Source organism: Salvelinus fontinalis, chromosome 25 (assembly GCF_029448725.1).
Source record: "Salvelinus fontinalis isolate EN_2023a chromosome 25, ASM2944872v1, whole genome shotgun sequence".
Classification (NCBI taxonomy): domain Eukaryota; kingdom Metazoa; phylum Chordata; class Actinopteri; order Salmoniformes; family Salmonidae; genus Salvelinus; species Salvelinus fontinalis.
This window is the reverse complement of record NC_074689.1, coordinates 42217968-42290056: the sequence shown is the minus strand read 5'-3', so window position 1 is coordinate 42290056 and position 72089 is coordinate 42217968. Positions and strand designations below refer to the sequence as shown.

Genomic DNA, 72089 nt, shown 5'->3' with positions numbered 1-72089 from the left:
ATTAAGAGTGAAATAGGATCCATTCTTCAGGCATACAAGGTTAAAACAGGAGACTATACTAACCCACAGGCCAGACCCATATCATATGACCCACTCCTGATGGCTCCTGGAACATAGAGAGAACACATGTTAACTAAATCAACTCTATCATGGTGGTGTGATAGTTCCTAAAGATGGAGTTTGTAGCCATAAATGAGGGCTGAAGAGTTCATCTAGTTACATAGGCCTACACACTAACACTAATATGTGGGATTATTACCTGCGATGTTGAACAGAGCCTGTAGTCCAGAGGAACACATCCTGTTGACGGTGTAGACAGGGACCGTCTCTGGGAACTCACTAGGAAAGACATACATTCCTGGTTAAAACCACTCAGTGCCATTCTATTTACCTGTGCGTCGTATCTAACAGTAAGGCAGACTCACCTGAGGAAGTGAGCCACTCTGGCCATGAGAGCACCTGCCCCAGGCTGCAGAACGTTACCTAGAGGGCAGAAAAACATTACTGCTAAAGTATACATTAAACATGACGTATAAACCCTTATCGTAGGTCTTCTATGGGGTAGGAAGCCATTGATTACTCACCCACACAGATGTCCCCTAGTCTCTCAGGTGACAGTCCCACATCTACCAGGACCGCTGTCATCACACGACTCAACAGCTCGTCTGGAGTGGTGTCCTGACAGACAGACAGACAGACAGACACAGACAGACACAGACAGACAGACAGACAGACAGACAGACAGACAGACAGACAGACAGACCATTGAGTTACACATGGGTCATTCCACCTCACAAAGCAGAAGAGGATTTGACACCAACCATCTCAGATTGTTCTCAAATAGTTTCTGTAGTTAGAAACAGATACGATTAGCATGTCTGAAACATTATTTTGTTGAAAGATTACACTTTGAGAAATTAAGCTAATTGATTGCACCCAAATTGTTTATAGGATTCATATAATATTCAATAACTATAGTAGCTAAAGTCTGATTTGGACCAAATCCCTTAACAATGATTAAGACATGGTCAGAAGCCACCAATGGACCCTCCAAACCCCACATTAACCCCAACAGCCAGTACAGTGTCAGTTCTCCATGTTTGACCAGTACTATAAAGCTGGGACGTGGAGCATTGTTTGTTCAACATACTGTTTGTATTCTCAGTGAATTTGGTGGTGTTTTTTTCCCCCGTTCAGATAAATTAGTCATTGAAGTGGTTAGGTTTTTGTCCGATCGCCTTGTGCTGGGGACAATAAAAGCTCACACTAAAATGTGCCGTTTTGTCACAACACAATGCCACAGATGTCAAGTTTTGAGGGAGCGGGAAATTGGCATGCTGACCGCAAGAATGTCCACCAGATCTGTTGCCATAGAATTGTAATGTTCATTTCTCTACCATGAGCCGCATCCAACGTATTTTTCGAGAATTTGGCAGTACGCCCAACCGGGCCTCACAACCACAGTCCACGTGTCTGGCGTTGTGTGGGTGAGCGGTTTACGGATGTCAACAGAGTGCCTCATGGCGGCGGCGGCGTTTTGTCATGAGTAGGTATAAACGAACACAATTGCATTTTAACAATGGCAATTTGAATAGAGATACCGTATAAACGAGATCCTGAGGCCCATTGCCGTTACATTCATCCGCCGCCACCACCTCATGTTTCAGCATGACAATGCACGGCCCTATGTCGCTAGGATCTGTATACAATATCTGGAAGCTGAAAATGTCCCAGTTCTTCGATGGCCTGCACACTCACCAGGCATGCCACCCATTGAGCATGTTCGGGATGCTCTGGATCGACGTGTACGACAGCATGTTCCAGTTCCCGCAACTTCGCGCAGCCATTGAAGAGGAGTGGGACAACATTCCACAGGCCACAATCAACAGCCTGATCATGAAAAGGTGATGTGACACGTTGCATGAGGCCAACGGTGGTTACACCAGATACTGACTGGTTTTCTGATCCAAGCCTTTACTTTATTTAGTATTCCCAGTAGTCATATGAAATCTATAGTTTAGTGCCTAAATAAATTTACTTCAATTTACATGAACTGTACCTCAGTAAAATGGTTGAAATTGTTGCGTTTATATTTTTGTTCAGTATAATGAGGCTACAATGTTGTTTGGTTTATTATTTGAACAATCGCTGAGATTATTCAGTGCCTTCTTCATATGTCACACATATGTTACACCTGCCAAGTGGATATAGTATCTTGGCAAAGGAGAAATGCTCACTAACAGGGATGTAAACAAATTTGTGCACAACATTAGAGAGAAATCAGCTTGTGCGTATGGAACATTTCTGAGATCTTTTATTTCAACTCATGAAACATTGGACCAACACTTTACCTGTTGCGTTTATATTTAGTATTTTTATAAGTAATAACTAGTGATCCCAGGTTGTTGGTAACAACAGTTGAGAGATGTGCTTTTTCTCTGTGACCAAAACATTTTACAGCTGATATGGGATACATTGAAGCAGCATAAGGATAAGCAACACTAAGGACTTAGCGACCGTGCGGGTGTGTGGACCATGTTAAGAGGGCACGACGGCGCCTCTTCCCCCGCAGAAGGATGAAAAGATGTGCCCTCGGACCCTCAAAGTTTTACAGGTGCACCAGAAATCATCTTGACTGGCTGATTCCCCGTTTGGTATGGCAAAGCGCTAGAGGGTGGTACGGACAGACCAGTATATCACTGGGGCCAAGCTCCCTTACATCCAAGATCGCTATCAGGCGGTGTCAGAGGAAGGCCCCGGAAAAATTACCAAAGAAAACTGAGAATGGATCAACAACATTGCAGTTACTCCACAATACTAACCTAATTGATAGAGTGAAAAGACAGAATAACAAATATTCCAAAACATGCATCCTGTTTGCAGCAAGGCACTAAAGTAATACTGCAAAAAATGGGGCAAAGAAATGAACTTTATGTCCTGAATACGAATATATATATTAATGTACATATTAATGATATATATATTAATGTTTATGTTTTTTAAAGGATTTTGGAAATACTCCTGTATTTCCGCTGTTATAGGGTATTGTGTGTAGGTGGATGAGATCTTTATTTTTTTATCCATTTTGAATTCAGGCTTTAAACACAACAAAATGTGGAATAAGTCAGGAGTATGAATACTTTCTGAAGGCTCTGTATGTCTAATGTAATGGAGTCATGATCAAGGGCTATTGCCGCGTTCAAAACAACTGGGAACTCGGGGAAATACGAGGTCAAATCATGACGTCAGTGATCTTCAGCTCGGAAAGTCGGAGTTCTAGAAAGAGAAACGCGTTCCGGATGTGGAATTCCGAGTTGGATCAAATCAAATGTATTTATATAGCCCTTCTTACATCAGCTGATATCTGAAAGTGTTGAACAGAAACCCAGCCTAAAACCCCAAACAGCAAGCAATGCAGGTGTAGAAGCACCATTCAAATCGCTTTTTCCCAGTCTGAGCTTTTTCCCCATTTGATTTGAAACGCGACGTTAGTCCTCCTTACCTTGAAAGATCCTCTTTTAGCCTTGCCGAAAGCAGTCCTCAGCCCGTGGACCACCACTATATCATCTGGGCTGGCGGATAAAGCACTACATTCTACCCCGGAGACAATGTGATCACTGTGGGATTTGAACGTGTTCGGTGGCGATAAATGACCAAAAACGACCTTTACTCTGTGCATTGTGGTGTTAAAGTAAGTAAACTGATACTTTAAGCTAAACTATCCACTGATATACAACCACAATCAAGCCCGTGCAATGCACAAACACTGTCTATTCGCAAGCGTCTACGCAGGAATGGTGAGTTTGTTACAGTGTATCGTGTGGCTAAAGTTCGTATCTTGCAACACTGGGAGCGTTCGACATTTCAGCCGACTTTAAAGGCAAGTCGAAGCTGAGTGATCTACAAGTCACCTTGCATCATAAATTACTTGTCAATGTTATTTGTAGATCAGTCAGTCATTTACAACGTTCCTATGAAACATCACCGTGTTGATGCTCTCGAACACGGCCAATGATCCAGCCATTGAACTTTGGTTTCCACTAGTTATTACAGCCACAAAGTCCATATTGGCTATATCGTAAAAATTAATGAAAACAGAAATGTGCTTTTTGGTCTCAAATTGAGGTTAGGATTAGGCATAAGGTTAGCACGGTGTTTAAAGTTAGGTATAAAGTTAAACTTTAAGATGCATTTTTAAAAAATAGGGGGTTTAGGGCTTTGCGGTTGTGGTAACTAGTGACGACCATGAACTTTGGCATATTTCCTTGTTACGATAAGCTACGGCAAACATGGAGGGACGAAATAGATGGGTCTGGTACCGTTTGCATTATACTTCTGGGGAAGGACTGGAGTGCTCAGGAAACTTAATAAACAGCGTCAGTCCCAAATGTAAATGCGCATGTCCAATAATGTCTAGTATATCAAATAAGGGGCGGCAGGTGGCCTGGTGGTTAGAGCCTTGGGCCTGTAACAGAAAGGTTGCTGGATCGAATCCCTGATCTTACAAGGTAAAACATCTGTCGTTCTGCCCCTGAACAAGGCAGTTAACCCACTGTTCCTAGGCCGTCATTGTAAATAAGAATTTGTTAATCTTCAAATAATATTTTTGCAGGAATCTCCTTGCGAATGATTTTGCCGAAGATTGTATCATGCCTAGTTAAATAAAGGTAAAAACAAAAACCAACATCTAAACTTTAATTCAAACGTTTGTGTCTCTACTCTGACTGGGGTCCCACGTATCCACCGGGGGGCAGCAGATAGCAGTGTGTGGAGCCAGTCCTCAAAGTGTCATTATTTTTTGATGCTCACGTTCTTACAGACATCAGAACCAGTGCTCTGAGGGGACTCTATTACCGTTCTGCTGGCAGCAGGATATTATGCTGCCAGCATGATTGATGATTTTTTAATTATCCTAATAAGAGTCCCCCCCCCCCCCCCTGCAAAGACATGCATGCTAAACTTGGGGAATATCCATGTTTTAGCACTCGTGCAGCACAACTGTTTTTCACGTTGTGAAGGCCCAGAAAATTGTTAAAGACTCCAGCCATAGACTGTTCTCTCTGCTTCTGCACATCACCGGTGCATCAAGTCTGACACAAACAGGGTCCTGAACAGTTTCTGTCCCCAAGACATAAGACTGATAAATAGCTTTTTCATTTATCCTTAGTAGGCGAGTCAAACTCTTATTTACAAAGACAACCTACCCCGGACAATTGTGCGCCGCCCAATCACAGCCGGTTGTGATACAGCCTGGAATCAAACCAGGGCCTGTAGTGACACCTCTAGCACTGAGATGCAGTGCCTTAGACCACTCAGGTGCAGCAGGCTAAGCTAACAGAATGGCAACACAGACTGAGTTGGTCCTTGTTTTATTGACATTTTTGCACTGTCTCTATACACACTCACAGGACTCTACACACTTTTTACAGTGAACCTTTATCAAACTAGGCAAGTCAGTTAAGAACAAATTCTCATTTACACTGACGGCCTACTGGGGAACAGTGGGTTAACTTGTTCAGAACGACAGAGGTTTACCTTGTCAGCTCGGGGATTTGATCCAGCAACCTTTTGGTTATTGGCCTAACGCTCTAACCACTAGGCTACCTGTTGCACATTTACACTGACTCTACACACAATCATATATAATCATCACATACACTGCTGCTACTCTGTTTATCAAATATCCTGACGCCTAGTCACCTTACCCCTATACATATCTACCTCCATCACTATACATATCTACCTCCATCACTCCAGTATCCCTGCACATTGTTAATATGGTACTGACCCTGTATATAGTCACCTTACCCCTATACATATCTACCTCCATCACTCCAGTATCCCTGCACATTGTTAATATGGTACTGACCCTGTATATAGTCACCTTACCCCTATACATATCTACCTCCATCACTCCAGTATCCCTGTACATTGTTAATATGGTACTGTCCCTATATATAGTCACCTTCCCCCTATACATATCTACCTCCATCACTCCAGTATCCCTGTACAGTGTTAATATGGTACTGACCCTGTATATAGTCACCTTACCCCTATACATATCTACCTCCATCACTCCAGTATCCCTGTACATTGTTAATATGGTACTGACCCTGTATATAGTCACCTTACCCCTATACATATCTACCTCCATCACTCCAGTATCCCTGTACATTGTTAATATGGGACTGACCCTGTATATAGTCACCTTACCCCTATACATATCTACCTCCATCACTCCAGTATCCCTGTACATTGTTAATATGGTACTGTCCCTATATATAGTCACCTTACCCCTATACATATCTACCTCCATCACTCCAGTATCCCTGTACATTGTTAATATGGTACTGACCCTGTATATAGTCACCTTACCCCTATACATATCTACCTCCATCACTCCAGTATCCCTGTACAGTGTTAATATGGTACTGACCCTGTATATAGTCACCTTACCCCTATACATATCTACCTCCATCACTCCAGTATGCCTGTACAGTGTTAATATGGTACTGACCCTGTATATAGTATGATTACCCCTATACATATCTACCTCCATCACTCCAGTATCCCTGTACATTGTTAATATGGTACTGACCCTGTATATAGTCACCTTACCCCTATACATATCTACCTCCATCACTCCAGTATCCCTGTACATTGTTAATATGGTACTGACCCTGTATATAGTCACCTTACCCCTATACATATCTACCTCCATCACTCCAGTATCCCTGTACATTGTTAATATGGGACTGACCCTGTATATAGTCACCTTACCCCTATACATATCTACCTCCATCACTCCAGTATGCCTGTACAGTGTTAATATGGTACTGACCCTGTATATAGTATGATTACCCCTATACATATCTACCTCCATCACTCCAGTATCCCTGTACATTGTTAATATGGTACTGACCCTGTATATAGTCACCTTACCCCTATACATATCTACCTCCATCACTCCAGTATCCCTGTACATTGTTAATATGGTACTGACCCTGTATATAGTCACCTTACCCCTATACATATCTACCTCCATCACTCCAGTATCCCTGTACATTGTTAATATGGTACTGACCCTGTATATAGTCACCTTACCCCTATACATATCTACCTCCATCACTCCAGTATCCCTGTACAGTGTTAATATGGTACTGACCCTGTATATAGTCACCTTCCCCCTATACATATCTACCTCCATCACTCCAGTATCCCTGTACATTGTTAATATGGTACTGACCCTGTATATAGTCACCTTACCCCTATACATATCTACCTCCATCACTCCAGTATCCCTGTACATTGTTAATATGGTACTGACCCTGTATATAGTATGATTACCCCTATACATATCTACCTCCATCACTCCAGTATCCCTGTACATTGTTAATATGGTACTGACCCTGTATATAGTCACCTTACCCCTATACATATCTACCTCCATCACTCCAGTATCCCTGTACAGTGTTAATATGGTACTGACCCTGTATATAGTCACCTTACCCCTATACATATCTACCTCCATCACTCCAGTATCCCTGTACATTGTTAATATGGTACTGACCCTGTATATAGTATGATTACCCCTATACATATCTACCTCCATCACTCCAGTATCCCTGTACATTGTTAATATGGTACTGACCCTGTATATAGTATGATTACCCCTATACATATCTACCTCCATCACTCCAGTATCCCTGTACATTGTTAATATGGTACTGACCCTGTATATAGTCACCTTACCCCTATACATATCTACCTCCATCACTCCAGTATCCCTGTACAGTGTTAATATGGTACTGACCCTGTATATCACAGGTGTCAAACTCATTCCACGGAGGGCCGAGTGTCTGCGGGTTTTCGCTCCTCCCTTGTACTTGATTGATGAATTAACATCACTAATTAGTTAGGAACTCCCCACACCTGGTTGTCTAGGGCTTTATTGAAAGGAAAAACCAAAAACCTGCAGACACTAGGCCCTCCGTGGAATGAGTTTGACACCCCTGCTGTATATAGTCACCTTACCCCTATACATATCTACCTCCATCACTCCAGTATCCCTGTACATTGTTAATATGGTACTGACCCTGTATATAGTCACCTTACCCCTATACATATCTACCTCCATCACTCCAGTATCCCTGTACATTGTTAATATGGGACTGACCCTGTATATAGTCACCTTACCCCTATACATATCTACCTCCATCACTCCAGTATCCCTGTACATTGTTAATATGGTACTGACCCTGTATATAGTCACCTTACCCCTATACACATCTACCTCCATCACTCCAGTATGCCTGTACAGTGTTAATATGGTACTGACCCTGTATAAACTGTGCAGTAGCTTCTTCCTTTCTTGTGTGTTTGTTCTACGTTGTTATCTTTAGTGCTACATTGATATTCACTACTGGGTTTAGAGCTTCAAGGAAGCCATTTCACTGTACTTATGCACATGACATTAAAACTTGAAACTTGCTACCTACCACCTTTGAAAAAATAAATGGGTAAGTTTATTTTTTTATATTGTATTATTAATTCCATTATTTCTTCTGAAAGTTTACACACATACTGGTATGTTGAAGGCTATATTTAAATACAGTGGTGGAAAAAAGTACCCAATTGTCATACTTGAGTAAAAGTAAAGATACCTTTTTAATAGAAAATGAAAAAAGTCACCCAGTAAAATATTACTTGAGTAAAAGTATTTGGTTTTAAATAAAGGTTAAATAAAAATAAATTAACTTAAGTATGAAAATTAAAAGTATAAATCATTTCAAATTCCTTATATTAAGCAAACCAGGTGGCACAATTTTCTTTGTTTTTTTAAATTTAAAGATAGCCAGGAGCACTCTCCAACACTCAGACATAATTTACAAACGAAGCCTTTGTGTTTAGTGAGTCCTCCAGATCAGAGGCAGTAGGGACGACCAGGGATGTTCTCTGTTTAGTGAGTCCTCCAGATCAGAGGCAGTAGGGATGACCAGGGATGTTCTCTGTTTAGTGAGTCCTCCAGATCAGAGGCAGTAGGGATGACCAGGGATGTTCTCTGTTTAGTGAGTCCTCCAGATCAGAGACAGTAGGGATGACCAGGGATGTTCTCTGTTTAGTGAGTCCTCCAGATCAGAGGCAGTAGGGATGACCAGGGATGTTCTCTGTTTAGTGAGTCCTCCAGATCAGAGGCAGTAGGGATGACCAGGGATGTTCTCTGTTTAGTGAGTCCTCCAGATCAGAGACAGTAGGGATGACCAGGGATGTTCTCTGTTTAGTGAGTCCTCCAGATCAGAGTCAGTAGGGATGACCAGGGATGTTCTCTGTTTAGTGAGTCCTCCAGATCAGAGGCAGTAGGGATGACCAGGGATGTTCTCTGTTTAGTGAGTCCTCCAGATCAGAGGCAGTAGGGATGACCAGGGATGTTCTCTGTTTAGTGAGTCCTCCAGATCAGAGGCGGTAGGGATGACCAGGGATGTTCTCTGTTTAGTGAGTCCTCCAGATCAGAGGCGGTAGGGATGACCAGGGATGTTCTCTGTTTAGTGAGTCCTCCAGGTCAGAGTCAGTAGGGATGACCAGGGATGTTCTCTGTTTAGTGAGTCCTCCAGATCAGAGGCAGTAGGGATGACCAGGGATGTTCTCTGTTTAGTGAGTCCTCCAGGTCAGAGTCAGTAGGGATGACCAGGGATGTTCTCTGTTTAGTGAGTCCTCCAGATCAGAGGCAGTAGGGATGACCAGGGATGTTCTCTGTTTAGTGAGTCCTCCAGGTCAGAGTCAGTAGGGATGACCAGGGATGTTCTCTGTTTAGTGAGTCCTCCAGATCAGAGGCCGTAGGGATGACCAGGGATGTTCTCTGTTTAGTGAGTCCTCCAGGTCAGAGGCAGTAGGGATGACCAGGGATGTTCTCCTGATAGGTGTGTGAATTGGACCATTTTCCCGTGCTGCTAAGCATTCAAAATGTAATGATTACTTTTGTGTATCAGGGGAAAATGTATGGAGTAAAAAGTACATTATTTTCTTTAGGAATGTAGTGGAGTAAACATAAAACATATCAATAGTAAGGTACAGATACCCCACAAAATTACTTAAGTAGTACTTTAAAGTATTTTACAAGTACTTTACACTACTGTTTTAAATAAATAAAACATATCTAATTGGAATTACTCAATAGGTTTCCTCATTAGCATACAACGTGACGTTATCATTTGTGCTGCTGGCAGAATACCAGTTGAGACGGAGGGGAGACTCGCTGCTCTGAATGTTGTGGGGAAGAGGAGCCGATCGAAGCAGGGAGCGAGACTGAAACTTCTCTCTCGAATACAGCTGTTCTTTTGCAGCCTTCGAGGGACGCTCAGTGGTCACCAGTGGATTATTTATATACATGGAAGAGAGGACATTTATATGCAATGTTTTACCAGGGTGATAGAAGCTTTTTGCTTTACTTGCTCGCCAAATACATAAACTGAGCGCAGCTTCCGGATGTAACTGTTTAGGGTTTGGGTCCTCTTCTCTCGGCTGGATTTATGAACTGGTTTATTCAATAACTTCCATAACGTTAATCATTATCAAGTTTTTTCAGAAGAATGAAGACACCCAGATAACAAGGTGAGAATCCATGCTAAATAAAAATACAGGTATTCTGTCCAACAAAGTAGTATTTGACATTATGCAATATCCATATTTTATGTCATGTTTTAGTGAGTCAGGATGAAAATCCCACCTCCCAGACAGTGTTAAGGTTTGGTAAACTGACCCTAGATCTCACAGCTCTCTCTTCACAACCTATGGACCAGTTAACCATGTGTTGTCATTGGTGGTGGGATCCTCAATCAACTGCTGTCCTATAGGACTATCCCCTCTCCTTACTGAGAATGGTCTGCCCCTAATGAGAATGGTCTGCCCCTAATGAGAATGGTCTGCCCCTAATGAGAATGGTCTGCCCCTAATGAGAATGGTCTGCCCCTAATGAGAATGGTCTGCCCCTAATGAGAATGGTCTGCCCCTAATGAGAATGGTCTGCCCCTAATGAGAATGGTCTGCCCCTAATGAGAATGGTCTGCCCCTAATGAGAATGGTCTGCCCCTAATGAGAATGGTCTACCCCTAATGAGAATGGTCTGCCCCTAATGAGAATGGTCTGCCCCTAATGAGAATGGTCTGCCCCTAATGAGAATGGTCTGCCCCTAATGAGAATGGTCTGCCCCTAATGAGAATGGTCTGCCCCTAATGAGAATGGTCTGCCCCTAATGAGAATGGTCTGCCCCTAATGAGAATGGTCTGCCCCTAATGAGAATGGTCTGCCCCTAATGAGAATGGTCTACCTCAATGTTCCTCACAGGCCCATATTGAGTACAATGCTCCTCAGTTTCTGTAGTGGAGGACATGTTGGGCTGATGACAGACTGGTAGGATTCCTGCTTCTCAGTTTCTGTAGTGGAGGACATGTTGGGCTGATGACAGACTGGTAGGATTCCTGCTTCTCAGTTTCTGTAGTGGAGGACATGTTGGGCTGATGACAGACTGGTAGGATTCCAGTTGAGGTAGTTTAATGCTGCACAGGACAATACAACCTAACAACATGGCTGTGACTTCACTACTGAATGATCAGAGGAGGACAGGACTGCCCAGGACTACCCAGGACTACCCAGGACTACCCAGGACTACCCAGGACAATACAACCTAACAACATGGCTGTGACTTCACTACTGAATGATCAGAGGAGGACAGGACTACCCAGGACTACCCAGGACTACCCAGGACTACCCAGGACTACCCAGGACTGCCCAGGACTACCCAGGACTACCCAGGACAATAAAACCTAACAACATGGCTGTGACTTCACTAATGAATGATCAGAGGAGGACAGGACTACCCAGGACTACCCAGGACTACCCAGGGCTACCCAGGGCTACCCAGGACTACCCAGGACTACCCAGGGCTACCCAGGGCTACCCAGGGCTACCCAGGGCTACCCAGGACTACCCAGCAGCACCGTCATCCTCACACAACTGTATGAACGTGTATGTATATAGCTACATCCACAAGGCTCATTGCTAACACAAAACCCACATCATCTATACAGTAAACATCCACACAACCGCAGCTCATATAAGACACTGGTGGACGTTATACAATACACTGAAATGCTAAATGTCTGAAATGAGATGACAGAAACAACAGGCTTACAGATGCTAGCTCGCTGTAAAAACACTATGTAGCATAACAAAGACAAGTGTGTCCACAATACATGAAGAGTGAGAAATATGAACTCACATTTCTGAAGGACGCACACTGGCCTTGGCTAAAACAAAGAATGATAACAAAAAAAAGGTAATCACAGGAGATGGCTGGAACGTATTACTTTGCTTGTGTACTTTCTCTAGTTACTTCCGTCTCCTCAGTTAGAGATCGCCCGTAGTGCTCTACTCGACATCCCCGGTGGGTGGAGCTACAGCTCTCCTATGATTAACTAATATTTACTCTCAATAGTCTTTCGTACAACAGGGATCCTGGTCCATGTTGACTCCAATGCTTCCTACAGTTGTGTCAAGTTGGCTTGACGTCTTTTGGGTGGTGGACCATTCCTGATACAAACGGGAAACTGTTGAGCGTGAAAAACCCAGCAGCGTTGCAGTTCTTGACACAAACCGGTGCGCCTGGCACCTACTACCATACCCCGTTCAAAGGCACTTAACTATTTTGTCTTGCCCATTCACTCTCTGAATGGCACACATACCCAATCCATGTCTCAATTGTCTCAAAGCTTACAAATGATTCCATAACCTGTCTCCTCCCCTCATCTACACTGATAGAAGTGGATTTAAGAAGTGACATCAATAAGGGATCATATCTTTCACCTGGATTCACCTGGTCAGTCTGTCATGGAAAGAGCAGGTGTCCTTAATGTTTTGTCCACTCAGTGTAAACATTCAAAAGGCATCACACCAAAGGACTAAGAAACTGACCTCTTATGGCAGTGAAGTGCAATATTTTGATAAATATTTCTATAAAGCTTCCAGTGTATTCAGGTCATGTGATCCAGCCATGTCTTCTGTACTTCCTTATTCCAAGAGAACCCTCCCCAGCGCAATGGTGCCCAAATGCTGGATCGATGAATAATCACAGAATTGTGCTTTTAGGGACAACATGTAATTACTCATAACTATTTGGTAATATCATGAATAGACTCGGGGACTATTATTTATTGAAATATATTTCTGTGTAATTACTATGAAGTAGGTGAAGGGAATTTAATGACATTTTTCATTCATTTCAAAGTTCCACAACCTTAACCTGGGACAGTCACACCATTGAACAATTGTCATGTTTGGTTCAAAATTGCAAGAATACAAAATGATACACTGCATGAATCTACTCATTATCCACGTTAAAAACAAAGCTTTTAGTATTATATCACAATTTTAGCCAATTTAAGTTAAATAATATTTATGTTTGCCATCATGGACAAGAAAAGTCAGGTCAACTACCCAATATACAGTACATATCATATTGCACTTTTATATGAAATGACATTTAATTATACATGTTAGATTCCCATGCTATAGAGATTGTACTTGTCCAGACAGTGGCTCATGACAAGGAGCAGTATGTATGTACTGTTGGTAATGACTGACTGGGCTTTTGATTGGAGCTTGTTCCGAATGGAATCCTCCTATAGGATGACAAAGCCTCAAAACAGGTATCCTGTTGCTCTTTTGTACATGTATCATGTAGTTAGGCCTAATAAATCAAATGTCTAAGACTACGATGTGTCTATCTTTCTTACATGTTGTTTGTTAGTAATAACAATAAGCCATTTTCTTTTTGGCTCCTACAGAAACCTCACTTTTTTTAAACTGATATTTTATTTAATAATTTGAAAATACATTTAAACATCTAATTAAAATCTACTAGACCTACATTATTAGCAAACAATTAGCTAAAAGTGTGTTAATTACAGTGTTACAAAAGCAACAGTTTTGTAACAGCTTAACTTTAGCCTGTGTTATAAAACCTGAAACAGCCAGCGTCAACCCAGTGTGTGGCGCCAGCCACAATAAGAATTAGCCACAATCGTAGAATTTGCCGTTCCCCTTCAAAATGAAAGTCTCACATTGAAACTGATCCAAACGGATACAACGAGTGGAACGATGCCATATTTGGACTAGATAATGATAAACAACGTTGTAATGTTATATAATACAATAATTAATACATTTGACAACAGTTAAATCCCACTGTGGAAACATTAAGGACACCTGGTCTTTCCAGGACATAGAGTGACCAGGTGAATCCAGGTGAAAGATGGATCCCTTATTGATGTCACTTGTTAAATCCACTTCAATCAGTGTAGATGAAGGAGAGGAGACAGGTTATGGAAGGATTTTTAAGACTTGAGACATGGATTGGGTATGTGTGCCATTCAGAGGGTGAATGTGCAAGACACAATATTTTAGTGCCTTTGAACGGGGTATGGTAGTAGCTGCCAGGTGCACCGGTTTGTGTCAAGAACTGCATCGCTGCTGGGTTTTTCAACCTCAACAGTTTCCCGTTTGTATCAAGAATGGTTCACCACCCAAAAGGACATCCAGCCAACTTGACACAGCTGCTTTTTTTGTATAATTATTTTTATATCACCTTTATTTAACCAGGTAGGCCAGTTGAACACCTTTATTCATCCAGGTAGGCCAGTTGAACACCTTTATTTAACCAGGTAGGCCAGTTGAGAACACCTTTATTTAACCAGGTAGGCTAGTTGAACACCTTTATTTAACCAGGTAGACCAGTTGAACACCTTTATTTAACCAGGTAGACCAGTTGAACACCTTTATTTAACCAGGTAGGCCAGTTGAACACCTTTATTTAACCAGGTGGCCAGTTGAGAACACCTTTATTTAACCAGGTAGGCTAGTTGAACACCTTTATTTAACCAGGTAGGCCAGTTGAGAACACCTTTATTTAACCAGGTAGGCCAGTTGAACACCTTTATTTAACCAGGTAGGCCAGTTGAGAACACCTTTATTTAACCAGGTAGGCCAGTTGAACACCTTTATTTAACCAGGTAGGCCAGTTGAGAACACCTTTATTTAACCAGGTAGGCCAGTTGAACACCTTTATTTAACCAGGTAGGCCAGTTGAGAACACCTTTATTTAACCAGGTAGGCCAGTTGAGAACACCTTTATTTAACCAGGTAGGCTAGTTGAGAACACCTTTATTTAACCAGGTAGGCAAGTTGAGAACACCTTTATTTAACCAGGTAGGCCAGTTGAGAACACCTTTATTTAACCAGGTAGGCAAGTTGAGAACACCTTTATTTAACCAGGTAGGCCAGTTGAGAACACCTTTATTTAACCAGGTAGGCTAGTTGAGAACACCTTTATTTATCCAGGTAGGCCAGTTGAGAACACCTTTATTTAACCAGGTAGGCCGGTTGAGAACACCTTTATTTAACCAGGTAGGCCGGTTGAGAACACCTTTATTTAACCAGGTAGGCCGGTTGAGAACACCTTTATTTAACCAGGTAGGCCGGTTGAGCACCTTTATTTAACCAGGTAGGCCAGATGAGAACACCTTTATTTAACCAGGTAGGCCGGTTGAGAACACCTTTATTTAACCAGGTAGGCCGGTTGAGAACACCTTTATTTAACCAGGTAGGCCGGTTGAGAACACCTTTATTTAACCAGGTAGGCCGGTTGAGAACACCTTTATTTAACCAGGTAGGCCGGTTGAGCACCTTTATTTAACCAGGTAGGCCAGATGAGAACACCTTTATTTAACCAGGTAGGCCGGTTGAGAACACCTTTATTTATCCAGGTAGACCAGTTGAACACCTTTATTTAACCAGGTAGGCCGGTTGAGAACACCTTTATTTAACCAGGTAGGCCGGTTGAGAACACCTTTATTTAACCAGGTAGGCCGGTTGAGAACACCTTTATTTAACCAGGTAGGCCGGTTGAGAACACCTTTATTTATCCAGGTAGACCAGTTGAACACCTTTATTTAACCAGGTAGGCCAGTTGAGAACACCTTTATTTAACCAGGTAGGCTAGTTGAGAACACCTTTATTTAACCAGGTTGGCCAGTTGAACACCTTTATTTAACCAGGTAGGCCAGTTGAGAACACCTTTATTTAACCAGGTAGGCCAGTTGAGAACACCTTTATTTAACCAGGTAGGCTAGTTGAACACCTTTATTTAACCAGGTAGGCTAGTTGAACACCTTTATTTAACCAGGTAGGCCAGTTGAACACCTTTATTTAACCAGGTAGGCCAGTTGAGAACCTTTATTTAACCAGGTAGGCCAGTTGAGAACACCTTTATTTAACCAGGTAGGCCAGTTGAGAACCTTTATTTAACCAGGTAGGCCAGTTGAGAACACCTTTATTTAACCAGGTAGGCCAGTTGAGAACACCTTTATTTAACCAGGTAGGCCAGTTGAGAACCTTTATTTAACCAGGTAGGCCAGTTGAGAACCTTTATTTAACCAGGTAGGCCAGTTGAACACCTTTATTTAACCAGGTAGGCCAGTTGAGAACACCTTTATTTAACCAGGTGGCCAGTTGAACACCTTTATTTAACCAGGTGGCCAGTTGAACACCTTTATTTAACCAGGTAGGCCAGTTGAGAACCTTTATTTAACCAGGTAGGCCAGTTGAGAACACCTTTATTTAACCAGGTAGGCCAGTTGAGAACACCTTTATTTAACCAGGTAGGCCAGTTGAGAACCTTTATTTAACCAGGTAGGCCAGTTGAGAACCTTTATTTAACCAGGTAGGCCAGTTGAACACCTTTATTTAACCAGGTAGGCCAGTTGAGAACACCTTTATTTAACCAGGTGGCCAGTTGAACACCTTTATTTAACCAGGTGGCCAGTTGAACACCTTTATTTAACCAGGTAGGCCAGTTGAGAACCTTTATTTAACCAGGTAGACCAGTTGAGAACACCTTTATTTAACCAGGTAGGCCAGTTGAACACCTTTATTTAACCAGGTAGACCAGTTGAACACCTTTATTTAACCAGGTAGGCCAGTTGAGAACACCTTTATTTAACCAGGTAGGCCAGTTGAACACCTTTATTTAACCAGGTAGACCAGTTGAACACCTTTATTTAACCAGGTAGGCTAGTTGAGAACACCTTTATTTAACCAGGTAGGCTAGTTGAGAACACCTTTATTTAACCAGGTAGACCAGTTGAGAACACCTTTATTTAACCAGGTAGGCTAGTTGAGAACACATTTATTTAACCAGGTAGGCTAGTTGAGAACAAGTTCTCATTTACAACTGCGACCTGGCCAAGATAAAGCAAAGCAGTGCGACACAAACAACAACACAGAGTTACACATTTAGAATAAACAAACGTACAGTCAATAACACAATAGAAAAGGAAAATAGAAAAATCTATGTACAGTGTGTGCAAATGTAGAAGAGTAGGGAGGTAAGGCAATAAATAGGCCATAGAGGTGAAATAATTACAATTTAGCATTAATACTGGAGTGATAGATGTGCAGATGATGATGTGCAAGTAGAGATACTGGGGTGCAAAAGAGCAAGAGGGTAAGTAATAATGTGGGGATGAGGTAGTTGGGTGGGCTATTTACAGATTTGACAGCTGATGCTTAAAGTTAGAGAGGGAGATATAAGACTCCAGCTACAGTGATTTTTGCAATTCGTTCCAGTCATTGGCAGCAGAGAACTGGAAGGAAAGGCGGCCAAAGGAAGTGTTGGTTTTGGGGATGACCAGTGAAATATACCTGCTGGAGCGCGCGCTACGGGCGGGTGTTGCTATGGTGACGAGTGAGCTGAGATAAGGCGGGGATTTACCTAGTAAAGACTTATAGATGACCTGGAGCCAGTGAGTTTGGCGACGGATATGTAGTGAGGGCCAGCCAACGAGAGCATACAGGTCGCAGTGGTGGGTAGTATATGGGGCTTTGGTGACAAAACGGATGGCACTGTGATAGACTGCATCCAGTTTGCTGAGTAAGGGCTATTGTAAATGACATCGCCGAAATCAAGGATCGGTAAGATAGTCAGTTTTATGAGGGTATGTTTGGCAGCATGAGTGGAGGAGGCTTTGTTGTGAAATAGGAAGCCGATTTCTAGATTTTATTTTGGATTGGAGATGTTTAACGTGAGTCTGGAAGGAGAGTTTACAGTCTAACCAGCCACCTAGGTATTTGTAGTTGTCCACGTATTCTAAGTCAGAACCGTCCAGAGTAGTGATGCTGGACGGGCGGGTGGGTGCAGGCAGTGTTGTTGAAGAGCATGCATTTTGTTTTACTAGCATTTAAGAGCAGTTGGAAGCCACAGAAGGAGAGTTGTATGGCATTGAAGCTCGTTTGGAGGTTAGTTAACACAGTGTCCAAAGAAGGGCCAGATGTATACAGAATGGTGTCGTCTGCGTAGAGGTGGATCAGAGAATCACCAGCAGCAAGAGCGACATCATTGATATATACAGAGAAAAGAGACGGCCCGAGAATTGAACCCTGTGGCACCCCCATAGAGACTGCCAGAGGTCCGGACAACAGGCCCTCCGTTTTGACACACTGAACTCTATCAGAGAAGTAGTTGGTGAACCAGGCGAGGCAGTCATTTGAGAAACCAAGGCTATTGAGTCTGCCGATTAAAGAATGCGGTGATGGACAGATTTGAAATCCTTGTGGAAACTGTGGGAAGCATTGGAGTCAACATGGGCCATCATCCCTGTGGAACGCTTTCGACACCTTGTAGAGTCGATGCCCTGACGAATTGAGGCTGTTCTGAGGGCAAAAGGGGAAGCGGTGCAACTCAATATTAGGAAGGTGCTCCTAATGTTTGATATACTCCGTGTATGTACAGCCTTACCAATGGATTGTGCACCCATGAATTGGAGTATCGGCCTTCTCAGTGAGTACGGTTACATTGTGGATAGTCAGATTAATATAATAGTTCATTTTAAAACGTTTACATGTTTTGCAGGAAGAACGATTTCCTTTTAAAATGCAGTTTACATGACACATCTGAAATAAGGCTACCTGATGGAACTTTTGATAAATGCAGAAAAATCATCCAATGAAGATAAACGTTCTACCACAGTGACAATGTTATTTTTGGGAAGCGTATTGATTCTGGACTTAATAAGGTTTGTGGAAACTACTTCTTTACATGTAGTTGTTCTGAACTGACTTCACACTAAAGAGGGGCTCTCGCGGGAGGCTCTCGGCTGGTGCTACAACAGATCAAATACGCAGATCAAAGTGTTTACATGGCGTAACAATTAGAAATATTGCTCAGAAAAGTGTTTTAAATGGCGTAGGCTTACTTTGATTTTGATCTTACACTTCGATTTATTAAGATAATCAGAGTACGATGTTTATGCAATGACTATTGCGCAATCTGCCTACTGCTACATTCAGTTTAATATCTAAAAAAATTACTGTGCATGTAAATGTACACAGTGACACCTACAGATTACAATTCCAAAGAGTCTCCACAAATATTAGTGTCGTAGCTCTTATTGCAGGACTTTGACTGTGGGGAAAAAGCCTTCCCAGTCAGTCCTATTGTGTTTATTGGACATTCATATTGGGCTCTACAGCCTTACCCTGTTTCATGGGTGCCCACTCCACAGGTAAGGCTGTACAGTCCAATATGAATATCCAACACAAACAGTGTGTGTATGTCCCCAAGTCAATTATGCAGTCTAATACATCCAGTGGGATTTTAAATGTTTTTTTTTTTACTGGTTTGTCAAATTGATTAATTATAGTATTTATTTTTAAGTTGTATAATAACATTCCAACTTTGTTTAGCATTATCTAGCGCAAAGATGGCATTATTCCACTATTTGTATTAATTTGGATCAGTTTCAATGGGGGGGGGCTTTTATTTTGAAGTCAAACCACACGTTCCGCTGTTGTGCCTAATCCTTATTGTGGCTAGCTTCACACAAGTCAAGCCCAGCGGTGTTTGCAGGAGCATCGGCTACATAACCACGTCGGGAGAATAGTGCACTCAACAACTGTACTATCGCAAACGTGTTTAGCTGTGGAATATGTCTACCTCACGGACAGTCATATGTTTGCTGAGAAATGACTTGCGTCTTCACGACAATGAGGTAAGTTGATTCTAAATTGGATCAGAAATGTGTCTGATAGTCTTGGAACAAAACGATTCCAAAATGTGTACCGTTGACTTAGCCATGTTCAATGTGATATACAGTGTTGCACTTTCTCTTCACTAATGTAAAGTATATTTGGTTTTATCGTGCATTCTCTGATCATTTTATTTCTTCTCATCTGACACCAATAAACAGGGAAAAAATGCTAAAATCTTCTTGTGGTATAATGGCAAACAAACGTTATGCCGGTCATACACTACACGTTTTCGCCACGTTTTTGCCATCCCAGACGAATAGACATGATCGGGGTGAAATCCTGTATACTTGGGCTAGAAATAGTTGCCTGGGTACCCAAACCGCTTTCTCCGGTCTAACCTAACGTAGCAGCCGTAAAATAAATGCCTGAAAAACTAGGGCTGAGGTCCAAACATTTAAAAGACACACCCTCGTCCACTTACCCTCGCCTTATACCCTTGGGGGAATCCCCGTCGCCATCTTGGTGGGCGGTCCAAATGATTAGCCAAGCAAGGGAAGTTTGCAACTTAAGCCCTCAGACCTCGTTTTCATTCGGCTTTGCGAGTGTACAATTATGTTCAATACGGGCTTGAAACTCCCCATAATTCAATTCGCGATGATTGTACATCAGAGTCCGCGAAAAGTTCAAAACAAATCAATGGAGAAGTCAACATACAAGTGTAAGTAAAAACGAATGTAAATAAGTTAGAAATTATGCTGCTAATGCATTTGAAGGCACAAACACTTCTTGTAACACATTTTCCTCCTTCAGAAGTTCCAGCTAGGCAGGCTGTTATTTATCTAATTAATTTGCTAGCTATCATACAGTAGGCGTATATTAATCATTATATATTTAATGTAAGTAGACATGCAATCATAATTGACTAGAGCATATATAAAGCACCCAGGGTGGCTGAAAACACAATCATCGAGGGATGAACAAGTAAAGAATTTCCGGCCAGGGGCGGTCCATTTAAAAACAATCCTTCCTCCCTCGCCCTGCAAGTGTACATCCGTCAGACGTTATGTTACGTTATCAGAAGTGTCCACTTCATTTGAGGGCTGAAGAGTGTGTCTTTTCTGTGTGTGTTTGGACTGCACGTAGATCACCCTACTACACACTAGTCTTGAAGAAGAAATGTCAGGGGAGGTTCTCTGCTGCGCTCTTCAACCAGTAAACGTGGAGGAGTTGTTCGGATGGAGTTTTGCCACAGAGTTTCTAAACCCAGAGGCTTAATTTCTCAATATGGGGGCGCTGTTTTCACTTTGTAAAAAATCGTTCCCAAATTAAACTGCCTCGTACTCAATTCTTACTCGTACAATATGCATATTATTATTACTATTGGATAGAAAACACTCTCTAGTTTCTAAAACCGTTTGAATTATATCTGTGAGTAAAACATAACTCATTTTGCAGCAAACTTCCTGTCAGGAACTGAAAAATCTGAAATCGAGGGCTCTGTTCCAGGGTCAGTTTATTAATTTGCATGTAATCTATCGGTCGACATGCACTGCATACGCCTTCCCCTAGATGTCAGTAGGCAGTGAGAATTGGAATGGGGTGTCTAGCTAGATCTGAGGCCGAACAAGACCTGTTGAAACGGAAGGACTGGTCTTTTCATGGTTTGACCTGACGCAAGAAGGACCTCTCCATTGCGCTCTGAAAAGCTTTCGTTTTATAAGTTAGATATCTCCGGCTCTGATTTAATTTGATATATGTGTTAAAAACATCATAATGTAGTTATTTTAAACCGAGTTATATCAGTTTATATCAGTTTAATGCGATTTTCGATATTTTCTTTGTTTGGCGTTATGGTGGGTTGGCCACTTATGTGCCTCATGGCTAGCTTCGTTAGCTAATTCCACAGATGAAGATGACATTCTACAACCAAACAACGATTATTCTGGACAAAGGACAACTTGTAAAAGATTCTGATGGAAGCTCATCAAATAGTAGGAACAATTTATGATGTTAATTCGTATTTCTGTCAAATGTTTAGACTAATATTCCGCCATTAATTTCGGCGCGGTCTCGCTATAACGTAAGCTGTATGTCGTAGTAACGTTAATTTTAAAAATCTAACACAGCGGTTGCATTAAGAACTAGTGTATCTTTAATTTGCTGTCCAACCTGTATTTTTTTAGTCAAGTTTATGATTAGTTACTGATTAGATTAGGTGCCGCTCCAAGATTTCTCCCGACATTTTGTTTGCAGTTTGGCTACTATTCACATTGTAAAACCACGATTTGTGCCGCTAAATATGCACCTTTTCGAACAAACCATATATGTATTGTGTAATATGATGTTATAGGACTGTCATCTGATGAAGTTTGAGAAGGTTAGTGCAAAAATTAATATCTTTTGCTGGTTTATTCGCTATCGCTAACGTTATGTTGAATGAATGGGGCTGTGTGGTAGGCTATTGTAGTAAGCTAATATAATGCTATATTGTGTTTTCGCTGTAAAACACTTAAAAAATCTGAAATATTGTCTGGATTCACAAGATGTTTGTCTGTCATTTGCTGTACACTGTGTATTTTTCATAAATGTTTTATGATGAGTATTTAGGTATTTCACGTTGGTTTCTGTAGTTATTCTAGTTGCTTTGGTGAGAGTTGTGATGGTGGCTGCAATGGTAAACTATGATTTATACCTGAAATATGCACATTTTTCTAACAAAACATATGCTATACAATAAATCTGTTATAACACTGTCATCTGATGAAGTTGTTTCTTGGTTAGTGACTATATCTTTATATATTTATATCTTTATATCTTTATATATCCTATATATTTAGATCTTTATATTTATATCTTTATTTTGTCGAATTTGTGATAGCTACCTATGCAGTAAAAAAAATTGTGGAAAAAAAAGTTGATTCTTTTGCGATCGTGGTTAGCTAATAGATTTACATATTGTGTTTTCCCTGTAAAACATTTTAAAAATCAGAAATGATGGCTGGATTCACAAGATGTGTATCTTTCATCTGGTGTCTTGGACTTGTGATTTCATGATATTTAGATGCTAGTATTTACTTGTGGCGCTATGCTAGGCTATGCTAGTCAGCTTTTTTACTGATGAGGGTGCTCCCGGATCCGGGATGAGTACCAAGTAGAAGTTAACAACGTGAGTCTTCTGGGAAAGCTTGCAAAACAGGCCAGGGTTGGAGAAGTACATGGAGAAGAAATGAGAAATTATTTTTTAGTACATTTTCTTAATCTAAAGGCCTAGATTCTAATATTTTAAGTAGTTGAACATGTTATAAGTATATAGTATATAAGTATATAAGTGAACGTGTTATTACTCCAACCTCGTGAAAGTGACAAACTGACACGTTTTCATTTTCATCAAAAACAACTTTATATCGAAGGAGTTTGGCACGAGACCGCGGTTCGATGACGTGTTTCTGTACATGAGCTTCGCTAGCCAACGTCGCCATGAGACAACGCCTACAAGTGTGATCGGGGATTTCTATTGGAGAAGCAGTTTTATCCCATCTTCATAGTATACGATCTTAGGTGTAAAGTCCGAAAGAGGAAGTCCTGTCACAGGCCCTCTTTCCTATTGGTCAGTGCTATCTGGGATCTTTACCATTTTAAAATGTAGACTTCAATGGGGTAGGGATGTCCCAAGGATACCGGATAGCACGGACCATTTCCCCTGAAAACCGGAACATCTGGTTATTGGGGACTCGGCAGCACCGAGGTATAATAAGAACCAACTGCACCCGGTAGCAGCACAAGCAGCGATGACATCATCACAACACATTTAAGTGTGTGCCCTCGGGCCACTACTGTACTACCCCATATCGACAACACAAAATCTATATGTACGTGGGTTTGTATGCATGTGTCTGTGCCTATGTTTGTGTTGCTTCACAGTCCCCGCTGATCCATAAGGTGTATTTTTATCTGTTTTTTTAAACCCGATTCCACGGCTTGCATCAGTTACCTGATGTGGAATAGAGTTCCATGTAGTCATGGCTCTATTTAGTACTGTGCGCCTCCCATAGTCTGTTCTGGACATGGTGACCATGAAGAGACCTCTGGTGGCATGTCTTGTGGGGTATGCATGGGTGTCTGAGCTGTGTGCCAGTAGTTCAAACAGACATCTCAGTGAATTCAACATGTCAATACCTCTTACAAATACAAGTAGTGATGAAGTCAATCTCTCCTCCACTTTGAGCCAGGAGAGATTGACATGCATATCTTTAATGGTAGCTCTGTGTACATCCAAGGGCCATCCAAGGGCCAAATTATTAGTAATTTATTTCTACTAACTCATGGCTCCTTGCAGCATGCCTAAGGCACGTTCACGCAGATGAGCAGGGACCCTAGGCATCTTTCTTTTGGTATATTTCAGAGTCAGTAGAAAGGCCTCTAGTGTCCTAAGTTTTCGTAACTGTGACCTTAATTGCCTACCGTCTGTAAGCTGTTAGTGTCTTAACGACCGTTCCACAGGTGCATGTTCATTAATTGTTTATGGTTCATTGAACAAGCATGGGAAACAGTGTTTAAACCCTTTACAATGAAGATCTGTGAAGTTATTTGGATTTTTACGAATTATCTTCCAAAGACAGGTTCCTGAAAAAAGGGATGTTTATATTGCTGGTTAGCTAGCCAGCTAAAGATAATTAAGTGAGCATGTGACGAAGACAGGGCTGCTTGCTTGGTGAAGTGTACTTGTGATTATTTACTTTTTAAAATCCGCTGTCGTTGGCTGTGGCAAGCCACTCGCCGGCAAACCACCATGCCCACTCACTCATCGTGATTTACAGGCTGAATGATGTTCAATGAGCAGCTCGTAGAGCGCCCTCTATCTGTGGAAAAAATATTAAATGTTATCCAGCTGTTTCACTGGGCCCTCTATCTGTGGAAAAAATATTAAATGTTATCCAGCTGTTTCACTGGGCCCTCTATCTGTGGAATAAATATTAAATGTTATCCAGCTGTTTCACTGGGCCCTCTATTGTAACCCCTGTGTTATGCAGCTGTTTCACTGGGCCCTCTATTGTAACCCCTGTGTTATGCAGCTGTTTCACTGGGCCCTCTATTGTAACCCCTGTGTTATGCAGCTGTTTCACTGGGCCCTCTATTGTAACCCCTGTGTTATGCAGCTGTTTCACTGGGCCCTCTATTGTAACCCCTGTGTTATGCAGCTGTTTCACTGGGCCCTCTATTGTAACCCCTGTGTTATGCAGCTGTTTCACTGGGCCCTCTATTGTAACCCCTGTGTTATGCAGCTGTTTCACTGGGCCCTCTATTGTAACCCCTGTGTTATGCAGCTGTTTCACTGGGCCCTCTATTGTAACCCCTGTGTTATCCAGCTGTTTCACTGGGCCCTCTATTGTAACCCCTGTGTTATCCAGCTGTTTCACTGGGCCCTCTATTGTAACCCCTGTGTTATCCAGCTGTTTCACTGGGCCCTCTATTGTAACCCCTGTGTTATCCAGCTGTTTCACTGGGCCCTCTATTGTAACCCCTGTGTTATGCAGCTGTTTCACTGGGCCCTCTATTGTAACCCCTGTGTTATCCAGCTGTTTCACTGGGCCCTCTATTGTAACCCCTGTGTTATCCAGCTGTTTCACTGGGCCCTCTATTGTAACCCCTGTGTTATCCAGCTGTTTCACTGGGCCCTCTATTGTAACCCCTGTGTTATGCAGCTGTTTCACTGGGCCCTCTATTGTAACCCCTGTGTTATGCAGCTGTTTCACTGGGCCCTCTATTGTAACCCCTGTGTTATGCAGCTGTTTCACTGGGCCCTCTATTGTAACCCCTGTGTTATGCAGCTGTTTCACTGGGCCCTCTATTGTAACCCCTGTGTTATGCAGGTGTTTCACTGGGCCCAGAGGAATGCTGAACACATCGTTCCCCTGTACTGTTTCGAACCTGGTCATTACCTGGGGACAGCCAACTACAACCTGCCCCGTACCGGCCCCTTCCGCCTGCGCTTCCTACTGGACAGCATCCAGGACCTCAGGACCAGTTTGATACAGAGAGGCAGGTGAGAGGAGCTGCTCTCGTCATATACACTGTACCACACCATAACCATACTGTACCACACCATAACCATACTGTACCACACCACAACCATACTGTACCACACCACAACCATAATGTACCACACCACAACCATACTGTACCACACCATAACCATACTGTACCACACCATAACCATACTGTACCACACCACAACCATACTGTACCACACCATAACCATACTGTACCACACCATAACCATACTGTACCACACCACAACCATACTGTACCACACCATAACCATACTGTACCACACCATAACCATACTGTACCACACCACAACCATACTGTACCACACCACAACCATAATGTACCACACCACAACCATAATGTACCACACCACAACCATACTGTACCACACCACAACCATACTGTACCACACCACAACCATACTGTACCACACCACAACCATACTGTACCACACCACAACCATACTGTACCACACCATAACCATACTGTACCACACCATAACCATACTGTACCACACCATAACCATAATGTACCACACCACAACCATACTGTACCACACCACAACCATACTGTACCACACCATAACCACAAGTTAGTAGTAGTAGTATAGCCCCTGTCCTACAGCAGGTAGTATAGCCCCTGTCCTATAGCGGGTAGTATAGCCCCTGTCCTACAGCGGGTAGTATAGCCCCTGTCCTATAGCGGGTAGTATAGCCCCTGTCCTATAGCGGGTAGTATAGCCCCTGTCCTACAGCGGGTAGTATAGCCCCTGTCCTATAGCGGGTAGTATGGCCCCTGTCCTATAGCGGGTAGTATGGCCCCTGTCCTATAGCGGGTAGTATGGCCCCTGTCCTATAGCGGGTAGTATGGCCCCTGTCCTATAGCGGGTAGTATGGCCCCTGTCCTATAGCGGGTAGTATGGCCCCTGTCCTATAGCGGGTAGTATGGCCCCTGTCCTATAGCGGGTAGTATGGCCCCTGTCCTATAGCGGGTAGTATGGCCCCTGTCCTATAGCGGGTAGTATGGCCCCTGTCCTATAGCGGGTAGTATGGCCCCTGTCCTATAGCGGGAAGTATGGCCCCTGTCCTATAGCGGGTAGTATGGCCCCTGTCCTATAGCGGGTAGTATGGCCCCTGTCCTATAGCGGGTAGTATGGCCCCTGTCCTATAGCGGGTAGTATGGCCCCTGTCCTATAGCGGGTAGTATGGCCCCTGTCCTATAGCGGGTAGTATGGCCCCTGTCCTATAGCGGGTAGTATGGCCCCTGTCCTATAGCGGGTAGTATGGCCCCTGTCCTATAGCGGGTAGTATGGCCCCTGTCCTATAGGGGGTAGTATGGCCCCTGTCCTATAGCGGGTAGTATGGCCCCTGTCCTATAGCGGGTAGTATGGCCCCTGTCCTATAGCGGGTAGTATGGCTCCTGTCCTATAGCGGGTAGTATGGCCCCTGTCCTAACCTATAGCGGGTAGTATAGCCCCTGTCCACATTAAGCCCCTGTCCTATAGCGGGTAGTATAGCCCCTGTCCTATAGCGGGTAGTATGGCCCCTGTCCTATAGCGGGTAGTATGGCCCCTGTCCTATAGCGGGTAGTATGGCCCCTGTCCTATAGCGGGTAGTATGGCCCCTGTCCTATAGCGGGTAGTATGGCCCCTGTCCTATAGCGGGTAGTATGGCCCCTGTCCTATAGCGGGTAGTATGGCCCCTGTCCTATAGCGGGTAGTATGGCCCCTGTCCTATAGCGGGTAGTATGGCCCCTGTCCTATAGCGGGTAGTATGGCCCCTGTCCTATAGCGGGTAGTATGGCCCCTGTCCTATAGCGGGTAGTATGGCCCCTGTCCTATAGCGGGTAGTATGGCCCCTGTCCTAACCTATAGCGGGTAGTATAGCCCCTGTCCACATTAAGCCCCTGTCCTATAGCGGGTAGTATGGCCCCTGTCCACATTAAGCCCCTGTCCTATAGCGGGTAGTATGGCCCCTGTCCTATAGCGGGTAGTATGGCCCCTGTCCTATAGCGGGTAGTATGGACCCTGTCCTATAGCGGGTAGTATAGCCCCTGTCCTATAGCGGGTAGTATAGCCCCTGTCCTATAGCGGGTAGTATAGCCCCTGTCCTATAGCGGGTAGTATAGCCCCTGTCCTATAGCGGGTAGTATAGCCCCTGTCCTATAGCGGGTAGTATAGCCCCTGTCCTATAGCGGGTAGTATAGCCCCTGTCCTATAGCGGGTAGTATAGCCCCTGTCCTATAGCGGGTAGTATAGCCCCTGTCCTATAGCGGGTAGTATAGCCCCTGTCCTATAGCGGGTAGTATAGCCCCTGTCCTATAGCGGGTAGTATAGCCCCTGTCCTATAGCGGGTAGTATAGCCCCTGTCCTATAGCGGGTAGTATAGCCCCTGTCCTATAGCGGGTAGTATAGCCCCTGTCCTATAGCGGGTAGTATAGCCCCTGTCCTATAGCGGGTAGTATAGCCCCTGTCCTATAGCGGGTAGTATAGCCCCTGTCCTATAGCGGGTAGTATAGCCCCTGTCCTATAGCGGGTAGTATAGCCCCTGTCCTATAGCGGGTAGTATAGCCCCTGTCCTATAGCGGGTAGTATAGCCCCTGTCCTATAGCGGGTAGTAAAGCCCCCTGTCCTATAGCGGGTAGTATAGGCCCTGTCCTAAGCTCTCCAGCTCTTTATTATATATAGTGAAAATAACAATGGCTGGTTCAGGACACACTTGTCTTCTCCAGGTTTTCTTGGGGTGGTCTGCCAGAGATCAGGCTCGCCGGTTCAGTGCTTCTTTTTGTATCCCTGTTGAAGACACATTTTTTTATAAAGATTATTTTAATGTATGGATTCAAATGAGCATTTATTTTATGATGTGAAGCACTTTGTTACTTGTTTTGAAAAGCGCCATACAAATAAAGTTACTATTTACCTTAACAGTTATATAAAAGTTATATCATAAAAGTTACTATTTACATTAACAGTTATATAAAAGTTATATCATAAAAGTTGCTATTGTGTACATTAACAGAGCCGTCATCCCATTCTGTTTCTACGAGAGAGAGAGATATGACTAATCCACTACCCAGGATGCAGCTTGCTCTGAAAGTGGGGCCACTGTATGTTTTTGGTGTTTTCCTCTTCCAGCACCCTGGTGGTGAGACGGGGCAGACCAGAGGAGGTGGTTGGTGATCTCATTAATGTTTTCCTCTTCCAGCACCCTGGTGGTGAGACGGGGCAGACCAGAGGAGGTGGTTGGTGATCTCATTAATGTTTTCCTCTTCCAGCACCCTGGTGGTGAGACGGGGCAGACCAGAGGAGGTGGTTGGTGATCTCATTAAGCAGCTAGGTTCTGTTAGCGCTGTGGCCTTCCATGAAGAGGTTAGTACACAACATATTAACTCTCTTATTTATCACGCTGTAGCAACATCATATCTATCAATATATGTATCTTACTCACCACTATAGATACAGTATCTAATACATTTATTTAAATTGACTGATTTCCTTATGAAATGAAATTGTTGCGTTTATATTTTTGTTCATTGTATACAGTACCAATCAAATGTTTGGACACACCTACTCATTTAAGGGTTTTTCTTTATTTTTACTATTTTCTACATTTTAGTGTAGAGGACAGGGGCTATACTACCTGGGGGGGCTATACTATCAAAACTATGAAATAACACATATGGAATCATGTGGTAAACATATTTGAGATTCTTCAAAGTTGCCACCCTTTGACAGCTTTGCACAGTCTTGGCATTCTGTCAACCAGCTTCATGAGGTAGTCACCTGGAATGCTTTTCCAACAGTCTTGAAGCAGTTCCCTCATGCTGAGCACTTGTTGGCTGCTTTTACTTCACTCTGCAGTCCAACTCATCCCAAACCATCTCAATTGGGTTGAGGTCAGGTGATTGTGGAGGCCAGGTCATCTGATGCAGCACTCCATCACTCTCCTTCTTGGTCAAATAGCCCTTACACAGCCTGGAGGTGTGTTGGGTCATTGTCCTGTTGAAAAACAAATGATAGTCCGACTAAGCCCAAACCAGATGGGATGGCGTATCGCTGCAGAATGCTGTGGTAGCCATGCTGGTTAAGTGTGCCTTGAATTATAAATAAATCACAGCCCGTGTCACCAGCAAAGCTCCCCCACACCATCACACCTCCTCTTCCATGCTTCACGGTGGGAACCACACCATCACACCTCCTCCTCCATGCTTCACGGTGGGAACCACACCATCACACCTCCTCCTCCATGCTTCACGGTGGGAACCACACCATCACACCTCCTCTTCCATGCTTCACGGTGGGAACCACACCATCACACCTCCTCCTCCATGCTTCACGGTGGGAACCACACCATCACACCTCCTCCATGCTTCACGGTGGGAACCACACCATCACACCTCCTCTTCCATGCTTCACGGTGGGAACCACACCATCACACCTCCTCCTCCATGCTTCACGGTGGGAACCACACACCATCACACCTCCTCCTCCATGCTTCACGGTGGGAACCACACCATCACACCTCCTCCTCCATGCTTCACGGTGGGAACCACACATGTGGAGATCATCTGTTCACCTACTCTGCGTCTCACAAAGACACGGCGGTTGGAACCAAGAATCTCACATTCTGACTCATCAGACCAAAGGACAGATTTCCACCAGTCTAATGTCCATTGCTCTGCACTCGAAATATTGCGTATTGACTGACCTTCATGTCTTAAAGTAATGATGGACTGTCGTTACTCTTTACTTATTTGAGCTGTTCTTGCCATAATATGGACTTATCTTCTATATACCAACCCTACCTTGTCACAACACAACTGATTGGCTCAAACACATTAAGAAAATAAATTCCACAAATCAACTTTAAGAAAGCACACCTGTTAATTGAAATGCATTCCAAGTAACTATCGCATGAAGCTGGTTGAGAGAATGCCAAGAGTTTGCAAAGCTGTCATCAAGGCAAAGGGTGGCTACTTGAAGAATCGCAAATATAAAATATATTTTGATTTGTTATTTCATAGTTGTGATGTCTTCACTATTATTCTGCAATGTAGAAAATAGTAAAAATAAAGGAAAACCCTTGAATGAGCAGGTGTCCAATTTTGGTTTATCTCTATCATCCTATATCTATATCTCCCATCAGCCTATATCTCTATCATGCTTTATCTATATCTCCCGTCACTCTATCAGCCTATATATATTTATATATCTCTCCACCTTAGTAGTCCAGGTCTCTCCTTAAAATGTGTATTTTTGTCTCGATGAGACTAACGTGGTTAAATTAAATCAGATAGTGTGTGTATACATGGGTTGATAGTTTACCAACAAATCTGGCGAGTGCCCAACTGTGGGGCAAAGCAGACAAGGTTGGCTTAGATTGTTGACAAGATGTGAACTAAATTTAGTCTCCAACACATTTTGCACAATGAGTACTTATTGTCTCTCATTCATTATTAATTAAGGTTGTTGGTTTGCTAGCTAGAGAATTTTAGCCATATTAGCATAGATCTTAGTCGAAACACCTCAAAACAAGTCATGGTATCAAGAACAAGATGTGTTGTGACCTCCCGGGTGGCGCAGTGGTCTAGGGCACTGCATCGCAGTGCTAGCTGCGCCACCAGAGTCTCTGGGTTCACGCCCAGGCTCTGTCGCAGCCGGCCGCAACCGGGAGGTCCGTGGGGCGACGCACAATTGGCATAGCGTCGTCCGGGGTAGGGAGGGTTTGGCCGGTAGGGATATCCTTGTCTCAGTATGTAAAAATGTAATAAAATGTATGCACTCTACTGTAAGTCGCTCTGGATAAGAGCGTCTGCTAAATGACTAAAATGTAATGTAAATGTTGTGTATTGATATTCTAGTTTTGTCCCTTTAGGGCACCTGTAACCCCCCCTTGCTTACCTACGTTGAAATGCTTGGAATGTTCTTCCTGTGAAGCAGCATTGAACAATGCCCACTTTAATTTCTACTCCCGTGTCATGTCCTGTCCTTATATTAGTTGTACAAGTAATACAGTGTGCTGTACAACAAGATGGAAGTAGCTGAAACGAGTCACTTACGATTCCTCACATGGCAGTTTCATGTCATTGTTGCTAGCGACCCATTCAGAATCATAACTCACTCCTTCTGTCCACATCGATGCACCCTCGTCACCTGTATTGTGTTTTGTTATCCACTCCTGTAGGTGGTGCCAGAGGACCAGCAGGTGGAGAGAGGAGTGAGGGATATTTGTTCTCAGATGAAGGTTAAAGTTCACACCTGCTGGGGGTCGACACTGTACCACCGAGACGACCTTCCTTTCAACCACCTATCCAGGTGAGAGAAGAACACGGGGTCGAGATCAAGTTCATTTGATTTTATTCATGTGACAGAGAAAGTAGTCCTCTGAGATTGGGCTGCTCAGAGCAAGCTCTCACTGTCTGGATAATCACTACAATATGAAGTCAGGCTCTCGCTGGCTGGATAATCACTACAATATGAAGTCAGGCTCTCACTGGCTGGATAATCACTACAATATGAAGTCAGGCTCTCACTGTCTGGATAATCACTACAATATGAAGTCAGGCTCTCACTGTCTGGATAATCACTACAATATGAAGTCAGGCTCTCGCTGCCTGGATAATCACTACAATATGAAGTCAGGCTCTCACTGTCTGGATAATCACTACAATATGAAGTCAGGCTCTCACTGTCTGGATAATCACTACAATATGAAGTCAGGCTCTCACTGTCTGGATAATCACTACAATATGAAGTCAGGCTCTCGCTGGCTGGATAATCACTACAATATGAAGTCAGGCTCTCGCTGTCTGGATAATCACTACAATATGAAGTCAGGCTCTCACTGTCTGGATAATCACTACAATATGAAGTCAGGCTCTCACTGTCTGGATAATCACTACAATATGAAGTCAGGCTCTCACTGTCTGGATAATCACTACAATATGAAGTCAGGCTCTCACTGCCTGGATAATCACTACAATATGAAGTCAGGCTCTCACTGTCTGGATAATCACTACAATATGAAGTCAGGCTCTCACTGCCTGGATAATCACTACAATATGAAGTCAGGCTCTCACTGCCTGGATAATCACTACAATATGAAGTCAGGCTCTCACTGCCTGGATAATCACTACAATATGAAGTCAGGCTCTCACTGTCTGGATAATCACTACAATATGAAGTCAGGCTCTCACTGCCTGGATAATCACTACAATATGAAGTCAGGCTCTCACTGCCTGGATAATCACTACAATATGAAGTCAGGCTCTCACTGCCTGGATAATCACTACAATATGAAGTCAGGCTCTCACTGCCTGGATAATCACTACAATATGAAGTCAGGCTCTCGCTGTCTGGATAATCACTACAATATGAAGTCAGGCTCTCACTGTCTGGATAATCACTACAATATGAAGTCAGGCTCTCGCTGTCTGGATAATCACTACAATATGAAGTCAGGCTCTCACTGTCTGGATAATCACTACAATATGAAGTCAGGCTCTCACTGCCTGGATAATCACTACAATATGAAGTCAGGCTCTCACTGCCTGGATAATCACTACAATATGAAGTCAGGCTCTCACTGGCTGGATAATCACTACAATATGAAGTCAGGCTCTCACTGTCTGGATAATCACTACAATATGAAGTCAGGCTCTCACTGCCTGGATAATCACTACAATATGAAGTCAGGCTCTCACTGTCTGGATAATCACTACAATATGAAGTCAGGCTCTCGCTGTCTGGATAATCACTACAATATGAAGTCAGGCTCTCACTGTCTGGATAATCACTACAATATGAAGTCAGGCTCTCACTGTCTGGATAATCACTACAATATGAAGTCAGGCTCTCACTGTCTGGATAATCACTACAATATGAAGTCAGGCTCTCACTGCCTGGATAATCACTACAATATGAAGTCAGGCTCTCACTGTCTGGATAATCACTACAATATGAAGTCAGGCTCTCACTGCCTGGATAATCACTACAATATGAAGTCAGGCTCTCACTGCCTGGATAATCACTACAATATGAAGTCAGGCTCTCACTGTCTGGATAATCACTACACTATGAAGTCAGGCTCTCACTGTCTGGATAATCACTACAATATGAAGTCAGGCTCTCACTGTCTGGATAATCACTACAATATGAAGTCAGGCTCTCACTGCCTGGATAATCACTACAATATGAAGTCAGGCTCTCACTGTCTGGATAATCACTACAATATGAAGTCAGGCTCTCACTGTCTGGATAATCACTACAATATGAAGTCAGGCTCTCACTGTCTGGATAATCACTACAATATGAAGTCAGGCTCTCACTGTCTGGATAATCACTACAATATGAAGTCAGGCTCTCGCTGCCTGGATAATCACTACAATATGAAGTCAGGCTCTCGCTGCCTGGATAATCACTAAAATATGAAGTCAGGCTCTCGCTGTCTGGATAATCACTAAAATATGAAGTCAGGCTCTCGCTGTCTGGATAATCACTACAATATGAAGTCAGGCTCTCGCTGTCTGGATAATCACTACAATATGAAGTCAGGCTCTCACTGCCTGGATAATCACTACAATATGAAGTCAGGCTCTCACTGTCTGGATAATCACTACAATATGAAGTCAGGCTCTCACTGCCTGGATAATCACTACAATATGAAGTCAGGCTCTCACTGGCTGGATAATCACTACAATATGAAGTCAGGCTCTCACTGCCTGGATAATCACTACAATATGAAGTCAGGCTCTCACTGCCTGGATAATCACTACAATATGAAGTCAGGCTCTCACTGCCTGGATAATCACTACAATATGAAGTCAGGCTCTCACTGCCTGGATAATCACTACAATATGAAGTCAGGCTCTCACTGCCTGGATAATCACTACAATATGAAGTCAGGCTCTCACTGTCTGGATAATCACTACAATATGAAGGCAGGCTCTCGCTGCCTGGATAATCACTACAATATGAAGTCAGGCTCTCACTGTCTGGATAATCACTACAATATGAAGTCAGGCTCTCACTGTCTGGATAATCACTACAATATGAAGTCAGGCTCTCACTGTCTGGATAATCACTACAATATGAAGTCAGGCTCTCACTGTCTGGATAATCACTACAATATGAAGTCAGGCTCTCACTGTCTGGATAATCACTACAATATGAAGTCAGGCTCTCACTGTCTGGATAATCACTACAATATGAAGTCAGGCTCTCACTGTCTGGATAATCACTACAATATGAAGTCAGGCTCTCACTGGCTGGATAATCACTACAATATGAAGTCAGGCTCTCACTGTCTGGATAATCACTACAATATGAAGTCAGGCTCTCACTGTCTGGATAATCACTACAATATGAAGTCAGGCTCTCACTGTCTGGATAATCACTACAATATGAAGTCAGGTTATCACTGTCTGGATAATCACTACAATATGAAGTCAGGCTCTCACTGTCTGGATAATCACTACAATATGAAGTCAGGCTCTCACTGTCTGGATAATCACTACAATATGAAGTCAGGCTCTCACTGTCTGGATAATCACTACAATATGAAGTCAGGCTCTCACTGTCTGGATAATCACTACAATATGAAGTCAGGCTCTCACTGTCTGGATAATCACTACAATATGAAGTCAGGCTCTCACTGTCTGGATAATCACTACAATATGAAGTCAGGCTCTCACTGCCTGGATAATCACTACAATATGAAGTCAGGCTCTCACTGTCTGGATAATCACTACATTATGAAGTCAGGCTCTCACTGCCTGGATAATCACTACAATATGAAGTCAGGCTCTCCTGTGATAGGTTACCTGACATGTGACCCTGCTCTATCCTCTCCTGTGATAGGTTACCTGACATGTTACCCTGCTCTATCCTCTCCTGTGATAGGTTACCTGACATGTTACCCTGCTCTATCCTCTCCTGTGATAGGTTACCTGACATGTTACCCTGCTCTATCCTCTCCTGTGATAGGTTACCTGACATGTTACCCTGCTCTATCCTCTCCTGTGATAGGTTACCTGACATGTTACCCTGCTCTATCCTCTCCTGTGATAGGTTACCTGACATGTTACCCTGCTCTATCCTCTCCTGTGATAGGTTACCTGACATGTTACCCTGCTCTATCCTCTCCTGTGATAGGTTACCTGACATGTTACCCTGCTCTATCCTCTCCTGTGATAGGTTACCTGACATGTTACCCTGCTCTATCCTCTCCTGTGATAGGTTACCTGACATGTTACCCTGCTCTATCCTCTCCTGTGATAGGTTACCTGACATGTTACCCTGCTCTATCCTCTCCTGTGATAGGTTACCTGACATGTGACCCTGCTCTATCCTCTCCTGTGATAGGTTACCTGACATGTTACCCTGTTCTATCCTCTCCTGTGATAGGTTACCTGACATGTTACCCTGCTCTATCCTCTCCTGTGATAGGCTGCCTGACATGTAATCCTGCTCTATCCTCTCCTGTGATAGGCTGCCTGACATGTAATCCTGCTCTATCCTCTCCTGTGATAGGTTGCCTGACATGTAACCCTGCTCTATCCTCTCCTGTGATAGGCTGCCTGACGTATACACCCAGTTCAGGAAGGCAGTGGAGACCCAGGGCAGGGTGAGGCCTGTCTTGCCCACCGTAGACCAGCTGAAGCCGCTCCCTCCTGGGTCAGGTCTGGATGAAGGCCCCATCCCCTCCCCAGAAGACCTGGAGCAGACAGACACTGTTAGGGACCCTCGCTCTGCCTTCCCCTGCAGCGGGGGAGAGACTCAGGCCCTGGCCAGACTACAGCACTACTTCTGGGACACGGTGAGTACATTTTAGTCTTGTATCCTGAACAACTTAGTTAGCGCATTCATCTTAAGATAGCTAGGTGAGACGACCACTTCTCTCAGTCATAGCAAGTAGAACATTTTCCTCAATAAAGCAGCTACATTCTACAAAAAAGGGTACAGTTAGGGCTCAGTATTGTTCTCTTATAATGACCTTGACCTGACCGGGAGACCTTGACCTGACCGGGAGACCTTGACCTGACCGGGAGACCTTGACCTGACCGGGAGACCTTGACCTGACCGGGAGACCTTGACCTGACCGGGAGACCTTGACCTGACCGGGAGACCTTGACCTGACCGGGAGACCTTGACCTGACCGGGAGACCTTGACCTGACCGGGAGACCTTGACCTGACCGGGAGACCTTGACCTGACCGGGAGACCTTGACCTGACCGGGAGACCTTGACCTGACCGGGAGACCTTGACCTGACCGGGAGACCTTGACCTGACCGGGAGACCTTTACCTGACCGGGAGACCTTGACCTGACCGGGAGACCTTTACCCGACCGGGAGACCTTTGCCCGACCGGGAGACCTTTGCCCGACCGGGAGACCTTTGCCCGACCGGGAGACCTTTGCCCGACCGGGAGACCTTTGCCCGACCGGGAGACCTTTGCCCGACCGGGAGACCTTTGCCCGACCGGGAGACCTTTGCCCGACCGGGAGACCTTTGCCCGACCGGGAGACCTTTGCCCGACCGGGAGACCTTTGCCCGACCGGGAGACATTGACCCGACCGGGAGACCTTGACCCGACCGGGAGACCTTGACCCGGCCGGGAGACCTTGACCCGGCCGGGAGACCTTGACCCGGCCGGGAGACCTTGACCCGGCCGGGAGACCTTGACCCGGCCGGGAGACCTTGACCCGGCCGGGAGACCTTGACCCGACCGGGAGACCTTGACCCGACCGGGAGACCTTGACCCGACCGGGAGACCTTGACCCGACCGGGAGACCTTGACCCGACCGGGAGACCTTGACCCGACCGGGAGACCTTGACCCGACCGGGAGACCTTGACCCGACCGGGAGACCTTGACCCGACCGGGAGACCTTGACCCGACCGGGAGACCTTGACCCGACCGGGAGACCTTGACCCGACCGGGAGACCTTGACCCGACCGGGAGACCTTGACCCGACCGGGAGACCTTGACCCGACCGGGAGACCTTGACCCGACCGGGAGACCTTGACCCGACCGGGAGACCTTGACCCGACCGGGAGACCTTGACCCGACCGGGAGACCTTGACCCGACCGGGAGACCTTGACCCGACCGGGAGACCTTGACCCGACCGGGAGACCTTGACCCGACCGGGAGACCTTGACCCGACCGGGAGACCTTGACCCGACCGGGAGACCTTGACCCGACCGGGAGACCTTTGCCTGACCGGGAGACCTTGACGAGGTGTTGGCTTAACAGTTGATGGTCGTGGCTACAGTTTTGCAACTTAAAAGGAACAAAACTCGTTGTCACTGTGGTGCTACTCTAAAAAGGCACATTTTGTACCTTTTTTGTCTCTTTTAAAGGAACATGTCAACATCCAGCACCACCCCAACATCAACACACAGCATGTGCTAATTGCACATTTATAGGTCTGGTGGTAAAAATAATATAGAGGAAGATGTGTGTTTCCAATGACATCATCGGTGTGCATCATGTGATTTTACCCAATCATGACGAGGCTTGCCTGCTAATTTCCTACTGATTGGTTGATTATGTCATTGGAAACATCTTCTTCTCTCTGTTTACTACCGAACATAGAAACGAGAACCATTTTGACATGTTGATGTTGGGCTGGTGCTGGAAAGGATGGGTATGGGTACGAACTGCAAGGGTACAATTATGTACCCATACCTGGGAGGCACCACGACAGGGACAAGTGTTTGAGGACAGTTCACTATGAACATACCTCACAGGGACAAGTGTTTGAGGACAGTTCACTGTGGACATACCTCACAGAGCACCACTACAGGGACAAGTGTTTGAGGACAGTTCACTATGGACATACCTCACAGGGACAAGTGTTTGAGGACAGTTCACTGTGGACATACCTCACAGAGCACCACTACAGGGACAAGTGTTTGAGGACAGTTCACTGTGGACATACCTCACAGGGACAAGTGTTTGAGGACAGTTCACTGTGGACATACCTCACAGAGCACCACTACAGGGACAAGTGTTTGAGGACAGTTCACTGTGGACATACCTCACAGAGCACCACTACAGGGACAAGTGTTTGAGGACAGTTCACTGTGGACATACCTCACAGAGCACCACTACAGGGACAAGTGTTTGAGGACAGTTCACTATGGACATACCTCACAGGGACAAGTGTTTGAGGACAGTTCACTGTGGACATACCTCACAGGGACAAGTGTTTGAGGACAGTTCACTGTGGACATACCTCACAGAGCACCACTACAGGGACAAGTGTTTGAGGACAGTTCACTGTGGACATACCTCACAGAGCACCACTACAGGGACAAGTGTTTGAGGACAGTTCACTGTGGACATACCTCACAGAGCACCACTACAGGGACAAGTGTTTGAGGACAGTTCACTGTGGACATACCTCATTTTTTTTTGAGAGAGTTGAGAGAATGCCAAGAGTGTGCAAAGCTGTCAAGGCAAAGGGTGGCTACTTTGAAGAATATAAAATATATTTTGATTTAACACTTTTGGTTACTACATGATTCCATGTGTGTAATTTCATAGTTTTGACGTCTTCACTATTATTCTACAATGTAGAAAATACAAAAAATAAAGAAACTCTTGAATGAGTAGGTGTGTCCAAACTGTTGACTGGTCCTGTATGTGTTTGTTGAGTAGGATATTGTGATACAGCTGGTATGTCTCTCATGCAGGATGCTGTGGCTACCTACAAGGAGACTCGTAACGGCCTGATAGGACTGGACTATTCCACCAAGTTTTCCCCGTGGTAAGTACCAGCATAGCCACGGGAAGCCGCGGAATCCAGAAAGAACCAAACCCTGTCCTCAAACAGTTACATCAAAAGGTCCATAGTTATGGGCAAAGACACAAAACATCCACATCAAATTCAATCATTTTCTTGATCAAATAACATGGGAAAACAACAACTATTTTATGGAGTATTTATTTACCATCATTACAAACCACATAATGTAAATGTACATTACTGTGTTCTACAGGTTGGCTGTATGCTGTATCTATATTCTACAGGTTGGCTATATGCTGTATTCTACAGGTTGGCTATATGCTGTATCTATATTCTACAGGTTGGCTATATGCTGTATCTATATTCTACAGGTTGGCTATATGCTGTATCTATATTCTACTGGTTGGCTATATGCTGTATCTATATTCTACAGGTTGGCTGTATCTATATTCTACAGGTTGGCTATATGCTGTATCTCTATTCTACTGGTTGGCTATATGCTGTATCTCTATTCTACTGGTTGGCTATATGCTGTATCTATATTCTACTGGTTGGCTATATGCTGTATCTCTATTCTACAGGTTGGCTATATGCTGTATCTGTATTCTACTGGTTGGCTATATGCTGTATCTATATTCTACTGGTTGGCTATATGCTGTATCTCTATTCTACAGGTTGGCTATATGCTGTATCTGTATTCTACAGGTTGGCTATATGCTGTATCTATATTCTACAGGTTGGCTATATGCTGTATCTGTATTCTACAGGTTGGCTATATGCTGTATCTGTATTCTACTGGTTGGCTATATGCTGTATCTATATTCTACTGGTTGGCTATATGCTGTATCTATATTCTACAGGTTGGCTATATGCTGTATCTCTATTCTACTGGTTGGCTATATGCTGTATCTATATTCTACAGGTTGGCTGTATCTATATTCTACAGGTTGGCTATATGCTGTATCTCTATTCTACTGGTTGGCTATATGCTGTATTCTACAGGTTGGCTATATGCTGTATCTATATTCTACAGGTTGGCTATATGCTGTATCTCTATTCTACTGGTTGGCTATATGCTGTATCTATATTCTACAGGTTGGCTATATGCTGTATCTCTATTCTACAGGTTGGCTATATGCTGTATCTATATTCTACAGGTTGGCTATATGCTGTATCTCTATTCTACTGGTTGGCTATATGCTGTATCTATATTCTACAGGTTGGCTATATGCTGTATCTCTATTCTACAGGTTGGCTATATGCTGTATCTATATTCTACAGGTTGGCTATATGCTGTATTCTACAGGTTGGCTATATGCTGTATCTCTATTCTACTGGTTGGCTATATGCTGTATTCTACAGGTTGGCTATATGCTGTATCTATATTCTACAGGTTGGCTATATGCTGTATCTCTATTCTACTGGTTGGCTATATGCTGTATCTCTATTCTACTGGTTGGCTATATGCTGTATCTATATTCTACTGGTTGGCTATATGCTGTATCTCTATTCTACAGGTTGGCTATATGCTGTATTCTACAGGTTGGCTATATGCTGTATCTATATTCTACAGGTTGGCTATATGCTGTATCTATATTCTACAGGTTGGCTATATGCTGTATTCTACAGGTTGGCTATATGCTGTATCTATATTCTACAGGTTGGCTATATGCTGTATCTATATTCTACAGGTTGGCTATATGCTGTATCTTTATTCTACAGGTTGGCTATATGCTGTATCTATATTCTACTGGTTGGCTATATGCTGTATCTCTATTCTACTGGTTGGCTATATGCTGTATTCTACAGGTTGGCTATATGCTGTATCTATATTCTACAGGTTGGCTGTATCTGTATTCTACAGGTTGGCTATATGCTGTATCTATATTCTACAGGTTGGCTGTATCTATATTCTACAGGTTGGCTATATGCTGTATCTATATTCTACAGGTTGGCTATATGCTGTATCTCTATTCTACTGGTTGGCTATATGCTGTATCTGTATTCTACAGGTTGGCTATATGCTGTATCTATATTCTACAGGTTGGCTATATGCTGTATCTGTATTCTACAGGTTGGCTATATGCTGTATCTATATTCTACAGGTTGGCTATATGCTGTATCTATATTCTACAGGTTGGCTATATGCTGTATCTATATTCTACAGGTTGGCTATATGCTGTATCTCTATTCTACAGGTTGGCTATATGCTGTATCTATATTCTACAGGTTGGCTATATGCTGTATTCTACAGGTTGGCTATATGCTGTATCTATATTCTACAGGTTGGCTATATGCTGTATCTATATTCTACAGGTTGGCTATATGCTGTATTCTACAGGTTGGCTATATGCTGTATCTATATTCTACAGGTTGGCTATATGCTGTATCTATATTCTACAGGTTGGCTATAGGCTGTATCTCCCCCAGGTATATCTACCAACAGATCAAGAAGTATGAGAGTGAACGAACAGCCAATCAGAGCACATACTGGTGAGTTCCTTCCTGTTATCTCATATCCCTGTTGTTATCAGGAACATGATATCAGTCACTAAATCCATGTTTATCTCCTGTTATGTACAGTACCAGTCAAAGGTTCCAGAACACCTACTCATTCCAGGGGCTTTATTTGTACTATTTTCTACACTGTAGAATAATAGTTAAGACATCAAAACTATGAAATAACATATATTATCAGTAGTAAGTAAAAAAGTGTTAAACAAATCAAAATATATTTTATATGTTAGATTCTTCAAAGTAGCCACCCTTTACCTTGATGACAGCTTTGCACACTCTTGGCATTCTCTCAACCAGCTTCACCTGGAATGCTTTTCCAACAGTTGAAGGAGTTCCCACATATTTTTGAGCACTTGTTGGCTGCTTTTCCTTCACTCTGTGGTCCAACTCATCCCAAACCATCTCTATTAGGTTGAGGTCGGGTGATTGTGGAGGCCAGGTCATCTGATACAGCACACCATCACTATCCTTCTTGGTCAAATAACCCTTACACAGCCTGGAGGTGTGTTTTGGGTCATTGTCCTGTTGAAAAACAAATGACAGTCCCACTAAGTGCAAACCAGCATATCGCTGCAGAATGCTGTGGTAGCCATGCTGGTTAAGTGTGCCTTGAATTCTAAATAAATCGCAGTGTCACCAGCTAAGCTCCCCCACAACATCACACCTCCTCCTCCAAGCTTCACGGTGGGAACCACACATGCAGAGATCATCTGTTCACCAGCTCTGCGTCTCACAAAGACACGACGGTTGGAACCAAAAATCTCAAATTTGGACTCATTAGACCAAAGGACAGATTTCCACCGGTCTAATGTCCATTGCTTGTGTTTCTTGGCCAAAGCAAGTCTCTTATTATTATTGGTGTCCTTTAGTAGTGGTTTCTTTGCAGCAATTCGACCATGATTCGACCATGAAGGCCTGATTCACACAGTCTCCTCCGAATAGTTGATGTTGAGATGTCTGTAAATTGAACTCTGTGAAGCATTTATTTGGTCTGCAATCTGAGGTAGTTACTCTAATGAACTTATCCTCTGCAGCAGAGGTAACTCTGGGTCTTCCATTCCTGTGGTGGTCCTCATGAGAGCCAGTTTCATCATATGGCTTGATGGTTTTTGCGACTGCACTTGAAGAAACTTTCAAAGTTCTTTACATTTTCCATATTGACAGACCTTCATGTCTTAAAGTAATGGACTGTTGTTTCTCTTTGCTGATTTGAGTTGTTCTTGCCATAATATGGACTTGGTCTTTCACCAAATAGGGCTCTCTTCTGTATACCCCCCTACCTTGTCACAACACAACTGATTGGCTCAAATGCATTAAGAAGGAAAAGACATTCCCCAAATTAACTTTTAACAAGGCACACCTGTTAATTGAAATGTATTCCAGGTGACTACCTCATGAATGCCAAGAGTGTGCAAAGCTGTCATCAAGGCAAAGGATGGCTACTTTGAAGAATCAAAAATGTAAAATATATATTTTTATTCATTTTTTTTTTTTTTTTTACTATATGATTCCATATGTGTTATTTCATAGTTTTGATGTCTTCACTCTTATTCTACAATGTAGAAAATAGTAACAATAAAGAAAAACCCTGGAATGAGTAGGTGTGTCCAAACTTTTAACTGGTACTGTAGCTGTGATGAGCCAGGCTAGCAGGGTGGCTGGGTAGAGATGCACCTTTTAGTGTACTTAGTTCAGGTAACTGAATAGAAGAAGAAATGGGATTTTATTTAGCAAGGCTGACTACATGTCTTCCAACAGGGTGGTATTTGAGCTGCTCTGGAGAGACTATTTCAAGTTTGTAGCAGCCAAATACGGAGACAGACTGTTTGACATCAAAGGTAAAGTTGGAAAGCCAGTTGTATATGTTGTCTTCATCTGACGCTTAGTGCTCACTGTCTCATGGTTTTTATGTGTTCTCATCAGGCCTTCAGGACAAATCCATCCCTTGGAAGAAGGACATGAATCTGTTCAATGCATGGAAAGGTTAGGGAGAAATCATTACAAATCTGTATTCTTTACAATAGCACAATACTACGAGGTGACTACACAGAGCTGTGGGAAAGTCTGGGATGCACTGTGGTAAATATACCGTAACAATGTTCAAACTGATATCTCTCATTCATCTGACTTGTTGTAACTCCTCTGTTATCTTAGAGGGTCGCACCGGGGTGCCATTCGTTGACGCCAACATGCGAGAGCTGGCGCTGACAGGGTTCATGTCTAACAGGGGTCGCCAAAACGTAGCCAGCTTCCTCACCAAGGACCTGGGACTGGACTGGAGGATGGGGGCCGAGTGGTTCCACTACTTACTGGTGAGGCTCCTGGCCAGGGTTAGGACCTAGACTGGAGGATGGGGGCAGAGTGGTTCCACTACTTACTGGTGAGGCTCCTGGCCAGGGTTAGGACCTAGACTAGACTGGAGGATGGGGGCAGAGTGGTTCCACTACTTACTGGTGAGGCTCCTGGCCAGGGTTAGGACCTAGACTGGAGGATGGGGGCCGAGTGGTTCCACTACTTACTGGTGAGGCTCCTGGCCAGGGTTAGGACCTAGACTGGAGGATGGGGGCAGAGTGGTTCCACTACTTACTGGTGAGGCTCCTGGCCAGGGTTAGGACCTAGACTGGAGGATGGGGGCAGAGTGGTTCCACTACTTACTGGTGAGGCTCCTGGCCAGGGTTAGGACCTAGACTGGAGGATGGGGGCCGAGTGGTTCCACTACTTACTGGTGAGGCTCCTGGCCAGGGTTAGGACCTAGACTGGAGGATGGGGGCAGAGTGGTTCCACTACTTACTGGTGAGGCTCCTGGCCAGGGTTAGGACCTAGACTGGAGGATGGGGGCCGAGTGGTTCCACTACTTACTGGTGAGGCTCCTAGCCAGGGTTAGGACCTAGACTGGAGGATGGGGGCAGAGTGGTTCCACTACTTACTGGTGAGGCTCCTGGCCAGGGTTAGGACCTAGACTAGACTGGAGGATGGGGGCAGAGTGGTTCCACTACTTACTGGTGAGGCTCCTGGCCAGGGTTAGGACCTAGACTGGAGGATGGGGGCCGAGTGGTTCCACTACTTACTGGTGAGGCTCCTGGCCAGGGTTAGGACCTAGACTGGAGGATGGGGGCCGAGTGGTTCCACTACTTACTGGTGAGGCTCCTGGCCAGGGTTAGGACCTAGACTAGACTGGAGGATGGGGGCAGAGTGGTTCCACTACTTACTGGTGAGGCTCCTGGCCAGGGTTAGGACCTAGACTGGAGGATGGGGGCCGAGTGGTTCCACTACTTACTGGTGAGGCTCCTGGCCAGGGTTAGGACCTAGACTGGAGGATGGGGGCCGAGTGGTTCCACTACTTACTGGTGAGGCTCCTGGCCAGGGTTAGGACCTAGACTAGACTGGAGGATGGGGGCAGAGTGGTTCCACTACTTACTGGTGAGGCTCCTGGCCAGGGTTAGGACCTAGACTAGACTGGAGGATGGAGGCAGAGTGGTTCCACTACTTACTGGTGAGGCTCCTGGCCAGGGTTAGGACCTAGACTGGAGGATGGGGGCCGAGTGGTTCCACTACTTACTGGTGAGGCTCCTGGCCAGGGTTAGGACCTAGACTGGAGGATGGGGGCAGAGTGGTTCCACTACTTACTGGTGAGGCTCCTGGCCAGGGTTAGGACCTAGACTGGAGGATGGGGGCCGAGTGGTTCCACTACTTACTGGTGAGGCTCCTGGCCAGGGTTAGGACCTAGACTGGAGGATGGGGGCCGAGTGGTTCCACTACTTACTGGTGAGGCTCCTGGCCAGGGTTAGGACCTAGACTAGACTGGAGGATGGGGGCAGAGTGGTTCCACTACTTACTGGTGAGGCTCCTGGCCAGGGTTAGGACCTAGACTGGAGGACGGGGGCCGAGTGGTTCCACTACTTACTGGTGAGGCTCCTGGCCAGGGTTAGGACCTAGACTGGAGGATGGGGGCAGAGTGGTTCCACTACTTACTGGTGAGGCTCCTGGCCAGGGTTATGACCTAGACTGGAGGATGGGGGCCGAGTGGTTCCACTACTTACTGGTGAGGCTCCTGGCCAGGGTTAGGACCTAGACTGGAGGATGGGGGCAGAGTGGTTCCACTACTTACTGGTGAGGCTCCTGGCCAGGGTTAGGACCTAGACTGGAGGATGGGGGCCGAGTGGTTCCACTACTTACTGGTGAGGCTCCTAGCCAGGGTTAGGACCTAGACTGGAGGATGGGGGCAGAGTGGTTCCACTACTTACTGGTGAGGCTCCTGGCCAGGGTTAGGACCTAGACTAGACTGGAGGATGGGGGCCGAGTAGTTCCACTACTTACTGGTGAGGCTCCTGGCCAGGGTTAGGACCTAGACTGGAGGATGGGGGCCGAGTGGTTCCACTACTTACTGGTGAGGCTCCTGGCCAGGGTTAGGACCTAGACTGGAGGATGGGGGCCGAGTGGTTCCACTACTTACTGGTGAGGCTCCTGGCCAAGGTTAGGACCTAGACTGGAGGATGGGGGCCGAGTGGTTCCACTACTTACTGGTGAGGCTCCTGGCCAGGGTTAGGACCTAGACTGGAGGATGGGGGCAGAGTGGTTCCACTACTTACTGGTGAGGCTCCTGGCCAGGGTTAGGACCTAGACTGGAGGATGGGGGCCGAGTGGTTCCACTACTTACTGGTGAGGCTCCTGGCCAGGGTTAGGACCTAGACTGGAGGATGGGGGCAGAGTGGTTCCACTACTTACTGGTGAGGCTCCTGGCCAGGGTTAGGACCTAGACTGGAGGATGGGGGAAGAGTGGTTCCACTACTTACTGGTGAGGCTCCTGGCCAGGGTTAGGACCTAGACTGGAGGATGGGGGCCGAGTGGTTCCACTACTTACTGGTGAGGCTCCTGGCCAGGGTTAGGACCTAGACTGGAGGATGGGGGCCGAGTGGTTCCACTACTTACTGGTGAGGCTCCTGGCCAGGGTTAGGACCTAGACTGGAGGATGGGGGCCGAGTGGTTCCACTACTTACTGGTGAGGCTCCTGGCCAGGGTTAGGACCTAGACTGGAGGATGGGGGTAGAGTGGTTCCACTACTTACTGGTGAGGCTCCTGGCCAGGGTTAGGACCTAGACTGGAGGATGGGGGCCGAGTGGTTCCACTACTTACTGGTGAGGCTCCTGGCCAGGGTTAGGACCTAGACTGGAGGATGGGGGCCGAGTGGTTCCACTACTTACTGGTGAGGCTCCTGGCCAGGGTTAGGACCTAGACTGGAGGATGGGGGCCGAGTGGTTCCACTACTTACTGGTGAGGCTCCTGGCCAGGGTTAGGACCTAGACTGGAGGATGGGGGCCGAGTGGTTCCACTACTTACTGGTGAGGCTCCTGGCCAAGGTTAGGACCTAGACTGGAGGATGGGGGCCGAGTGGTTCCACTACTTACTGGTGAGGCTCCTGGCCAGGGTTAGGACCTAGACTGGAGGATGGGGGCCGAGTGGTTCCACTACTTACTGGTGAGGCTCCTGGCCAGGGTTAGGACCTAGACTGGAGGATGGGGGCCGAGTGGTTCCACTACTTACTGGTGAGGCTCCTGGCCAGGGTTAGGACCTAGACTGGAGGATGGGGGCCGAGTGGTTCCACTACTTACTGGTGAGGCTCCTGGCCAGGGTTAGGACCTAGACTAGACTGGAGGATGGGGGCAGAGTGGTTCCACTACTTACTGGTGAGGCTCCTGGCCAGGGTTAGGACCTAGACTGGAGGACGGGGGCCGAGTGGTTCCACTACTTACTGGTGAGGCTCCTGGCCAGGGTTAGGACCTAGACTGGAGGATGGGGGCAGAGTGGTTCCACTACTTACTGGTGAGGCTCCTGGCCAGGGTTAGGACCTAGACTGGAGGATGGGGGCCGAGTGGTTCCACTACTTACTGGTGAGGCTCCTGGCCAGGGTTAGGACCTAGACTGGAGGATGGGGGCAGAGTGGTTCCACTACTTACTGGTGAGGCTCCTGGCCAGGGTTAGGACCTAGACTGGAGGATGGGGGCCGAGTGGTTCCACTACTTACTGGTGAGGCTCCTAGCCAGGGTTAGGACCTAGACTGGAGGATGGGGGCAGAGTGGTTCCACTACTTACTGGTGAGGCTCCTGGCCAGGGTTAGGACCTAGACTAGACTGGAGGATGGGGGCCGAGTAGTTCCACTACTTACTGGTGAGGCTCCTGGCCAGGGTTAGGACCTAGACTGGAGGATGGGGGCCGAGTGGTTCCACTACTTACTGGTGAGGCTCCTGGCCAGGGTTAGGACCTAGACTGGAGGATGGGGGCCGAGTGGTTCCACTACTTACTGGTGAGGCTCCTGGCCAAGGTTAGGACCTAGACTGGAGGATGGGGGCCGAGTGGTTCCACTACTTACTGGTGAGGCTCCTGGCCAGGGTTAGGACCTAGACTGGAGGATGGGGGCAGAGTGGTTCCACTACTTACTGGTGAGGCTCCTGGCCAGGGTTAGGACCTAGACTGGAGGATGGGGGCCGAGTGGTTCCACTACTTACTGGTGAGGCTCCTGGCCAGGGTTAGGACCTAGACTGGAGGATGGGGGCAGAGTGGTTCCACTACTTACTGGTGAGGCTCCTGGCCAGGGTTAGGACCTAGACTGGAGGATGGGGGAAGAGTGGTTCCACTACTTACTGGTGAGGCTCCTGGCCAGGGTTAGGACCTAGACTGGAGGATGGGGGCCGAGTGGTTCCACTACTTACTGGTGAGGCTCCTGGCCAGGGTTAGGACCTAGACTGGAGGATGGGGGCCGAGTGGTTCCACTACTTACTGGTGAGGCTCCTGGCCAGGGTTAGGACCTAGACTGGAGGATGGGGGCCGAGTGGTTCCACTACTTACTGGTGAGGCTCCTGGCCAGGGTTAGGACCTAGACTGGAGGATGGGGGTAGAGTGGTTCCACTACTTACTGGTGAGGCTCCTGGCCAGGGTTAGGACCTAGACTGGAGGATGGGGGCCGAGTGGTTCCACTACTTACTGGTGAGGCTCCTGGCCAGGGTTAGGACCTAGACTGGAGGATGGGGGCCGAGTGGTTCCACTACTTACTGGTGAGGCTCCTGGCCAGGGTTAGGACCTAGACTGGAGGATGGGGGCCGAGTGGTTCCACTACTTACTGGTGAGGCTCCTGGCCAGGGTTAGGACCTAGACTGGAGGATGGGGGCCGAGTGGTTCCACTACTTACTGGTGAGGCTCCTGGCCAAGGTTAGGACCTAGACTGGAGGATGGGGGCCGAGTGGTTCCACTACTTACTGGTGAGGCTCCTGGCCAGGGTTAGGACCTAGACTGGAGGATGGGGGCCGAGTGGTTCCACTACTTACTGGTGAGGCTCCTGGCCAGGGTTAGGACCTAGACTGGAGGATGGGGGCCGAGTGGTTCCACTACTTACTGGTGAGGCTCCTGGCCAGGGTTAGGACCTAGACTGGAGGATGGGGGCAGAGTGGTTCCACTACTTACTGGTGAGGCTCCTGGCCAGGGTTAGGACCTAGACTGGAGGATGGGGGCAGAGTGGTTCCACTACTTACTGGTGAGGCTCCTGGCCAGGGTTAGGACCTAGACTGGAGGATGGGGGCCGAGTGGTTCCACTACTTACTGGTGAGGCTCCTGGCCAGGGTTAGGACCTAGACTGGAGGATGGGGGCCGAGTGGTTCCACTACTTACTGGTGAGGCTCCTGGCCAGGGTTAGGACCTAGACTGGAGGATGGGGGCAGAGTGGTTCCACTACTTACTGGTGAGGCTCCTGGCCAGGGTTAGGACCTAGACTGGAGGATGGGGGCAGAGTGGTTCCACTACTTACTGGTGAGGCTCCTGGCCAGGGTTAGGACCTAGACTAGACTGGAGGATGGGGGCAGAGTGGTTCCACTACTTACTGGTGAGGCTCCTGGCCAGGGTTAGGACCTAGACTGGACTGGAGGATGGGGGCAGAGTGGTTCCACTACTTACTGGTGAGGCTCCTGGCCAGGGTTAGGACCTAGACTGGAGGATGGGGGCAGAGTGGTTCCACTACTTACTGGTGAGGCTCCTGGCCAGGGTTAGGACCTAGACTGGACTGGAGGATGGGGGCAGAGTGGTTCCACTACTTACTGGTGAGGCTCCTGGCCAGGGTTAGGACCTAGACTGGAGGATGGGGGCAGAGTGGTTCCACTACTTACTGGTGAGGCTCCTGGCCAGGGTTAGGACCTAGACTAGAGGATGGGGGCCGAGTGGTTCCACTACTTACTGGTGAGGCTCCTGGCCAGGGTTAGGACCTAGACTGGAGGATGGGGGCCGAGTGGTTCCACTACTTACTGGTGAGGCTCCTGGCCAGGGTTAGGACCTAGACTGGAGGATGGGGGCAGAGTGGTTCCACAACTTACTGGTGAGGCTCCTGGCCAGGGTTAGGACCTAGACTGGAGGATGGGGGCCGAGTGGTTCCACTACTTACTGGTGAGGCTCCTGGCCAGGATTAGGACCTAGACTGGAGGATGGGGGCAGAGTGTTTCCACTACTTACTGGTGAGGCTCCTGGCCAGGGTTAGGACCTAGACTGGAGGATGGGGGCAGAGTGGTTCCACTACTTACTGGTGAGGCTCCTGGCCAGGGTTAGGACCTAGACTGGAGGATGGGGGCCGAGTGGTTCCACTACTTACTGGTGAGGCTCCTTGCCAGGGTTAGGACCTAGACTGGAGGATGGGGGCCGAGTGGTTCCACTACTTACTGGTGAGGCTCCTGGCCAGGGTTATGACCTAGACTGGAGGATGGGGGCAGAGTGGTTCCACTACTTACTGGTGAGGCTGGTGCCCAAGCCCAAATCAACCCCTAGCGCTTACCTTTGACCCCTAGTCTCCCTCTGCACTTAGATCTGAAAGGATAGGACAGATGTATCCAAGGTGGTGGGATCTCGACCCAGCCTATGATAGGACAGATGTATCCAAGGTGGTGGGAACTCGACCCAGCCTATGATAGGACAGATGTATCCAAGGTGGTGGGATCTCGACCCAGCCTATGATAGGACAGATGTATTCAAGGTGGTGGGAACTCGACCCAGCCTGTGATAGGACAGATGGATCCAAGGTGGTGGGGTCTTGACCCAGCCTGTGATAGGACAGATGTATCCAAGGTGGTGGGAACTCGACCCAGCCTATGATAGGACAGATGTATCCAAGGTGGTGGGATCTCGACCCAGCCTATGATAGGACAGATGTATTCAAGGTGGTGGGAACTCGACCCAGCCTATGATAGGACAGATGTATTCAAGGTGGTGGGAACTCGACCCAGCCTATGATAGGACAGATGTATCCAAGGTGGTGGGATCTCGACCCAGCCTATGATAGGACAGATGTATTCAAGGTGGTGGGAACTCGACCCAGCCTATGATAGAACAGATGTATCCAAGGTGGTGGGAACTCGACCCAGCCTATGATAGGACAGATGTATCCAAGGTGGTGGGATCTCGACCCAGCCTATGATAGGACAGATGTATTCAATGTGGTGGGAACTCGACCCAGCCTGTGATAGGACAGATGGATCCAAGGTGGTGGGGTCTTGACCCAGCCTGTGATAGGACAGATATAGCCAAGGTGGTGGGATCTCGACCCAGCCTATGATAGGGCAACATGGAACTAAAATCTTAAGGCTTTATTTAGATAAATATGTGACTGTGGGTATACCTATTGAATGGTTTCAGGTCACACCAGGCTGGTTAGGAGACCAGTAGTGGACAGTAACCGGATGTCTGACCAATCAGTTCCATCTCTCTACTTCCAGGTGGACCATGACGCGAGCAGTAACTATGGTAACTGGCTATACAGCGCGGGGATAGGAAACGACCCGAGGGAGAACAGGAAGTTCAACATGATCAAACAAGGACTCGACTACGACAACAACGTATGTTTCAGTCTGACCAATAAACACTGTAGAACTACCACAGCTTTACCTGAAGGTGAAAGACAATAAACACTGTAGAACTACCACAGCTTTACCTGAAGGTGAAAGACAATACACACTGTAGAACTACCACAGCTTTACCTGAAGGTGAAAGACAATAAACACTGTAGAACTACCACAGCTTTACCTGAAGGTGAAAGACAATAAACACTGTAGAACTACCACAGCTTTACCTGAAGGTGAAAGACAATACACACTGTAGAACTACCACAGCTTTACCTGAAGGTGAAAGACAATAAACACTGTAGAACTACCACAGCTTTACCTGAAGGTGAAAGACCAATAAACACTAGAACTACCACAGCTTTACCTGACAATAAACACTGTAGAACTACCACAGCTTTACCTGAAGGTGAAAGACAATACACACTGTAGAACTACCACAGCTTTACCTGAAGGTGAAAGACCAATAAACACTGTAGAACTACCACAGCTTTACCTGAAGGTGAAAGACCAATAAACACTGTAGAACTACCACAGCTTTACCTGAAGGTGAAAGACAATAAACACTAGAACTACCACAGCTTTACCTGAAGGTGAAAGACCAATAAACACTAGAACTACCACAGCTTTACCTGAAGGTGAAAGACCAATAAACACTGTAGAACTACCACGGCTTTACCTGAAGGTGAAAGACCAATAAACACTGTAGAACTACCACAGCTTTACCTGAAGGTGAAAGACCAATAAACACTGTAGAACTACCACAGCTTTACCTGAAGGTGAAAGACCAATAAACACTGTAGAACTACCACAGCTTTACCTGAAGGTGAAAGACAATAAACACTGTAGAACTACCACAGCTTTACCTGAAGGTGAAAGACAATAAACACTGTAGAACTACCACAGCTTTACCTGAAGGTGAAAGACAATACACACTGTAGAACTACCACAGCTTTACCTGAAGGTGAAAGACCAATAAACACTAGAACTACCACAGCTTTACCTGAAGGTGAAAGACCAATAAACACTGTAGAACTACCACAGCTTTACCTGAAGGTGAAAGACAATAAACACTGTAGAACTACCACAGCTTTACCTGAAGGTGAAAGACAATACACACTGTAGAACTACCACAGCTTTACCTGAAGGTGAAAGACCAATAAACACTAGAACTACCACAGCTTTACCTGAAGGTGAAAGACCAATAAACACTAGAACTACCACAGCTTTACCTGAAGGTGAAAGACCAATAAACACTGTAGAACTACCACAGCTTTACCTGAAGGTGAAAGACCAATAAGCACTAGAACTACCACAGCTTTACCTGAAGGTGAAAGACAATACACACTGTAGAACTACCACAGCTTTACCTGAAGGTGAAAGACCAATAAACACTAGAACTACCACAGCTTTACCTGAAGGTGAAAGACCAATAAACACTGTAGAACTACCACAGCTTTACCTGAAGGTGAAAGACCAATAAACACTAGAACTACCACAGCTTTACCTGACAATAAACACTGTAGAACTACCACAGCTTTACCTGAAGGTGAAAGACAATACACACTGTAGAACTACCACAGCTTTACCTGAAGGTGAAAGACCAATAAACACTAGAACTACCACAGCTTTACCTGAAGGTGAAAGACCAATAAACACTAGAACTACCACAGCTTTACCTGAAGGTGAAAGACCAATAAACACTAGAACTACCACAGCTTTACCTGAAGGTGAAAGACCAATAAACACTGTAGAACTACCACAGCTTTACCTGAAGGTGAAAGACCAATAAACACTAGAACTACCACAGCTTTACCTGAAGGTGAAAGACAATAAACACTGTAGAACTACCACAGCTTTACCTGAAGGTGAAAGACCAATAAACACTGTAGAACTACCACAGCTTTACCTGAAGGTGAAAGACCAATAAACACTGTAGAACTACCACAGCTTTACCTGAAGGTGAAAGACCAATAAACACTGTAGAACTACCACAGCTTTACCTGAAGGTGAAAGACAATAAACACTGTAGAACTACCACAGCTTTACCTGAAGGTGAAAGACAATAAACACTGTAGAACTACCACAGCTTTACCTGACAATAAACACTGTAGAACTACCACAGCTTTACCTGAAGGTGAAAGACCAATAAACACTGTAGAACTACCACAGCTTTACCTGAAGGTGAAAGACCAATAAACACTGTAGAACTACCACAGCTTTACCTGAAGGTGAAAGACCAATAAACACTGTAGAACTACCACAGCTTTACCTGACAATAAACACTGTAGAACTACCACAGCTTTACCTGAAGGTGAAAGACCAATAAACACTGTATAACTACCACAGCTTTACCTGAAGGTGAAAGACAATAAACACTAGAACTACCACAGCTTTACCTGAAGGTGAAAGACAATAAACACTGTAGAACTACCACAGCTTTACCTGAAGGTGAAAGACCAATAAACACTGTAGAACTACCACAGCTTTACCTGAAGGTGAAAGACAATAAACACTGTAGAACTACCACAGCTTTACCTGAAGGTGAAAGACAATAAACACTGTAGAACTACCACAGCTTTACCTGACAATAAACACTGTAGAACTACCACAGCTTTACCTGAAGGTGAAAGACAATAAACACTGTAGAACTACCACAGCTTTACCTGACAATAAACACTGTAGAACTACCACAGCTTTACCTAAAGGTGAAAGACAATAAACACTGTAGAACTACCACAGCTTTACCTGAAGGTGAAAGACAATAAACACTGTAGAACTACCACAGCTTTACCTGAAGGTGAAAGACAATAAACACTGTAGAACTACCACAGCTTTACCTGAAGGTGAAAGACCAATAAACACTGTAGAACTACCACAGCTTTACCTGACAATAAACACTGTAGAACTACCACAGCTTTACCTGAAGGTGAAAGACCAATAAACACTGTAGAACTACCACAGCTTTACCTGAAGGTGAAAGACAATAAACACTGTAGAACTACCACAGCTTTACCTGAAGGTGAAAGACAATAAACACTGTAGAACTACCACAGCTTTACCTGAAGGTGAAAGACCAATAAACACTGTAGAACTACCACAGCTTTACCTGACAATAAACACTGTAGAACTACCACAGCTTTACCTGAAGGTGAAAGACCAATAAACACTGTAGAACTACCACAGCTTTACCTGAAGGTGAAAGACAATAAACACTGTAGAACTACCACAGCTTTACCTGAAGGTGAAAGACAATAAACACTAGAACTACCACAGCTTTACCTGAAGGTGAAAGACCAATAAACACTGTATAACTACCACAGCTTTACCTGAAGGTGAAAGACAAACACTAGAACTACCACAGCTTTACCTGAAGGTGAAAGACAATAAACACTGTAGAACTACCACAGCTTTACCTGAAGGTGAAAGACAATAAACACTGTAGAACTACCACAGCTTTACCTGAAGGTGAAAGACAATAAACACTGTAGAACTACCACAGCTTTACCTGACAATAAACACTGTAGAACTACCACAGCTTTACCTGAAGGTGAAAGACAATAAACACTGTAGAACTACCACAGCTTTACCTGACAATAAACACTGTAGAACTACCACAGCTTTACCTGAAGGTGAAAGACAATAAACACTGTAGAACTACCACAGCTTTACCTGACAATAAACACTGTAGAACTACCACAGCTTTACCTGAAGGTGAAAGACAATAAACACTGTAGAACTACCACAGCTTTACCTGAAGGTGAAAGACAATAAACACTGTAGAACTACCACAGCTTTACCTAAAGGTGAAAGACAATAAACACTGTAGAACTACCACAGCTTTACCTGAAGGTGAAAGACAATAAACACTGTAGAACTACCACAGCTTTACCTGAAGGTGAAAGACCAATAAACACTGTAGAACTACCACAGCTTTACCTGAAGGTGAAAGACCAATAAACACTGTAGAACTACCACAGCTTTACCTGAAGGTGAAAGACAATAAACACTGTAGAACTACCACAGCTTTACCTGACAATTAACACTGTAGAACTACCACAGCTTTACCTGAAGGTGAAAGACCAATAAACACTGTAGAACTACCACAGCTTTACCTGAAGGTGAAAGACCAATAAACACTGTAGAACTACCACAGCTTTACCTGAAGGTGAAAGACCAATAAACACTGTAGAACTACCACAGCTTTACCTGACAATAAACACTGTAGAACTACCACAGCTTTACCTGAAGGTGAAAGACAATAAACACTGTAGAACTACCACAGCTTTACCTGAAGGTGAAAGACAATAAACACTGTAGAACTACCACAGCTTTACCTGAAGGTGAAAGACAATACACACTGTAGAACTACCACAGCTTTACCTGAAGGTGAAAGACCAATAAACACTAGAACTACCACAGCTTTACCTGAAGGTGAAAGACAATAAACACTAGAACTACCACAGCTTTACCTGAAGGTGAAAGACCAATAAACACTGTAGAACTACCACAGCTTTACCTGAAGGTGAAAGACAATAAACACTGTAGAACTACCACAGCTTTACCTGAAGGTGAAAGACAATAAACACTGTAGAACTACCACAGCTTTACCTGAAGGTGAAAGACCAATAAACACTGTAGAACTACCACAGCTTTACCTGAAGGTGAAAGACAATAAACACTGTAGAACTACCACAGCTTTACCTGAAGGTGAAAGAAAATAAACACTGTAGAACTACCACAGCTTTACCTGAAGGTGAAAGACAATAAACACTGTAGAACTACCACAGCTTTACCTGAAGGTGAAAGACCAATAAACACTGTAGAACTACCACAGCTTTACCTGAAGGTGAAAGACAATAAACACTGTAGAACTACCACAGCTTTACCTGAAGGTGAAAGACAATAAACACTGTAGAACTACCACAGCTTTACCTGAAGGTGAAAGACAATAAACACTGTAGAACTACCACAGCTTTACCTGAAGGTGAAAGACAATAAACACTGTAGAACTACCACAGCTTTACCTGACAATAAACACTGTAGAACTACCACAGCTTTACCTGAAGGTGAAAGACAATAAACACTGTAGAACTACCACAGCTTTACCTGACAATAAACACTGTAGAACTACCACAGCTTTACCTGAAGGTGAAAGACAATAAACACTGTAGAACTACCACAGCTTTACCTGACAATAAACACTGTAGAACTACCACAGCTTTACCTGAAGGTGAAAGACAATAAACACTGTAGAACTACCACAGCTTTACCTGAAGGTGAAAGACAATAAACACTGTAGAACTACCACAGCTTTACCTAAAGGTGAAAGACAATAAACACTGTAGAACTACCACAGCTTTACCTGAAGGTGAAAGACAATAAACACTGTAGAACTACCACAGCTTTACCTGAAGGTGAAAGACCAATAAACACTGTAGAACTACCACAGCTTTACCTGAAGGTGAAAGACCAATAAACACTGTAGAACTACCACAGCTTTACCTGAAGGTGAAAGACAATAAACACTGTAGAACTACCACAGCTTTACCTGACAATTAACACTGTAGAACTACCACAGCTTTACCTGAAGGTGAAAGACCAATAAACACTGTAGAACTACCACAGCTTTACCTGAAGGTGAAAGACCAATAAACACTGTAGAACTACCACAGCTTTACCTGAAGGTGAAAGACCAATAAACACTGTAGAACTACCACAGCTTTACCTGACAATAAACACTGTAGAACTACCACAGCTTTACCTGAAGGTGAAAGACAATAAACACTGTAGAACTACCACAGCTTTACCTGAAGGTGAAAGACAATAAACACTGTAGAACTACCACAGCTTTACCTGAAGGTGAAAGACAATACACACTGTAGAACTACCACAGCTTTACCTGAAGGTGAAAGACCAATAAACACTAGAACTACCACAGCTTTACCTGAAGGTGAAAGACAATAAACACTAGAACTACCACAGCTTTACCTGAAGGTGAAAGACCAATAAACACTGTAGAACTACCACAGCTTTACCTGAAGGTGAAAGACAATAAACACTGTAGAACTACCACAGCTTTACCTGAAGGTGAAAGACAATAAACACTGTAGAACTACCACAGCTTTACCTGAAGGTGAAAGACCAATAAACACTGTAGAACTACCACAGCTTTACCTGAAGGTGAAAGACAATAAACACTGTAGAACTACCACAGCTTTACCTGAAGGTGAAAGAAAATAAACACTGTAGAACTACCACAGCTTTACCTGAAGGTGAAAGACAATAAACACTGTAGAACTACCACAGCTTTACCTGAAGGTGAAAGACCAATAAACACTGTAGAACTACCACAGCTTTACCTGAAGGTGAAAGACAATAAACACTGTAGAACTACCACAGCTTTACCTGAAGGTGAAAGACAATAAACACTGTAGAACTACCACAGCTTTACCTGAAGGTGAAAGACCAATAAACACTGTAGAACTACCACAGCTTTACCTGAAGGTGAAAGACAATAAACACTGTAGAACTACCACAGCTTTACCTGAAGGTGAAAGACCTGCAATGTTGGCATGTCAGATTAGATCATCCAGTCTCCAAAGCTAGTTGCTTCATAACTAGTAATCTGATGTTATGATGTCTGCTTCCTTGGGGTTAACACGTAAAGGGAACAGGACGCTATAGCAATATACCATACAATTACCCAGAACGTTTCTGCTGTGACAACTTTGAGATACTGTGTTTGTAATAACTAGTGAAGATCTTTCTTTCCTATCCTTGAAGAGGATAGGAGACGATGTCAGACACTGGTTTTGTAATAACTAGTGATTGTCCCCTTGAAGAGGATAGGAGACGATGTCACACACTGGTTTTGTAATAAGTGATTGTCTCTTGTGGTGGAAATTCTACCTTTAACTAATAATGAGAAGAGGCATAGTCAATAATCAATCAAGGTACTACTTTTGTTAGAAACGTATTATAATAAGGAGGGCGCACCCCCCACGCAGGTGAAATGAAGTGAGAGCCTCCTGTACAAAGAGTACGTAAGTCTTATATAGTCTAGCTATCTTATGCAAACACATGATCTTATGTATGTGTGTGTGTGTACAGAAGGAGAGACAAAACTGGGTTACGGGGTACAGACTATAATGAAAAGGTTGTCTCAGTCTGTCGCAACGGAGTGAGGACAATAGGTGCCAAAGTGACAGGAAGTCACTCCAGACATACTTTCTCTAACAGTAGCTCAACGGTTCCCCCAAGTTGGGCAAGCAAGCACCTTTCACTGTCGGCCCAGATGATGTACAGTCGTGGCCAAAAGTTTTGAGAATGACACAAATATTAATTTTCACAAAGTCTGCTGCCTCAGTTTGTATGATGGCAATTTGCATATACTCCAGAATGTTATGAAGAGTGATCAGATGAATTGCAATTAATTGCAAAGTCCCTATTTGCCATGTAAATGAACTGAATCCCCCCAAAAAACATTTCCACTGCATTTCAGCCCTGCCACAAAAGGACCACCTGACATCATGTCAGTGATTATCTCGTTAACACAGGTGTGAGTGTTGACGAGGACAAGGCGGGAGATCACTCTGTAATGCTGATTGAGTTCGAATAACAGACTGGAAGCTTCAAAAGGAGTGTGATGCTTGGAATCATTGTTCTTCCTCTGTCAACCATGGTTACCTGCAAAGAAACATGTTCCGTCATCATTGCTTTACACAAAAAGGGCTTTACAGGCAAGGATATTGCTGCCAGTAAGATTGCACCTAAATCAACCATTTATCGGATCATCAAGAACTTCAAGGAGAGCAGTTCAATTGTTGTGAAGAAGGCTTCAGGGCGCCCAAGAAAGTCCAGCAAGCGCCAGGACGTCTCCTAAAGGCGATTCAGCTGCAGGATGGGGGCACCACCAGTACAGAGCTTGCTCAGGCATGGCAGCAGGCAGGTGTGATCTGCATCTGCACGCACAGTGAGGCGAAGACTTTTGGAGGATGGCCTGGTGTCAAGAAGGGCAGCAAAGAAGCCACTTCTCTCCAGGAAAAACATCAGGGACAGACTATTCTGCAAAAGGTACAGGGATTGGACTGCTGAGGACTGGGGTAAAGTCATTTTCTCTGATGAATCCCCTTTCCGATTGTTTGGGGCATCCGGAGCTTGTCCGGAGAAGACAAGGTGAGCGCTACCCATACTGTTGGCATCCTGTGTCATGCCAACAGTAAAGCAGCCTGAGATCATTCATATGTGGGGTTGCTTCTCAGCTAAGGGAGTGGGCTCACTCACAATTTTGCCTAAGAACACAGCCATGAATAAAGAATGGTACCAACACATCCTCCGAGAGCAACTTCTCCCAACCATCCAGGAACAGTTTGGTGACGAACAATGCATTTTCCAGCATGATGGAGCACCTTGCCATAAGGGCTCGGGGAACAAAACATCGATATTTTGGGTCCATGGCCAGGAAACTCCCCAGACCTTAATCCCATTGAGAACTTGTGGTCAATCCTCAAGAGGCGGGTGGACAAACAAAAACCCACAAATTCTGACAAACTCCAAGCATTGATTATGCAAGAATGGGCTGCCATCAGTCAGGATGTGGCCCAGAAGTTAATTGACAGCATGCCAGGGCAGATTGCAGAGGTCTTGAAAAGAAGGGTCAACACTGCAAATATTGACTCTTTGCATCAACTTCATGTAATTGTCAATAAAAGCCTTTGACACTTTTGAAATGCTTGTAATTATACTTCAGTATTCCATAGTAACATCTGACAAAAATATCTAAAGACACTGAAGCAGCAAACTTTGTGAAAATTCATATTTGTGTGATTCTCAACTTTTGGCCACGGCTGTACAGTTGAAGTCTAAAGTTTACATACACTCAGGTTGGAGTCATTAAAACTAGTTTTTTAACCACTCCACACATTTCTTGTTAACAAACTATAGTTTTGGCAAGTCGGTTAGAACATCTACTTTGTGCATGACATCAGTAATTTTTCCAACAATTGTTTACAGACAGATTATTTCACTTCTAATTCACTGTATCACAATTCCAGTGGGTCAGAAGTTTACATACACAAAGTTGACTGTGCCTTTAAACAGCTTGGAAAAATCCAGAAAATGATGTCATGGCATTAGAAGCTTCTGATAGGCTAATTGACATAATTTGAGTCAATTGGAGGTGTACCTGTGGATTTATTTCAAGGCCTACCTTCAAACTCAGTGCCTCTTTGCTTGACGTCATGGGAAAATCTAAATAAATCAGCCAAGAAAATTGTAGACCTCCACAAGTCTGGTTCATCCTTGGGAGCGATTTCCAAACGCCTGCAAGTACCACGTTCATCTGTACAAACAATAGTACGCAAGTATAAACACCATGGGACCACGCAGCCGTCATACCGTCTCCTAGAGATGAACGTACTTTGGTGCGAAAAGTGCAAATCAATCCCAGAACAACAGCAAAGGACCTTGTGAAGATGCTGGAGGAAACGGGTACAAAAGTATCTATAGCCACAGTGAAACGAGTCCTATATCGACATAACCTGAAATGCCGCTCAGCAAGTAAGAAGCCACTGCTCCAAAACCGCCATAACAAAGCCAGACTACGGTTTGCAACTGCACATGGGGACAAAGATCGTACTTTTTGGAGAAATGTCCTCTGGTCTAAAACAAAAATAGAACTGTTTGGCCATAATGACCATCGTTATGTTTGGAGGAAAAAGGGGGAGGCTTTCAAGCCGAAGAACACCATCCCAACCGTGAAGCACGGGGGTGGCAGCATCATGTTGTGGTGGTGCTTTGCTGCAGGAGGGGCTGGTGCACTTCACAAAATAGATGGCATCATGAGGGAGGAAAATTATGTGGATATCTTTAAGACATCAGTCAGGAAGTTAAAGCTTGATTGCAAATGGGTCTTCCAAATGGACAAGGACCCCAAGCATACTTCCAAAGTTGTGGCAAAATGGCTAAAGGACAACAAAGTGAAGGTATTGGAGTGGCCATCACAAAGACCTGACCTCAATCCTACAGAACATTTGTGGGCAGATCTGTAAAAGAGTGCTTGCGAGCAAGGAGGCCTACAAACCTGACTCAGTTACACCAGCTCTATCAGGAGGAATGGGCCAACTTACTGTGGGATGCTTGTGGAAGGCTACCCAAAACGTTTGACTCAAGTTAAACAATATTAAAGGCAATGCTACCAAATACTAATTGAGTGTATGTAAACTTCTGACCCACTGGGAATGTGATGAAAGAATTAAAAACTGAAATAAATCATTCTCTCTACTATTATTCTGACATTTCACTTTCTTAAAACAAAGTGGTGATCCTAAATGACCTAAGACAGGGAATTTTTACTACGATTAAATTTCCGACTTCAACTGTATGTTCTACACACACACACACACACACACACACACACACACACACACACACACACACACATACAAAACATGATCCAGGCTCCAAACATAACAGCTCTCTCACTGGTGTGCAGAATATAACACCTTGCCGTGTCTCCAGTTAAGCAAAGAGGAACCCGTTATTTTCTGTTAGCCCTTGGGTAAGCACACAGATATCATGGGGTCCTGATACACACACACACAACAATTAGAACAGACCTCTTATTAACACACACACAACAATTAGAACAGACCTCTTATTAATACACACACACACACACACACACACACACACACACACACACACAGAACAGTTAGAACAGACCTCTTATTAACACACACACAGAACAGTTAGAACAGACCTCTAATACACACACAGAACAGTTAGAATAGGCCTCTAATACACACACAGAACAGTTAGAACAGGCCTCTTATTAATACACACACAGAACAGTTAGAACAGGCCTCTTATTAATACACACACAGAGCAGTTAGAACAGGCCTCTTATTAATACACACACAGAGCAGTTAGAACAGGCCTCTAATACACACACAGAACAGGCCTCTTATTAACACACACACAGAACAGTTAGAACAGGCCTCTAATACACACACAGAACAGTTAGAACAGGCCTCTTATTGATACACACACAGGACAGTTAGAACAGGCCTCTTATTAATACACACACAGGACAGTTAGAACAGGCCTCTTATTAATACACACACAGGACAGTTAGAACAGGCCTCTTATTAATACACACACAGAACAGGCCTCTTATTGATACACACACAGGACAGTTAGAACAGGCCTCTAATACACACACAGGACAGTTAGAACAGGCCTCTTATTAATACACACACAGAACAGGCCTCTTATTGATACACACACAGGACAGTTAGAACAGGCCTCTTATTGATACACACACAGGACAGTTAGAACAGGCCTCTTATTAAAACACACACAGAACAGGCCTCTTATTGATACACACACAGGACAGTTAGAACAGGCCTCTTATTAATACACACACAGGACAGTTAGAACAGGCCTCTTATTAATACACACACAGGACAGTTAGAACAGGCCTCTTATTAATACACACACAGGACAGTTAGAACAGGCCTCTAATACACACACAGAACAGTTAGAACAGGCCTCTAATACACACACAGGACAGTTAGAACAGGCCTCTTATTAATACACACACAGGACAGTTAGAACAGACCTCTTATTGATACACACACAGAGCAGTTAGAACAGTTTTCTATCTTTATATGAGTTTGTTAAAGAAACAATCTCAAGACCAATGCCAGGTTTAAGGAAGGATATTTTACTACACTAGCAGTAGTAAGGTTTAACAGAAAATGTCCTCACACTCCTCTTCAGGGGGACTATGTTAGACACTAGGTTTAACAGAAAATGTCCTCACACTCCTCTTCAGGGGGACTATGTTAGACACTGGGTTTGTAATAACTAGTGATTGTCTCTCCTCTTCAGGGGGACTATGTTAGACACTAGGTTTGTAATAACTAGTGATTGTCTCTCCTCTTCAGGGGGACTATGTTAGACACTAGGTTTGTAATAACTAGTGATTGTCTCTCCTCTTCAGGGGGACTATGTTAGACACTAGGTTTGTAATAACTAGTGATTGTCACTCCTCTTCAGGGGGACTATGTTAGACACTGGGTTTGTAATAACTAGTGATTGTCTCTCCTCTTCAGGGGGACTATGTTAGACACTGGGTCCCAGAGCTCAAGGGGATCAGAGGGGGGGAGGTCCACACCCCCTGGACCCTTAGCTCCGCCTCCCTGTCTCACGCACTGGTGTCCCTCAACGACACATACCCCTCCCCCGTTGTCATGGCGCCAGAATGGAGTCGCCACGCCAACAAGAAGCCGGTGGGTTTTAAAGATGTGAATTTCATAGAAAGAGGAAGTGGTGTAGGAAACAACACTGTTTAGTGGTGAATGTAGATCTACGTTTCTAGAATGGCTCTACCGGTTATGATCAGATGTTTAGTGGTGTATGTAGATCTATGTTTCTAGAATGGCTCTACCGGTTATGATCAGATGTTTAGTGGTGAATGTAGATCTACGTTTCTAGAATGGCTCTACCGGTTATGATCAGATGTTTAGTGGTGAATGTAGATCTACGTTTCTAGAATGGCTCTACCGGTTATGATCAGATGTTTAGTGGTGAATGTAGATCTACGTTTCTAGAATGGCTCTACCGGTTATGATCAGATGTTTAGTGGTGTATGTAGATCTACGTTTCTAGAATGGCTCTACCGGTTATGATCAGATGTTTAGTGGTGAATGTAGATCTACGTTTCTAGAATGGCTCTACTGGTTATGATCAGATGTTTAGTGGTGTATGTAGATCTATGTTTCTAGAATGGCTCTACCGGTTATGATCAGATGTTTAGTGGTGTATGTAGATCTACGTTTCTAGAATGGCTCTACCGGTTATGATCAGATGTTTAGTGGTGAATGTAGATCTACGTTTCTAGAATGGCTCCACCGGTTATGATCAGATGTTTAGTGGTGTATGTAGAGCTACGTTTCTAGAATGGCTCTACCGGTTATGATCAGATGTTTAGTGGTGTATGTAGAGCTATGTTTCTAGAATGGCTCTACCGGTTATGATCAGATGTTTAGTGGTGTATGTAGATCTATGTTTCTAGAATGGCTCTAACGGTTATGATCAGATGTTTAGTGGTTCATGTAGATCTACGTTTCTAGAATGGCTCTACTGGTTATGATCAGATGTTTAGTGGTGAATGTAGAGCTATGTTTCTAGAATGGCTCTACCGGTTATGATCAGATGTTTAGTGGTGTATGTAGATCTAACTTTCTAGAATGGCTCTACTGGTTATGATCAGATGTTTAGTGGTGAATGTAGATCTACGTTTCTAAAATGGCTCTACCGGTTATGATCAGATGTTTAGTGGTTCATGTAGATCTACGTTTCTAGAATGGCTCTACCGGTTATGATCAGATGTTTAGTGGTGAATGTAGATCTACGTTTCTATAATGGCTCTACTGGTTATGATCAGATGTTTAGTGGTGAATTTAGATCTACGTTTCTAGAATGGCTCTACCGGTTATGATCAGATGTTTAGTGGTGAATGTAGATCTACGTTTCTAGAATGGCTCTACCAGTTATGATCAGATGTTTAGTGGTGTATGTAGATCTACGTTTCTAGAATGGCTCTACCAGTTATGATCAGATGTTTAGTGGTGTATGTAGATCTACGTTTCTAGAATGGCTCTACCGGTTATGATCAGATGTTTAGTGGTGAATGTAGATCTACGTTTCTAGAATGGCTCTACCGGTTATGATCAGATGTTTAGTGGTGTATGTAGATCTATGTTTCTAGAATGGCTCTACCGGTTATGATCAGATGTTTAGTGGTGTATGTAGAGCTATGTTTCTAGAATGGCTCTACTGGTTATGATCAGATGTTTAGTGGTTCATGTAGATCTACGTTTCTAGAATGGCTCTACCGGTTATGATCAGATGTTTAGTGGTGTATGTAGATCTACGTTTCTAGAATGGCTCTACCGGTTATGATCAGATGTTTAGTGGTGAATGTAGATCTACGTTTCTAGAATGGCTCTACCGGTTATGATCAGATGTTTAGTGGTGTATGTAGATCTACGTTTCTAGAATGGCTCTACCGGTTATGATCAGATGTTTAGTGGTGAATGTAGAGCTATGTTTCTAGAATGGCTCTACCGGTTATGATCAGATGTTTAGTGGTGTATGTAGATCTACGTTTCTAGAATGTCTCTACCGGTTATGATCAGATGTTTAGTGGTTCATGTAGAGCTATGTTTCTAGAATGGCTCTACCGGTTATGATCAGATGTTTAGTGGTTCATGTAGAGCTATGTTTCTAGAATGGCTCTATCGGTTATGATCAGATGTTTAGTGGTTCATGTAGAGCTATGTTTCTAGAATGGCTCTACCGGTTATGATCAGATGTTTAGTGGTGTATGTAGAGCTATGTTTCTAGAATGGCTCTACCGGTTATGATCAGATGTTTAGTGGTTCATGTAGAGCTATGTTTCTAGAATGGCTCTACCGGTTATGATTAATGTACAATCGGGTGAGAAGGGCCTTGGTCAGGGAGGTGACCAAGAACCCGATGGTCACTCTGAAAGAGCTCCAGAGTTCCTCTGTGGAGATGGGAGAACCTTATTTATTTTATACATATATTTTATATATATATATATATATAGTTTCTTTTTTCCCCCAGTTTTTTGTTTTTAGTAAATTGGCAAAATGTCTAAACCTGTTTTTGCTTTGTCATCATGGGGTATTGTGATGTCATCATGGGGTATTGTGTGTAGCTTGATGAGGAAAACAATTAATTTAATACATTTGAGAATAAGGCTTTAACATAACAAAATGTGGGAAAAGTCAAGGGGTCTGAATACTTTCCGAATGCCCTGTATATAACATTCAAGGGACCCAAATGGTCATAAGAATAATTTAAGAATTGACTTGATTAATAAATTTTTGTGCTAACAACCTGTCCCAGAAATAGGTCACTTCCCGGTCGTTGTCTCTTGAGACATTTGTTTTGTTATGTGAACCTGTCTTACAATAAAAGGTACTTCAAGGCTATTATCTTGACACATCAATTTCAAAGTTTTGGTTCTAAATGTAAAGGGATCTCTCCTGCAGACTGGTGCTGGGCCCTCGGCCAGAGGAAAGACGGGGCCGTCCCACACCCCTAAACAACACAAGGACAGAGGAATAGACTTCTACTTCTCCAAGAGCAAGAACTTCTGATGGAGCAGACTAACTGAAAAGATTGAAATAACTGTTGGGCTTCCGCAAGGAAATGGTTTGACCCATCCCTGCTTTATGGGTGGATGGTTTGACCCATCCCCGCTCTATATGGGTGGATGGTTTGACCCATCCCCGCTTTATATGGGTGGATGGTTTGACCCATCCCCTCTCTATAGGGGTGGATGGTTTGACCCATCCCCGCTTTATATGGGTAGATGGTTTGACCCATCCCATCTCTATAGGGGTGGATGGTTTGACCCATCCCCTCTCTATAGGGGTGGATGGTTTGACCCATCCCCGCTCTATAGGGGTGGATGGTTTGACCCATCCCCGCTCTATAGGGGTGGATGGTTTGACCCATCCCCGCTCTATAGGGGTGGATGGTTTGACCCATCCCCGCTCTATAGGGGTGGATGGTTTGACCCATCCCCGCTCTATATGGGTGGATGGTTTGACCCATCCCCTCTCTATAGGGGTGGATGGTTTGACCCATCCCCTCTCTATAGGGGTGGATGGTTTGACCCATCCCCTCTCTATAGGGGTGGATGGTTTGACCCATCCCCTCTCTATAGGGGTGGATGGTTTGACCCATCCCCTCTCTATAGGGGTGGATGGTTTGACCCATCCCCGCTCTATAGGGGTGGATGGTTTGACCCATCCCCGCTCTATAGGGGTGGATGGTTTGACCCATCCCCGCTCTATAGGGGTGGATGGTTTGACCCATCCCCGCTCTATAGGGGTGGATGGTTTGACCCATCCCCGCTCTATAGGGGTGGATGGTTTGACCCATCCCCTCTCTATAGGGGTGGATGGTTTGACCCATCCCCTCTCTATAGGGGTGGATGGTTTGACCCATCCCCGCTCTATATGGGTGGATGGTTTGACCCATCCCCGCTCTATAGGGGTGGATGGTTTGACCCATCCCCGCTCTATAGGGGTGGATGGTTTGACCCATCCCCTCTTTATATGGCCAGCAGCATACCACCCTGCATACCACTGCTGGCTTGCTTCTGAAGCTAAGCAGGGTTGGTCCTGGTCAGTCCCTGGATGGGAGACCAGATGCTGCTGGAAGTGGTGTTGGAGGGCCAGTAGGAGGCACTCTTTCCTCTGGTCTAAAAAATATCCCAATGCCCCAGGGCAGTGATTGGGGACACTGCCCTGTGTAGGGTGCCGTCTTTCGGATGGGACGTTAAACGGGTGTCCTGACTCTCTGAGGTCATTAAAGATCCCATGGCACTTATCGTAAGAGTAGGGGTGTTAACCCCGGTGTCCGGGTTAAATTCCCAATCCGGCCCTCAAACCATCATGGTCACCTAATAATCCCCAGTTTACAATTGGCTCATTCATCCCCCCCCTCTCCCCTGTAACTATTCCTCAGGTCGTTGCTGCAAATGAGAACGTGTTCTCAGTCAACTTACCTGGTAAAATAACGGTAAAATAAAAAAAATAAAAAATAAAATATGGGTGGATGGTTTGACCCATCCCCGCTTTATGGGTGGATGGTTTGACCCATCCCCTCTCTATATGGGTGGATGGGTCAAACCATCCCCTCTCTATATGGGTGGATGGGTCAAACCATCCCCTCTTTATATGGGTGGATGGGTGTGGAGCACATGGTTTTCAGAAGGTACTGCTGAGTGGGTGGGGTGATAACTTTTTTGTTTCTGTTTTATAATGCTACTGTTTTATGTTTCGTATAATGTTTTATCGATTTCTATCGACTCGTTACAGAACCATTTAAGGTAGTACCTGTATGGGATGTTTTTTACTCTCTACAAAAGCAGCCATGTCTTTATCATGGTTCATAATAAACATGGTGATGCTGGTCGTAAAGTTTCCTATTTGTATTTATTATGGATCACCATTGGTTCCTGTCAAGGCAGCAGCTACTCTTCCTGGGGTTTATTATGGATCCCCATTAGTTCCTGCCAAGGCAGCAGCTACTCTTCCTGGGGTTTATTATGGATCCCCATTAGTTCCTGCCAAGGCAGCAGCTACTCTTCCTGGGGTTTATTATGGATCCCCATTAGTTCCTGCCAAGGCAGCAGCTACTCTTCCTGGGGTTTATTATGGATCCCCATTAGTTCCTGCCAAGTCAGCAGCTACTCTTCCTGGGACTCATTCGGGAGCAGCTTAGTAATTTCATTTACTTGAGCTCCGGGATAATACATTGTTTTTGTACCAGGAATAGTCACATTTCTTACCATGGAGCTGCCGAAAATCACAGCTGGTGAGAAGTACGAGGAAATCTCACGCTTCACAGGATTCAGAGACGGGAGAGAGGCAGGATAACTTGAGCTGGGGGAAATAGCGACTGTTCTTGAATCTGAAAGTGTGGCAGGTGAAGATTGTGATAATGAAGAAAGGAACAAAAGGAGTGAAAGTTGTAGTATGAGATGAGGACCAATAATGAAATATTTGATATATGATATATTTGGGAAATCCATTTGTAATATCGAGGACTGAAGAAAGCAGTGAGAAAGGTGAATTCAATCATGGTGTAACGATTTTCCTCCTCCTCTCCATTTTCGGAGAAGGAGGAGTATTGAGGGAACCAAGGCGCAGCGAAGGTTGAACACATAATGATTTATTAAACATAAGACGAAAACACGAACTTCACTATAAACTAACAAAATAACAAAACGAAAGTAGACAGACCTGAACGACGAACTTACATACAACGTGAAGAACGAAATGAACAAACCGTATACAGTCCCGTATGGTGCAAACATAGACACAGACACAGGAGACAACCACCCACAAACACACAGTGATAATGCCCTACCTAAATATGACTCTTGATTAGAGGAAAATGCAAACCACCTGCCTCTAATCAAGAGCCATACCAGGCAAACCAAAACCAACATAGAAACGAATAACATAGACTGCCCACCCAAAACACATGCCCTGACCATAAACACATAAAAACAACATAAAACAGGTCAGGACTGTTACAGTACCCCCCCCTCAAGATGCGCACGCCGGGCGCACAAGCACAAAGTCCAGGAGAGGGTCCGGGTGGGCAGTTGACCACGGTGGTGGTTCCGGCTCAGGACGCTGTCCCCTTACCACCTTAGTCACTCCCCTCTTCTGTCTACCCCTTCTAATGACCACCCAAACATTAGCTTCCCCTAAATAAACAGCTAGCACCGGGACAAAGGGCAGCACCGGGACAAGGGGTAGCACCGGGACAAGGGGCAGCACCAGAACAAGGGGCAGCACCAGGATAAGGACCATCACTGGAATAAGGGGCAGCACCGGGACAAGGGGCAGCACCGGGACAAGGGGCAGCACCGGGACAAGGGGCAGCACCGGGACAAGGGGCAGCACCGGGACAAGGGGCAGCACCGGGACAAGGGGCAGCACCGGGACAAGGGGCAGCACCGGGACAAGGGGCAGCACCGGGACAAGGGGCAGCACCGGGACAAGGGGCAGCACCGGGACAAGGGGCAGCACCGGGACAAGGGGCAGCACCGGGACAAGGGGCAGCACCGGGACAAGGGGCAGCACCGGGACAAGGGGCAGCACCGGGACAAGGGGCAACACCGGGACAAGGGGCAGATCCCGGCTGAAGGACTCTGGCAGGTCCTGTTTGGACGGCTCTGGCAGGTCCATGCAGGCTGACGGCTCTCGACGCTCATGGCAGACTGACGGCTCTCTACGCTCATGACAGACTGACGGCTCTCGACGCTCATGGCAGGCTGACGGCTCTCGACGCTCATGGCAGGCTGACGGCTCTCGACGCTCATGGCAGGCTGACGGCTCACGACGCTCATGGCGCTCTGACGGCTCTGGCTGCTCATGGCTCTCTGACGGCTCTGGCTGCTCATGGCTCACTGACGGCTCTGGCTGCTCATGGCGCTCTGACGGCTCTGGCTGCTCATGGCTCGCTGGCGGCTCTGGCAGATCCTGTCTGGTTGGCGGCTCTGGCAGATCCTGTCTGGTTGGCGGCTCTGGCAGATCCTGTCTGGTTGGCGGCTCTGGCAGATCCTGTCTGGTTGGCGGCTCTGGCAGATCCTGTCTGGTTGGCGGCTCTGGCAGATCCTGTCTGGTTGGCGGCTCTGGCAGATCCTGTCTGTCTGACGGCTCTAGCGGCTCCTGTCTGGCTGATGGCTCTAGCGGCTCCTGTCTGGCTGACGGCTCTGTAGGCACATGGCAGACGGGCGGCTTTGCAGGCTCATGGCAGACGGGCGGCTTTGCAGGCTCCTGGCAGACGGATGGCTCAGATGGCGCTGGGGAGACGGATGGCTCAGATGGCGCTGGAGAGACGGATGGCTCAGATGGCGCTGGAGAGACGGATGGCTCAGATGGCGCTGGGGAGACGGATGGCTCTGGCCGGATATGGCGCACTGTAGACCTGGTGCGTGGTGCCGGAACTGGAGGCACCGTGCTACTGACAAGCACCTTCCTACTAGTGCGGGGAGCAGGGACAGGGCACACTGTATTCTCAAAGCCTACTCTATCCCTGATGCGTGGTACCGGCACTGGTGACGCCGGGCTGAGGACAAGCACATCAGGATTAGTAGGGGGAGAATATACAGTGTGTACAGGGCTCTGGAGACGCACTGGTAGCTTAGTGCGTGGGCCCGGAACTGGAGGCACCGGGCTAAATACACGCACCACAGGGAGAGTGCGTG

The 72089-nt window shown here is 45.1% G+C and overlaps 2 protein-coding genes across 2 annotated transcripts in view; one reads left to right on the top strand and one right to left on the bottom strand.

Moving 5' to 3' along the window:
• The window catches only part of acaa1 (acetyl-CoA acyltransferase 1), a 6311-nt gene extending 2438 nt beyond the window's left edge, over positions 1-3873 (bottom strand). The window contains exons 1-5 of the mRNA XM_055882221.1: positions 3503-3873; positions 585-678; positions 426-483; positions 260-339; positions 64-106 (exon numbers count right to left, since the gene is read on the bottom strand). Coding sequence (XP_055738196.1) covers positions 64-106; positions 260-339; positions 426-483; positions 585-678; positions 3503-3679 — 452 coding nt within the window. The 5' untranslated portion in view covers positions 3680-3873. The remainder of the gene's footprint in view (positions 1-63; positions 107-259; positions 340-425; positions 484-584; positions 679-3502) is intronic.
• Positions 3874-19926: 16053 nt separating this feature from the next.
• Positions 19927-68882, top strand: cry-dash (cryptochrome DASH). Its single transcript, XM_055882220.1, has 13 exons — positions 19927-20096; positions 25947-26119; positions 29398-29491; positions 32307-32437; positions 36695-36938; positions 39820-39893; positions 42276-42365; positions 44148-44227; positions 44313-44372; positions 44544-44701; positions 52133-52252; positions 64375-64551; positions 67345-68882. The coding sequence occupies exons 1-13, from the start codon at positions 20034-20036 to the stop codon at positions 67450-67452; spliced, it is 1572 nt and encodes a 523-aa protein (XP_055738195.1). The 5' UTR covers positions 19927-20033; the 3' UTR covers positions 67453-68882.
• Positions 68883-72089: the final 3207 nt, after the last annotated feature.

What these genes read in the sequence shown, in the direction of transcription:
- cry-dash (XM_055882220.1), top strand. Translation starts at nt 20,034, where the DNA reads ATGTCTACCTCACGGACAGTCATATGTTTGCTGAGAAATGACTTGCGT. An exon ending in AGCACTACTTCTGGGACACG is followed by an intron (nt 36,939 to 39,819) that starts GTGAGTACATTT and finishes TCTCTCATGCAG; the next exon opens with GATGCTGTGGCTACCTACAA. An exon ending in GCCACGCCAACAAGAAGCCG is followed by an intron (nt 64,552 to 67,344) that starts GTGGGTTTTAAA and finishes TCTCTCCTGCAG; the next exon opens with ACTGGTGCTGGGCCCTCGGC.